Genomic DNA, 72,089 nt, shown 5'->3' with positions numbered 1-72,089 from the left:
GAAATCCTAGCTATTGTTGTTGCTACTGTTGTCATTTGCCTGTAAGTGATAGAAACAACATTTGAACTTTTCTTTCTCTTGGTATAGATCCAAAGCTCTTCTCGCTTTTGTCTCTTGAGACAAAATTAATTGGAAAGGTTAAGTTCCTTGTCCAAGTTCACAAAGTTTGCAATATCGGAAATAGAATTCACATTCCTACTACATTAGGATGGATTACTGTTGATTTGCACAAGGAACCCTAAAACATCAGGTTACACTTTTAATAAAAAATAATAAAATAAAAACTTGGGAAATAAATATGGGGGTGGGAGCAAAAGGATTTGAGGGTGTTATGGAGAGGAAGAGAGAAATTAACCAATTTGCTTTTGACTTTGTCACACAGTATCTATCCTTGTAGCAACTTGTCATGAATGATGTCATGAGCTTTTATTCCATAGTTACACAATCTTATTTTGTGAAAATTCTTTTTATTGTGGGGGAGGTAGAAATGGGGCTTTTCCCCTCAATTTGGTCATTACCTCACTAGTACATTCAATTAGAAAAATGCAGATAGCTAACTGAGTGTAGGTTTTAGAACAATGATAATCATTTATTTTTCTAGATCAAAAGTGATTAGACTGCCAAAAACCAGAAGTTATGAGAGTTATTCACTCTCATTCAACAATTCAACAAATTCAACAATTGAACATAATTCTGTATTCACTCCCAGTAGCTCAAACTCTCAAGATAAGTAATCTCTTTTCAATTGGAGATTGTATATTCAAGAGCTTTTAGAATTAAAATAGATCTTAAAATAATCTATTTTGTTTTCTTTTTTCCATCTATAATTCTTTATTTCCTTCTACCTAAAATTCCCTGATTGATAAACACTCACTTATTTTCTTTCTTACTCATTTACTTCCCAAATTATCAATAAAGAAAATAAAATTATAATAAATATTCATTATGAAACAAAACAAATTCTGATATTGATTGTGTGCAAAAATATCTGTTTCCTTCGATTCTGTTACTTCTCTGGTAATAGTTGTTACATATCAGGCTTCATTGGTTTTTTTGTTTTGTTTTGTTTTGTTTTTTGTTTTTGTTTTTTTCTTAAAGATGGAATAGGATAGTCATAGAATTAGAAGAAACCTCAGTGTACTGTAGTTTATGTTTGAATGGGCACCCCTCCCCCAATAATGGTATTCCTAAATAGCCATCACATAGCTTTTTGATGAGATTCAGAGATCAAAATAAAACAAAACACTTCTTTTGCTCCCGAATAATTCCATTCTATTTTTAAATTGCATCCCATCAAAACATCTTCACAGTTAAAGGTTCTGATAAAGGCCTCATTTCCAAAATATATAGAGAACTGACTCAAATTTATAAGAAATCAAGCCATTCTCCAATTGATAAATGGTCAAAGGATATGAACAGACAATTTTCAGATGATGAAATTGAAACTATTACCACTCATATGAAAGAGTGTTCCAAATCATTATTGATCAGAGAAATGCAAATTAAGACACCTCTGAGATACCACTACACACTGTCAGATTGGCTAAGATGACAGGAAAAAATAATGATGAATGTTGGAGGGGATGTGGGAAAACTGGGACACTGATGCATTGTTGGTGGAACTGTGAACGAATCCAACCATTCTGGAGAGCAATCTGGAATTATGCCCAAAAAGTTATCAAATTGTGCATACCCTTTGATCCAGCAGTGTTTCTATTGGGCTTATATCCCAAAGAAATACTAAAGAAGGGAAAGGGACCTATATGTGCCAAAATGTTTGTGGCAGCCCTGTTTATAGTGGCTAGAAACTGGAAAATGAATGGATGCCCATCAATTGGAGAATGGCTGGGTAAATTGTGGTATATGAATGTTATGGAATATTATTGTTCTGTAAGAAATGACCAACAGGATGAATACAGAGAGTCTTGGAGAGACTTACATGAACTGATGCTAAGTGAAATGAGCAGAACCAGGAAATCATTATACACTTCGACAACGATATTGTATGAGGATGTATTCTGATGGAAGTGGATTTCTTTGACAAAGACTCAGGTTCAATTGATAAATGATGGACAGAAGCAGCTACACCCAAAGAAAGAACACTGGGAAACGAATGCGAACGATTTGCATTTTTGTTTTTCTTTCCGAGTTGTTTTTACCTTCTGAATCCAATTCTCCCTGTGCAACAAGAGAACTGCTTGGTTCTGCAAACATATATTGTATCTAGGATATACTGCAACATATCTAACATATATAGGACTGCTTGCCATCTAGGGGAGGGGGTGGAGGGAGGGAGGGGAAAAATCGGAACAGAATCAAGTACAAGGGATAATGTTGTAAAAAAAATTACCCTGGCATGGATTCTGTCAATATAAAGTTATTATAAAATAAAATAAAATATTAAAAATAAATAAATAAATAGATAAATTGCATCCATCAAATATTTGGAAACTACAATGGTGTTCTCTCTAAATCTTTTGTTCTACAGACTAAATATTCATATTTCCGTCAATTAATACTCATAAGACACATTTTCAGATTCTTTCAGTATCCTGGTTTCCCTTTTCTGTGTACCTTCAAAAATTCAAGAATTGTGCATACACTCCAAAACAAAGAAACAAGCATAATCTAAGCTATGTGTGACTGAGAATTGCCTCTGTTACTGTTGTTCAGTCATTTTTCAGTTACATCCAATTCTTTATGACTCCGATGAGTTTACTGATAGTTGGGATGAGGTGTGAGAATTGGTGTGAGAGATCCCCTTCTGGTCAGAGGCTCAGGTCCTATGGGAAAGCATTTGCAAACGCAAAATCTATGCGGCAAAAAGAGATGTATAGGCACTGAGAAACCAGCTTGCTGGGAAGACAGACTTCTTAATAGGCAAAGTCCTGTCTAGGACATTTTGCAAAGATTCAGGGTTCAGAATTGTCTTTTATTAGCTGGCTGAGACTTCAATTCAATTCAAAATTAAATGAGATTACTTAACTGGGAGTTTGTGAGTCAATGGTGACAATGCCCCGGGCCTAAATCTCCAATTGAAAAGAGATTACTTATCTTGAGAGTTTGAGCTACTGGGAGTGATTCTGGATAAATCTTCCGCCCAAGAGAGGGTTTGAACACTATCCATGGCCATGATCTCCAACTGAATGAGACTACTTAACTGCCCTGAAGGTTGGGCCTCTTTCACAGTAGAGTTTGGACAGTTTCAGGGTTCAACCCCATTAACTCCATTTGGGTTTTTTTTGGCAAAGATATAGATTGGTTCCTTCTCTAGCTCATTTACAGATAAAAGAACTGAGGAAAACAGGGTTAAATAACTTGCCCAAAGTCACACAACTCTTGACTTAAACTACATTTGAAGATGAGTTTTCCTGACTCCAAGATCTGCACTTTATTTACTGCCCCTACAATGAATTCCCTCTATTATGTGACTGACAAGTGATTATCCACTTTTTCCTTAAAGTGTGAAGGAATCTAGTGCCTACTTGTGATGACCGCATATTTAAAATCAGCTGGAGTCAGGAATTTAGGTTAAGGGAAAAATCTTCAATCTTTATTGAAGTTAAGAGATGAAAAAGGAATGTGATAGCAATATGGGCAAGAAAGATTGCGACAGCAATATGGGCAGCTGCTACAAGAAGCCAGCTAGCAGAGGGGATTGGAGATGAAAGGCCATCACAATGGCAATGCAAGCAGCTATGTCAAGACATCAGCCAGCAGTTTCTCCTTCCACTTCCCTTTCCACTCTCCTGCCTCCACCCACCAAAAATGTCATTTCCTATACAACATATCAGGACTTGCACAAAGAGTGGGCGGGGGCCATTCTTTCTCCAAGCATATATATTAATAGAGTATGGTCCAATTACTATTTAGCCTCACATGCTTGGGACCTCAGTGCATCAACTCAAGCCTCAGCCCATTACACCTACTAACTCAAGCCTCAGCCTATTACACCTACTAAAGTGACCTATTGCAATTTAAAATAACAATTATTCTAATGATTAAAACATTTTCCTACATAAAGTCTAAATTACTTCCTTTAATTTGAATATTCTCTCTTTCCTCTCTCTCTCTCTTCCTCTCTCTGTTTCTTTCTCTCTCTCTCTCTCTCTCTCTCTCTCTCTCTGACTCACTGACTCTCCGTCCCTTTTTTCTCTCTCACCCTTTCTCTTTTCCGCCATCCTTTTCTTGTTCTCTTTCTGTTTCATTTTCTTTTTATAATGAACTCAATAATAATCAACACAAACATTTCAATAAACAAAGAAGAATAAAGAGAAAATTATATAAGATATAATCATGTCCACAGTTACTTTAGAAGCATTTATATACATATTTTGATATAATGTAATAAATGAAAAGATGCTTTATATATCCTATATTTGTATTAAATAAAAATTTTATTGATACTCATTCTTTGAATGTCTATTACAATTAACATCTCTCCATCCACTATACTCCATCCATCAACAAATATCTACATATATAATATATATACAAAAATATGAATTATGTCTATATATATATGCAAATGTATGTATGTATGCATATATAGGTAGTTTTTTTTTAATGCTATATTTCGAGTAATATGAGTTTTGTTTTATTTTAGTTTTATTGGGGGCATTGTCTGCTACATGACCCTGTAGATTCATATCAAGCTTGTGAAATCCTTGCATCAAAACATCATATATCCTAGAAATCTGAAGTTTTCCTTTGTCTTCGCAAAATATACTTACTTTCCAGCTTAGTATTTACCATAATTTCAGTGAGATACTCATTTCCCATATCACTTTTTTTCACATAATGGTCTTTCTTTCAATTGGGAGAAGAGAAGAAAACAAAACCTATGCTAAATTTTTCTTCTTTATTTTTTTGACTATGACCTTATAAAAGTTAGAGATATTTCACATCTTCCATCTGATGGTACAATAACAATGATCATCAGATATGATGTCTCCCAGTATTCTTCTCAGCTATTCGAACTGGTCAAAGTACTTCCATTTCTACACTGTTCAGAAGCAATTTTTCAACAGAGAGCTATTTTTTTCCCCTTTGTGTGTCCAACTGATGGTGTTGTGATGACCATGTATTTAAAATCAGCTGGAGTCAGGAATTCAGGTTAAGGGGAAAATCTTCAATCTTTATTGAAGAGGTGAAAAAGGATTGCGATAGCAATATGGGCAGCTGCAACAGGAAGCCAGCTAACAGAGGTTGATCTGAGCTGAAAGGCCGTCGCAATGGCAATGTGAGCAGTCTCTCCTTCCCCTTCCTTTTCCACTCCCCTGCCTCCACCCACCAAAATCGTCATTTCCTATACAACACATCAGGACTTGCACAAAGAGTGGGTGGGGGCCATTCTTTCTCCAAGCTTATATATTAATAGAATATGGTCCAATTACTATTTAGCTTCATGTGCTTGGGACCTCAGTGCATCAACTTGAGCCTCAGCCCATTACATCTCCTGCTTTCTTTTGTTTTAGAACACAGGTGGTCATGCCATCCCTGACTCCTCAGGGAGGTCAGAGCCCCCAAGGGGAGGTGATCACACCCTCCCTGACTTCTCAGGAAAGGAGGTGAAAGCACCGAAAATGAGGTGATCACGACCCCCCTGACTTCTCAGGAAGGGAGGTGAAAGTATTAAAAAGGAGATAATCACGCTCACCCTGACATCTCAGGAAGGGAGATGAAAAGCACCAGAGGGAAGTGGGGGCTGCTAGCGGGATTCTGGGCTGAAGGGTCTTATTATGCACAAACCCATCAGCATGGGAAGTATTACACAAGCACATGGCAATAACGCAGAGGCTATTAGTGATGACTCTACCCATAGTCAGTGCAGGCTTGACGTGGTGTAACAAACATGAATTATAAACCCAAGTAACGATATAACAAACAATATAAAACAACATTGTGTTGTAAAAGATTGCCAGAAGTCCTAGAAGGAGAGTATGTAAACAGCAGCCACACATACGCCTTCTTCAGCAGCCAAGAGATAGTCCAAAACCAATCTATTGTCTATTGCTTCACATATCAGGGAATCCAATGATCCCCCCAAGTTTTTGAAGTCCTGCAAATGTCTTTTTATATATTAGGGAATCCAATGATTCCAGCAGATTTTAAAGTCCTGTAAGAGTCTTATCATTTCTCAGAAAATTTAATGATTCCTGAGGGCTTTCAAGTCTTATGTCTTAAAGGATCCAATGATTCCTGAGGGTTTTCAAGTCCTACAACATTTTCATCATGTCTCAGAGAATCCAATAATTCCTGAGGGCTTTGAAGTCCAACAGTTTTCTATGTCCATGAGTCAAACTCCATAACTGCCACGCTCTTTCAATGGTGAGCACAATCAGCAACAGAATCACCCAATATTTCTTGGGTCTTCTCCTTTGTTTTAAGGGTCTGCTCTGTCTCTCTGTGATGGACAAGGCGAATACAGCTTGTTGGCACCCATCTGATTCCTTCTCCACCTCTAGAGATACAAGCAAACCCTCTCCCCCAAGCAGTTTGCCTATCTGGTCCCTTCCATTCACCACTTTCTGGGTCTCTCCACATCATCTGGTGATTATCTAAAGATAGTGGAGCTGCTTGCACTGGCCACTGCCCTTCCGGTGGGTTATAAAATCTGTCTGCCAGAGCCAGTACATCTTTGTCAAAAATCAAAAAGTTAATAGTACACTTCAATAAAGACTGAAGATTTTCCCCTTAACCTGAATTCCTGACTCCGGCTGATTTTAAATACGTGGTCATCACATTTGGCACCCAAGCATGGGAACCAAGGACCCTACTTTCACTGAAGAAGTCTTCAGTGACCAAGAACTTAGGTGAGTATAAAACAAACAGGGTACTTATTTTCTTAAAGACTAAATCAGTAACCTTTTTTGGCTGAAATGGGACAGATCCTAGCTAAAGATTCTCCATACCCCACCCCAACCCCACACCCCCAGCCCCACCCAGTAGTGGTGCTATAGAAAGCCTGCTTAAGCTGATAGAAGATCAAGGGCTACTTATAACTTGGGAACAGGCAGCTAGACTTCTGGGTACATTAAAACACACCTCCTCTTGGTTCTTAGAGGAAGAGCAAATCTCTCTAGATAACTGGGCATTGATTGGTCAACAGCTCCCCTCATATTACAATGAAAACGGTCCTCATTCAATTTCCATCGAGGCATTCTATTTATACAATATAATACAGTTGGCCTTAAAATACCATATAAGTCTAGTAGAAAAGGAAAAAAACTCTAGGAATAGCCAAATGGGGAAGCCTGAGATAAAGGAGGAAGACAAAGAACAGATTAATGGCCATATCCCCACAGGGCATGGAGACTTAAGTGAGGCTCAAGGGTGGGGTGAATCTGAGGCAGCTTCAGCCCCACCTAAGGAGCAGGTAATTGACTCTCCTTCATCAACTCCACCCTCCGGGATGGAGGGAGGAGGGGTAGTGGGGGGGCGCAGTGAGAGCACCAGCACCTCCCCACCAACATCCAGCACCTCCCCCCCTTCCCCCCACAGCATCCAGCTGCTCCTGTGAGTAGATTGCAAAAGGGACTTATTAAGGCCAAAGAGGAAGGGAAAAAAGTATCAGAATTTCAACATCACATTTTTCCAGTAATTCAACAGTTTAATTCTTCAGGTCAAGAAAGTAGAAGAGACTCTCCTTTTGATATAGAAATCCTCAAAGACCTGAAAAAAAAAAAACTTGCACTCTTTATGGGGCTACATCAGCTTATGTTAAGATGTTATTACAGAATTTGGCTTTTGAAATCTTGACCCCTAATGACTGGAAATCTATAACAAGGATATGCCTAGAACCTGGACAAAACTACTTGTGGCTTTCTGAACATAGTGAGCTCTGTAGGATACAAGCCCAACAAAATAGTCAAAGTGGAGTTCATGCTGCTATCACCTGTGACCTACTAACAGGTGTAGGGCCTTATGGAGATGTCTCAGTACAAATTAATTACTCTATAGCAGCATATGAGCAAATTGCTGCTAATGCTATCAAAGCATGGGCTTCTCTACACAATAAAGACGACAAGGGTGGGGCCTTCACAAAAATAACACAAGGGCCAAATGAACCCTTTGCTGACTTTGTGGGATGTTTGCAGACAGCTATCACAAGAACAAATGGAGAAAATGCAATAACAGAAATTTTGATAAGGCAACTTGCTAAGGAAAATGCTAATGAGGTTTGCAGAAGAATTATATTAGTACTGAGCAAGGATGCTCCTTTAGAGGAGCTTATAAGATGCTGTGCCACAGTGGGCACAGGTGCCTTTTATAGCCAGGCTATGATGCAGACTTCCCAAAATCCAAACATGGGAAGACAGAGTCCCTCCTGGCAAAGGACTTCCAGAGAGATTCGTAGATGCTTTCAGTGTGGAAAAGTAGGGCATCTGAAAGCTCAATGTTGGTATAGAGATAGAATGGGAAAACAAGGTGGGAGAACAAGACCCAATACCCATGTCCAAAATGCAACAGAGGCTTCCATTGGGCCTCAGAATGTAGACTGATTCTGGGAAATGGGATGAGGGGTCCAGCCCCAGGGCCCAAGGCAAAAAAACACTTGGGGCATGATGGCAGCCAATGGTGCACCCAGAGAGTGCCTAGAAGTCCAGTACCCAGACATGACCAATCAGCCAGAAAGCCATATGATGGGAGAAGGGGATTACACAGTCAACCAGCCAGGAAGCAACCTGATGGCAGAAAGGAATTATAATTGGGGAGAATAGAGCTGTATGCAGCTAGGACAACTGAGATACCCCATGGAGAGGTGAAATCTGTTCCTCTCCAGCCTATGGATCCCTTACCTCCAGGCACAGTAGGCTTGACCATTTCACCTCCTTTTTATACATACAAAACAGTGTCTATCCACACACTGATGTGGGAAACTGGGGAATGTGTAGATAATATCCCAGTCACTAATACAGGTAGACAATGTGTGACTTATCACCCAGGAGAAGTAGTAGCATCAGATTTACTCATACAGAATCCTAATAAGCAACCTGGTGATAGTCACCCAGATCCTGACTCCAGACCACAAAATCCAGGAATATACTGGACAGCAGTTGTAACAGCTGACCAACCTATGCTCACAATCTATATAGATGGCCTACCATTGGAAGGATTGGTAGACATAGGTGCAGATCGTACAGTTATTAGAGGTGCCAATTGGCCCAGTCACTGGCCAAAGATTAAAGCAGACACCTACATGTCTGGAGTAGGAGGATCAAAAGCAGCTGAAGTCAGTGCTGTCCCTATGAGATGGACTTTTGAAGGCAAAACAGGAGTTTTTACTCCTTTTATAGTTGAAAAAATCCCCATCAATCTGTGGGGAAGAGATGTTTTACAACAATTAGGGTTAAAAATGAGTACTTCAGTTTTTTAAGCAGGGCTGCTGTTGAAGGCCTGCCAACACTTTCACCTGTTCCTATCCAGTGAAAAATTGACACACCAGTGTGGATAGAACAGTGGCCCTTAGGTAGCGATAAAATTCAGGCCTTATTAGATATAGTACAGGAGCAGCTTGAACAAGGGCATTTACAACTTCTCTAAGTCCTTGGAATTCCCCAATGTTAGTTGTAGAAAAGAAATCAGGAAAATGGAGGATGCTCACTGATTTAAGAAAAGTGAATGAACAGATGGAAACTATGGGAACTCTTCAGCCTAGACTTACATCTCCTTCTCAATTGCCTAGAGAGTGGCCTCTTTGGGTCATTGATATTAAGAATTGTTTCTATTTTATCCCTCTGGATAAGGAGGATATGAAAAGATTTGCCTTTTCAGTGTCCAGCGTTAACTTATGAACCTTATAAGAGATATAAATGGACAGTTTTGCCACAGGGAATGAAAAACAGCCCCACGTTGGGTGCCAAATGTGATGACCATGTATTTAAAATCAGCCAGAGTCAGGAATTCAGGTTAAGAGAATAATCTTCAATCTTTATTGAAGTGAAGAAGTGAATAAGGATTGCGATAGCAATATGGGCAAGGAAGATTGAGATAGCAACATGGGCAGCTGCGACAGGAAGCCAGCTAACAGAGGGGGATCTGAGCTGAAAGGCCGTCACAATGGCAATGCAAGCAGTCTCTCCTTCCCCTTCCTTTTCCACTCCCCTGCCTCCACCCACCAAAATCATTATTTCCTATACAACACATCAGGACTTGCGCAAGGAGTGGGCAGGGGCCATTCTTTCTCCAAGCTTATATATTAATAGAGTATGGTCCAATTACTATTTAGCCTCACGTGCTTGGGACCTCAGTATATCAACTTGAGCCTCAGCCCATTACATGGTGTTTTATTTTGTTTTTATTTTTTTTACTACTCCAAAAAATTCTCTTAACTTATTTGCATATATTTTTTTCTTTTTTATTTTATTGTATCAGGTACTGAAATTCAATCTTACATCTTCATTTTTAGACAAACTTTAAGATAGGATCATATGTGTGTGTGTGTGTGTGTGTGTGTGTGTATTACTGATGGATTTGTTTTCACTTACACTCATTTCTGAAATCATATTTTTCCTTTAACCCCACCTCCTCAAATGATTATCTATTATTTACCATTTATTACTAACTTTAATACTTACAAGCATTTACAATGTCTTTTTCAAAGATCCCAAAATGAACTGTTAAACTAATTGTCTATCACAAATAAAATTCCTACATTGTTCAGGTTCAAAAATTCATTTTTCATTCTATATTTAAGTACATCTCCTTTCCAGTAGAAATTAGGTACAAGATTTCCTTTTTTTATTTTGAACTATAAATTTATCATTGTATTGATTAAAGTTTTAAAATTTTTCAAACTTATTTTCTCCATGTAGTTCTTGTCTTAGTGCATGCTCTAATTTATTCACTCTACTCAATGAAGTATTGCATTAATTAATAGCAGCTGATATAAATTCCTTTGAAATTGTCCATTATGGCATTTCTTATAGCAGAATAAAGGGAAAGAGGAAAGGAAACAAGCATTCATGAAGTGCCAGCACTATGATTAGCACTTCATTAATATCATTCATATAATCTTCAAATAAACTTTGTGATATAAGTACTATCATTATCACCATTTAACAGATGAAGAAAATGGAGGTTAAGTGAACTTTCTTGGATTCTCTGAGGGGAGATTTGGAATCAAGTTTTCCTGTCTTCAGACCCAGAACACTAGCCACTTAGCTGCTTCAATAAAACCATATTATATTACTATATCACAATTTCTCTATCTATTCATAGTTATGCCGGTAAACTTTTGGTTTCTATTTTCAGGCTATTATGAAAGAAGAGCTGCTAAAAATATTTTTGTACATATAAACCCTTTCCCTCTTTCTTTGATCTTTTTAGTATATAGACTTTATAGCAGTATATCTAGGTCAAAGGATAAGTAGTTTGGTAACTTGGGGGCATAGTTTTAAATTGTTTTCTAGAATGACTAGATCATTTCACTGTTCCCCCTAACAGGTGCCTAGTAAGATTTGTCATTTTTTTTCTTTTGTTTTGTTTTCCTTTTTTGATGAATTGAGGTAATCTGGGATAAGTGACTTGCACAAAGTCACACAGCTAGAATGTGTTGTGTCTGGGGACAGCTTTGAATTCAGGTCTTCATGAATTCAGGGTTGGTGCTCTATCTACTGTACCATCTAGCTACCCACTGGTCAATTTTCTTATGTGATATTTAGAGTTCATGAAATTTCTTCTGGCTCAAACTTTGAGGCTGGTCTGACTCACAGGAGTCTAGCAATCTTAGAAATAAAGGTCCCCAAGTACATTTCTAGAGTCAACTAAAAATTTGTATTTTATACTGCAGCCTGAATGAATAATATTGGTCTGCCCCTTTCCTACTACCAATAAGACCACTGCCTATATGAATAAAATTCAGGGAGAAGTAATAGCAGGAACAATAGCCTAGTAAGACTGATTTCACTTTTTTTTTTATGAGAATTACTTTTCTGTGACTATACCATCTCTTCTGTATCTTTCATTGCTGATTTTGCTATATTGAATGTCTTTCATATATATATATATATATGTACATATACATACATACATACTTTGGGATGATAAATGGGAAATTAAAAATCTAAACTATCATTGTACTAATAGTTAACAATACTATCATTGGTATCATTACTAATTAAATAATAATAAGTTGTAAAGTATGAGCTAGCCTCCTTGGAGGAGGAAGGAATTTGTGACCAGGAGGACCCTGGGAGTCAGCCAGAGTCAGGATAAATTAAAGCCCTTCGTCTTTATGGGGAGAAGTGAAAAAGGCAAACAAGCAAAATCCTGGATTCTAGAGTCCAGAGTCACCAGCCTCTCTCCTCTTCCTGCCCCCAAGTCCCTCTGGCCTCTCTCCCTCTGCCCTCCAATCCTTACTTATGATTATTTTAATACCAAACATTCAACCAGCACTAATGGTGAAAAGAGCCATTTATCCAAATATATGCTAATAGAGTCATTATCTCACATCAAGTAGGTAATTAGCCTTAAGTGTTCTGTTGTCTGATTCAAGCAAACCTTTTTGGAGGTTCAGCCTTCTACAATAAATATTAGTAAAAATAAGTATTAATAAATAATAATAACATTTTAAATAAATTATCAGGGAGGTGAACAGATGCAAAGTGAAATGAATTGAGTCCAGTTTCTGCTTTACATAAAGGAAAATATTGGAAGGAGTTTGATACTCTATCCTCCAACACTCCAAACAGAAAGAGGGGATATGGAGGGAGATAGAATCAATCAGTCCTTCAGTTCATATAATTTTAGTGACTTTAGAAATGATGAGCTTATTCTGGAAGGGACATTTTATTTCCTGGAATGTGTATTTATATCTCTATGTGCCTATGTATCTATCTATATGTCTGTATGTTTATTTATTTCTGTATATGTGTGTGTATATATATATTATATATAGCATGTATATGTTTATTTGTAGTTGGTTCGTATCTCTTAATTAGCTTGTGAGGTCCTTAGGAATAAGGTTGTTGTCATCCATTCCTATTAAAAACACTTAAGAGTATAGGAATAAATGGACTTTAATTAAAATGATAGCACCATTAGCAAACATCATATGGAATGGGGATAAACTGGAACCATTTTCAGTAAGATTGGGGTGAAACAAGGTTGCCCATTATCACCATTACTATTCAGTATTATATTAGAAATGCTAACTTTGGCAATAAGAGAAGAAGACATTCAAGAAATTAGAATAGGTAATGAGGAAACCAAATTATCATTTTTTGCAGATGATATGATGGTATACTTAGAGAACCCTAGAGAATCAACTATAAACTATTAGAAATAACCCACAACTTTATTAAAGTTACAGGATACAAAATAAATCTACATAAATCAGCTGCATTTCTATACATCACTAACAAAATCCAACAGCAAGAGATACAAAGAAAAATTCAATTTAAAATAACTGTCGATAATATAAAATATTTGGGAATCTATCTGCCAAGGGAAACTCAGAAACTATATAAACAAAACTGCAAAACACTTTCCACAAAAATAAAGTCAAATCTAAACAATTGGAAAAATATCAAGAGCTCTTGTATAGGTCAAGCAAATATAGTAAGGATAACAATACTTATTTATTTAGTGCTATATCAATCAAACTCCCAAGAAACTATTTTACTGACCTAGAAAAAAATAACAAAATTCATTTGGAAGGAAAAAAAGTCAAGAATTTAAAGGGAATTAAAGGGAAAAAAGCAAATTAAGGTGGCCTCGCTGTACCAGATCTAAAACTATATTATATTGTAATCAAAACCATTTGGTACTGATTAAGAAACAGAGTAGTTGATCAGTGGAATAGATTAAGCTCACAGGACAAAACAATCGATGACTATAACAATCTAATGTTTGACAAATCCAAAGACCCCAGTTTTTGGAATAAGAATTCACTATTTGGCAAAAACATCTGGGAAAATTGGAAATTAGTATGGTAGAAACTAGGCATTGACCACGCCTAACCATACACCAAGATAAGGTCGAAATGGGTTAATGATCTATATATATAAAGGATGATATTATAAACAAATTAGAAGAACATAGGATAGTTTACCTCTCAGATCTTTGGAGGAGGAAGGAATTTGTGACCACAAAAGAACTAGAGATCATTATTGATCACAAAATAAATAACTTTGATCATATTAAGTTAAAAAGTTTTTGTATAGACAAAATTAATGCAAAGTTAGAAGGGAAGCAATAAACTGGGAAAACATTTTTGCATTCAAAGGTTCTGATAAAGGCCTCATTTCTAAAATATATAAAAAATTAACCAAATTTATAAGAATTCAAGCTATTCTCCAATTGATAAATGGTCAAAGGTTATGAACAGAAAATTTTCAGATGAAGAAATTGAAACTATTTCTAGTCATTTGAAAAAGTGCTCTAAATCACTATTGATCAGAGAAATGTAAATTAAGACATCTCTGGGATATCACTACACAACTCTCAGACTGGCTAAGATGACAGAAAGAGATGATGATGAATGCTGTAGGAGATATGGGAAAGCAGAGACACTGATACATTGTTGGTGGAACTGTGAACAGATCCAAATATTCTGTAGAGCAATATAGAACAATGCTCAAAAAGTTATCAAACTGTGTATACTCTTTGTTCCAGCAGTGTTTCCACTGGCCTTGTATCTCAAAAAAGTCTTAAAGAAGGAAAAAGTACCAATATGTGCAAAAATGTTTGTGGCAGCCTTTTTTTGTAGTGGCTAGAAACTGGAAATTGAATGAATGACCATCAATTATAGAATGGCTGAATAAGTTATGGTAGATGAATGTTAATGGAATATGATTGTGCTATAAGAAACAACCAACAGAATGATTTCAGAGAGGTTTGGAGAGGATTATATGAACTGATTCTAAGTGACATAAGTAGAACTAGGATTCCTAGTCCTCATCATACAAGGCAACAAAAAGACCATACAATGATCAATTCTGATGGACAAGGCTCTCTTCAACAATGAGATGATTCAAACCAGTTTCAATTGTTCAGTGATGAAGAAAACCATATATACCTGAGAGAGGCCTGTGGAAACTGAGTGTGGACCATAATATAGTATTTTCATCCTTTCTGTTGATGTTTGCTTGCATTTTGTTTTCCTTCTCATTGTTTTTTTTTTCCTTTCTTGTTCAGCAAGATAACTTATAAATATGTATTCATATATTGTATTTAACATATATTTTAACATAATTATCATGTATTGGATAACCTGCTATCTAGGGGAGAGGGTGGCAGAAGGAAGGAAAATTTTGGAACAGAAAGTTTTGCAAAGATCGTTGTTGAAAAATTACCTATGCGTGTTTTGTAAATAAAAAGATTTAATAAAAAAAATAAAATGTGCTAATTTAATGTTAGCAATAAATAAAATATAAACTAAAAAAAGAAAAAAGAGAGAGATAAAGCTGGTCTCATGCATTTTTTTTTCTATCCCCAGGACTCAGCACAGGGCAGGACAAACAATAGAAGTTTAGTATTTTTTTCATGACTGACTAAAATGTGAAGAGCAAAAGACAAATAAATACAGTACAAAAAAATAAGTATATTGATGATCAATAATTAAAAGACAAGCCACTAGAAATTAGAAGACTTGAAAAAATCTTGTAGAGGATAGAATTTTAATTATATTATCCTTTTCCCATATTTTAAATTATTATTCCCAATTAATCCACTCAATCTATTCCCAAGAATAAACAACTTGTATAATAAGTATATTTAATTAAACAAAAACACAAATGCAAATACATCGACTACAATTGAAACTCAATGTCTCATACTGAACCTCTAGATGATTACCTCTCTGTAATTAGGTCTGAGCTATGTTTTATCACTGGTGTTTTGAAGTCACAATAGGTTCTTGCTTTTATTAAGGCTTTGAATTCTTTCAAAGTCATTTTCTTTCATATTTTTATCATTGTTATGGCACAATTTCTTCCAATTTATCTAATTTCATCTTATATATTTGAACATATAGATTCTCCAAAGAGTTTTCTGAATCTATCATATTTATCATATCTTTTGGACAATATTATGCAGTTCTATTCATATGTGAAAAATTATTCATTCATTTCTGAATTCTGACCATCTATTACTTTCTAATTCATTGTTATAACAAAATGATTTTCTGTGAATTTTCTTACATACCTGGATCAAAGCCTTTTAAAAAAAAATCTCTTCTGAATTATCCATGCATATAACTTGTAAATAAAAAGCTGTAATAATAATAAAAAAAAATCTCTCCAGGTAAATATTAATTGTATTATCACTGAGCAAAGCATGTGGACAATTTAATAATTTTGGAAGATATAATTATTGCCCATAATGATTAAAACAATTCACAAATCAAAAATTGCTATATTGGTGCACCTGTCTTACAAGAACTACCAACCAAAAATTGCTACTTATCTATTTTGCTATACAAAAGTATGGACTGAAATTTTAGAATTGCTTTTGCTTAGTAATTTTCTTTTTTAATTTAATATAGAAAGCATTTTTCAAATACTTCTTGATAGTCTATATTTCTTAGTTTAATAACTACATGGCCATACTTTTAGTTTTTTATATCAAACTTCTATATCTTGGATATAAGTTCTTTTTTGTTGTTATTGTTTATATATATATATTATATATATATATATGTATATATATATATATATATATATATATATATATATATACATAGATAATTTTTGACATTCTCCCCTACAAAATCTTGTGTTCTAATTTTCCCTCCCTTCCCTCTGTACCCCAGTGAGCAAGTGATCCAATATATGTTAAACATGTACAATTCCTCTATATATATTTCTACAAACATCATGCTGCACAAGAAAAATCTGATCCAAAAGGAAAAAAAAGTGAGAATGAAAGCAAAATACAAGCAAACAACAACAAAAAGAGTGAAAATACTATGTTGTGGTCCACATTCACTTTCCATCTGGAAGAACAAAAGGTCAAGAATTTCAAGGCAACTATTCCTATATTTGTTCTGTTAAAATGTTTTCCCAGTTTATCATTTCCCTTCTAATTTTGTCTGCATTGGTTTTGTTTACACAAAAACTTTTTAACTTAATATAATCAAAATTATCCATTTTGCCTTCAATAATATACTCAAGATCTTTGTTGGCCACTAATTTCTTCCTTCTCCACAAATCTGAGAGGTAAATTATACTTTGTTCTTCTAATTTGCTTATAATATCACTTTTAATGTCTACATCATAAATGCATTTCAACCTTATCTTGGTAGATAGTGTTAGGTGTGAGTCATTGCCTAATTTCTGCCATACTATTTTTCAGTTTTCTCAGAAGTTTTTGTCAAATAGTGAGTTCTTATTCCAAAAGTTGGGGTCTTTGGTTTTGTCAAATACTAAATTACTATAGTCATTGACTATTTTGTCCTATAAACTTAACCCATTCCATTTGATTGATTACTCTATTTCTTAACCAGTACCAAATGGTTTTGTTGACTGTTGTTTTATAATACAGTTTTAGGTCTACAAAAGCTAGCTCAACTTCATTTGCATTGTTTCATTAATTCCCTTGAAAGTCTTGACTTTTTGTTCTTCCAGATGGATTTTGTTATTATTTTTTCTAGCTTTCTGAAGTAATTTCTTGGGAGTTTGATTGATATGGCACTGAATAAGTAGGTTAATTTAGGTAGCATTGCCATTTTTGTTATATTAGTTCACCTTATCCAGGAACACTTGATATTTTCCCAAGAGATTAGATCTGACTTTATTTATGTGGAAAGTATTTTTTAGTTTTGCTCATATAGTTCCTGACTTTCCCTTGGCAGATAGATTCCCAAATATTTTATACTATCAATAATTATTTTAAATGGAATTTCTCTTAGTATCTCTTGCTGTTGGGTTCTGTTAGTAACGTATAAAAATGCTGATGATTTATGTGGATTTATTTTGCATCCTGCAACTTTGCTAAAGTTGTAGATTATTTCTAATAGTTTTTTTTTTATTTGATTCTCTGTAATGACAATTTGGTAATAGTGATAGTGGGCACCCTTGTTTTGCTCCTGATATTATTGCGAATGGCCCTAGTTTATCCTCATTGCATCTGATGCTTGCTGATGGCTTTAAATAGATGCTATTGATCATGTTGAGGAAAATCGCATTTATTCCTATACTCTGTAGTGTTTTTAATAGGAATAGGAATAGGTGTTGAATTTTGTAAAATGCTTTTTCTGCATTTATTGAGATAATCATATAGTTTGGTTATTGATATAGTAAATTATGCTAATGGCTTTCCTAAAATTAAATCAACCCTGCATTCCTGGTATGAATCCTACTTGGTCATGGTATACTATCCAGGGAGTAAGTTGCTGTAATCTCTTTGCTAATATTGTATTTAAGATTTTTGAATCAATATTCATTAAGGAAATTAGTCTATAATTTTCTTTAGTTGTTTTGACCCTACCTATTTTAGATATCAGCACCATATCTGTGTCATGAAAAGAACTTCATAGAAGTCCTTCTTTTTCTATTTTTTTCAAATAGTTTATATGGTATTGGAGCTAATTGTTCTTTAAGTGTTTGGTAGAATTCACATGTAAATCCATCTGGCCCTGGAGACTTTTTCTTAGGGAATTGATTAATAGCTTGTTCTATTTTTTTTTTTTTCTAAAATGAGACTAAGTAATTTATTTCCTCCTGTGTAAATCTGGGCAATCTATATTTTTGTAAATATTCATCCATTTCATTTAAATTATCACATTTATTGGAATATAGTTAGGCAAAATTGTTCCTAATTATAGCTTCAATTTCCTCTTCATTGGTGGAAATTTCATCCTTTCCATTTTTGATGCTAACAATTTGATTCTCTTTCCTTTTTATGATCAAATTAACTAAAGGTTTATCTATTTCATTGTTTTTTTTTTTTTTCATAAAACTAGTCAGGTTTGTTTATTATTTCAATAGTTTTTTGCTGTGATATGAGAGCCACCTGCCAGTGGCTCAGACCTGTAGAATGGATGTCTTCATGTGAGAGGATGATGATGATACAAGGAAATTGAGAGGCAGTTGCTGTTCTCTTATCTCACCACTGAGAGGCAGTTGTGTTGTCTGACTTCTCTCCTCTTCTCTATTGCCTTTAATTTATTTCATTCCCCATCCACAAGGAATATCTTCATTAGTAAAGGCTGCTTCCCATCTCCTCCAAGTGTTATGATTCACAGCTGTAGAGGCACTTGGAGAATTGACCTGCCCCTTCACTTAGGCATGTTCCTTAACAGTTTTTTTTTTCTTTCAATTTTATTAATTTCCCCTTTTATTTTCAGGATTTCGAATTTGATATTTAATTGGGGGGAGGTTATTTTCTTTTTTTTTCTACCTTTTCTAGATATAAACCCAGTTCACTGATCTTCTCTGTGTTTTATACAAGTAAGCATATAGAAATATAAAATATCCGCTAAGAACTGATTTGGCTGCTTGGCATAAATTTTGGTATCTTGTGTCATTATTTTCATTCTATTGGATGAAATTATTGATTGTGTCTATGATTTGTTGTTTCACCCATTCATTCTTTAGGACCAGATTATTTAATTTCCAACTAATTTTGGTTTATTTTTATCCTGGCTCTTTATTGCATGAGATTCTTACTGCATCATGATCTAAAACAGATGCATTTACTATTTCTGCCTTCCTGAATTTGATTTTGAGGTTTTTATGCCCTAATGTATGGTCAATTTTTGTATGGGTTCTATGAACCTCCAAGAAAAATGTATATTCCTTTCTTTTTTCCATTCCATTTTCTTCAAAGATCTATCATACCTAACTTTTCTATTATTTTATTCACCTCTTTGACTTCTTTCTTATTTATTTATAGTTTGATTTATCTAGTTCTGCGAGATTAATGCTGAGATTCCCCACGTATAGTTTTGCTATCTGTTTCTTATTGCAGCTCTTTTAACTTCTCCCCAAGGAATTTAGATGCTATACCACTTGGGGCATTTATGTTTAGTATTGACATTATTTTATTTTCTATGGTACCTGTTATCAAAATATAGTTTCCTTTCTTATATCTTTTAATTAGAATTAATTTTACTTTTGCTTGATCTGAGATCAGGATCGCTACCCCTGCTTTCTTTTTTTTTTATTTAATTTGAAGTATAATAGATTCTGTTCCAGCCCTTTACCTTTACTCTGTATTTATCACCTTGCTTCAAGTGTGTTTCCTGTAAACAACATATTGTAGAATTCTGGCTTTTAATCCAGTCTGTTATCTGCTTTCATTTTATGAGAAAGATCATCCCACTCATTCACAGTTAAACATAACTAATTCTGTATTTTCTACCATCTTATTTACTCCAAGTTATGCTCTTCTCTTTCTTTTCCCCTTTTCCCTCTGCCTCAGTGTTTTGCTTCTGACTAACACCCTAACCCTCAAACAGCCTTCCCCTTTTATAGATCTTCCCCTCTTCTTGAATCTTTCACCTTCTGCTTCTGTTTTCCCTTCTATTAGCTTCCCCCTTTTCCTTTAATCTTTTCCCTCCCATTTCCCTATAGCATGAGACAAGTTTCTCTGTGAAACCAAATATGTCTGATATTCTCTCTTTGAGCAAAATCTTATGAGAGTAATAATCAGACAGTGTTCATCTTTCTCCCCTTTTTTCCCTCAATTATAATAGGTCTTCTTTTCTTCTTCATAAGATGCAATTTCTGTCATTTTACTTCCATTTCCCTCTTTTCCATTATAATCCCCTTTTCACCTCTAGTTTCTTTTTTATATTATAAAAAAATCAAATTATATATTCAGTCTCTAAGTATACTCATAACAGAGATATAGTTCTCAGACATTCTTTCCCTTTTACCTTTTTACGTTTCTCTTGCATTCCATATTTGGATATCATTTTTTTTTTTTTTTTGGTCAGCTCTGGATTTTTCACCAGAAATAAATGAAATTCACCTGTCTTACTGAATGTCCATTTTCTTCTCTGAAAGATAATGCTCAATTTATCTGGACAGTTGATTCTTGACTGCCATCTAAGTTCCTTTGCCTTTTGGAACATCAGATTCCAGGCCCTTTGATCCTATAAGGTGGAAGCTGCTAGGTCATGGGTAATCCTAATTGTGACTCCTTGATATTTGAATTGTTTCTTTCTGGCAGTTTACAATATTTTTTCTTTGGTTTAATAATTCTGAAATTTGGCCATGATATTCCTTGGAGTTTTCATTGTAGGGTCTCTTTCAGGAAGTGATCAGTGAATTCTTTTGATAGCTATTTTACCTTCTGATTCCAGGACATCATGACAGTTTTTCTTGATGATTTCCTGAAAAATAATGTCTAGGCTCTTTTCTTTTTTCATCACAGTTTTCAGGAAGTCTAATACTCCTTAGGTTGTCTCTCATAGATCTATTTTCCAGATCAGCTGTTTTTCCAATTAGGAATTTTTCATTTTTTTTTCATTTTTTTTTAAATTTTGTTTGACTGTTTTTTGATGTCTCATTGAGTCATTCATTTCCATTTGTTCAGTTCTAATTTTTAGTGAATTATTTTCATCAGTTACCTTTTAAAGCACCTTTTGTATTTGGCCAATTGAATTTTTTAATGATATGTTTTGTAATGGATTTTTTCTTCATTTCACAAATTTTGCTTTTCAAGGAGTTGTTTTCTTTTTTTTTCATTTTGTCAAATCTATGTTGTAAGAAGTTATTTGCTTTTTCATTTCACTGAGTCTATTATTTAACAGTTTTCTTCAGATAATTTCTGTTTCCTTTTCCAAACTTTTTGCATAGTTTTCATTTCCTTTCTCCATTCTTCTTCTAATTTATTTTTAAGATTTTTTTCTGAATTCTTCTAAGAGAGTTTTATGAGTTGGGGACAAATTCATATCACCCTTTGGGGCTTCATTTGGAGATGATCTGCTTTTAGTGCTCTCAGGATTTGAAATCTCTTCTTCTATTTCTCCATAAAAATTATTTATGGTCAGAGTTCTTTTTGTTTTGTTTTGTTTTGTTTTTTAAGCTGAGGTCTGCTTTTATGGCCAAAGGAGAGATTGTCCAAGCTTCCTCTCCAAATAATGATGGCTGTGCTGACTAACTTCTGGTGCTAAGTGGGTGAGGCCAAGTCCCATTTTATTCTGGGATTTAGGGGTTCACTATTTCCCTTTTGCATTCGTGTTGGATGTTTTGCAACTAATTTGCTGATCTACTGGCTTGCAAGCAGGTTAGAGTAACCAACCCTGCTGTAAATTCCTCTGGTTATATTCCCTGGCTTGTGGGAAGCCACATTGCCCTGGATCCCTTCACTGACATGCCCTCAACCCCTCCCTTCATTCCCAATTGAAACAGACCTTTCGGAAGTTCTAATGATATATCTTCTGTATGAAATTTTTTCACTCCAAAATCAATTGAGAATCTTGATTTAGTGTTGATTGGAGGGATATCAGGGAATGTTCAGATAAAGACATGCTTCCTCTCTGCCTTCTTGGCTCTACTCTTGGATATAAATTCTTTATCAGAAATTTAGTGTGATAATTTCCTAGTGATTTCCTTCTTGAAAAATTGCACATTTTAAATATTTTAAATTTTAAAATATATTTTTAAATAAATTTTATTGCTTTCAGGAATAATGCATAATTTTAAAATTTTTTCTATAACCCATTGCTAATATTGTATCCATTACTTTATAATAATATTTCTTGGTCTATAGTTGTTTTTTTTTCCCCCCCCCACTGCTTTATGTATCCCTTTATTAACTATCAGGATAGCTAGATGACACAGTAAGGAGCACTGAGTCTGTAGTCAGGAAGATCTAAGTTCAAATTCAGTCTCAGATACTTACTAACTGTTGACTCTGAACAAGTCACTTAGCCTTTGTTTGCCTCAAAGGCACATAGGTTGTTCAGTGAATAGAGCACAGAGTCAGGTAGATTATAATTCAAATGTAGACAGTTACTAGCTTTATGACCCTGGAAAAGTCTTAATCTCTGTTTTGCTTTTTTTTTTTTTTTGCCTTTTATTGAAAAAAGAAATGAAAAATTATTTCAGTATCATTGACAAAAAATCTCCATGAATTGTATTAGTATGCTATGTTTCAGAAGGTCATGAAGAGTCAGAACTGACTGAAAAACAATCTTGGGTATTAGGAGTACATTTCCTTTTAAGAAGAAAGTTGGTGAGGTAGAGCCAAGATGGCAGAGTAAGGAGAGGGACTTGCTTGAGGTCTCCCCGAAACTCCTCCAAATGTCTTTAAATAACAAATCTAAACAAATTTTAGTATCAGAACCCATAAAAAAAAAGTAGAATGGAGAAGAGAGTTTGCAATATTATGTACCAGAGAACAATAGAGCTAGAATTACAATTAAGAATCACCTACCCAGCAAAACTGAATATAACCTTCAGGGAAAATGTGGATATTCAATAATACAGAAGATTTTCAAGCATTCATGATAAAAAGACTAGAGCTAAATTCAAGACTTGGGAGAAGCATAAGGGTAATCAAGTAAGGGAAATCATAAACAACTTAATATAGGTTAATCTGTTTACAATACTACATGGGAGGATGATACTTATAAGAATATTCTCATTATTGAGGCAGTTAGAAGTAATATATAGGGGCAGCGAGGTGGTGGAGTGAACGAAGTACCACCCCTGAAGTCAGGAGGACCTGAATTCAAATCTGGCCTCAGACATTTAACAGTTCCTAGCTGTGTGACCCTATGAAAATAAAAAAGAACCATTGCCCAACTGATATATCAAAAGACACAATTTATTCCCACAAGATAATAAAGTCATACATATCCTTTGACCTAATAATACCACAACTACAAAAGAGGTTTAAAAGGGGGAAGAATATATGTATAAAAATATTTATAATAGCTCTTTTCTCAAGGCCAAGAGTTGGATATTGAAGGGATATCATCAATTGAAGAATGACTAAATAAATTGTGTATGTGACTATGATGGACCATTATTGTTCTATAAGAAATAATGGGTCTAAGAAAAACCTGGAAAGTCTTTCATGAGCTCATACAAAATGAAATATTCTGTATAAAAAGTGATCATGTTGTGGGATGACCAACTATGAATGACTTTGGTATTCTCAGCAATACAATGATCCAAGAATACTTTTGGATCCAAGAAAAAGACATGAGGAAAAAAACTATCCATATTCATGAGAAAGAACTGATTGTTTCTGAATACAGATTGAAGCATATATATTTTAAACTTTATTTTACTGAGGGTTAGTTTTTTTTTTTTTTTTTGGGGGGGGTGGAGATGTATGTTTTCTTTCTCAGCATGACTTTTGTAGAAGTGTTTTGAATAAATTTACACGTGCTTTCTCAATGAAGAAGGATGAGGAGAAGGATGAAGGAAAAGACTAACTTTAATGTAAAAAAAAATTGCTTTGCATGTAACTGGAAAAAATAAAATATCTTTTTAAAAAGAAAGTTGGTAGAATGTCTCTATTTTCTATGTTTACAAATAATTTAACTAATTTTAGAGTTACTTTTTTGAATATTTGATAAAAAGCATTTGGATGGTGGGATGCTTAAGCCTGATTGTTTTTTTTTTTCTTTTGAGGATTAATTTATAAGTTATTAAGTTGTTGTGGGTTTTTTTTTTCCCTTCAAAGTAAGCTATTTATCATCTCTCTGTATTGTTCCACTAGACTGTGTAATTCCTATTTTAGTGAAATTGATCTTTCATATGATATCAATTTTGTTTGCATATGATTTTTCAAAATAGTTAACATTTTCCATTTGTTCCTCATCTATCTATTGTGATTCTTCTTTTTTCAGTTTTAATTTTCATAATATGCTTTTTCTATTATCAAATTAAAGTTTATTTCTCATTATTAAAAATATTTGGTTTTACTAATTTGATAATTTTCTTTTCAATTCTGTTGATCTTTTTTTGATTTTTAGAATTTCTATTTTTGTGCTTAATTGCTTTTTAATTTTTTTTCTTCTTCCTATTTAGCTTTTTATTATTACTATTTAAGGTTTAAATCATTGTTCTCCAATTTCTCTTTTGTCTTTTAACAAGTTTTTAGGGATATAAATTGTCTCCTAAGTACTGCTTTGACTTTATTTATATTTTGATACAATGTCTTAATGTTATTTTCTTTGATTAAATTATCTATGTTTTTTAATTGTTTTTAATCCTTTCACATTTTTTCAAGATATTCTTTTTAAAAAAATATTATGTGTATATATATATACATATATATATGTATATGTGTGTGTGTGTGTGTGTATGTGTGTGTTATTTTCCCCAAATACATGTTAAAACAAAATTTTATAACATTGGCTATTTATAACATTTATACTATATAATATTTATTATCATTAACAACATAGCATACAATATAACATATATAATATAAAATAATATAATGTATTTATAACATCTGGCTTTCATTAGAATTCAGAAACTGACTTTTGTTTCCTCAAAAGAGTATACTTCCTTCCTGGCCTGTATTGGAGTATAGAGTTCCCTGCCTACTTTCTCAGAGTATACATTTTGTTTTGGGGGATTTTCTGTTTTGTTTTGGTTTTTTTGCTGACCTGCTCCAGGACCTGATCTCAGTGCTAGATTGCTATGAAAACAGCTGGTCTGCCCCAGTGTTGGAACCCTACTATTTGGTTGCTGTTGAAACAGGGTGTCTCTATAGGGGCACCCCAGGGGTAGGCTCTCACTGTTGGTCCATCCTCATTAGAGGTCTACAAAGGAATTAATGCCTAGCTAGTGGCTTGTGCTGGGGATGGGAACATTGGAGTGGGACTTTGTTACACTGTACAAGTTTGTTCATTTTAGAGAGCTGCTGGTTTGCAAGAAGGTGAAGCCTTACTGGTGGATTGACTTGGGCTCAAGGTCCTGCTGCAGTCCTCTTGATGTGAGGCTGACTGCTCTTACTCAAAGAACTGATTCTCTGTTTGTCCTAAGAAGACTGACTTTCTGTGCTGCAAGCTGTTTCTCTGCCCCTAAATCAATTCTGTGATAGTTTCCAACTTGTTTGGAGGAAAATGTGGAAGAATCAAAGAATTCCTTCCTCACTCTGCCATCTTAGCATTGCAAATTTCACAAGATAGTCTTCTAAACCTACACCATTTCTTTAATTATCTTTTACTGATTATAGTTGTGTTTATTTTAATTCTACAAAGACATTTAACATACTGCTTTTCTAAATTCCTTATGTAGTTAATGCTCTAGTACAAGATAAGTTTGTGTAATGATGTAATATAACCTGAGTAATTCATATATTCTTTACATTCACTGTAATTATTTTGTATGATTTTAGCTTATCTAACTTTTCTAAAATTTTATTCAAATCTTTAACTTTTTGCTTATCAATTTCTTGACAAATGTAGTTTTTATGAATTAATTAATTTACTTGTTGACTTGGCTGAAAAAACACAAGTAATAGGCAAATATGAGACCAAATCTAAATATTTACAGCTGTCAAAATCTGAGCATTACAGATTTCATAATCTTAAAATTGGATTCATTTAATATTTGAAACAAGCATGATTTAAATCAGAAAAAACGATCAAAGAGTGTCAGTTATAAAAAATCCATTACACATGCACACCACAGACACACACACACACAGACACACACACACACACACACCATTTTTGATTAAGAAACAGATTTAGAAAGTGAATTACCAAAGATCAGAAATGCAATAAATAATGGAGCTAGACCTAAATTTCCTTCCAGATCTTCTTAATCCAAATCCAATCCAGTTTTGTGCATCACAAGGAAATAATGCCTCCTAATCACGGGTGGAACAATTGCTTAAATAATTATGCTGCTTCCATTATCTTTCCACACCAAATAAAATGTATCCCCATTTAGTTCTTCCAATGCCCCATACTCCCTACCTAAGAAATGATTTATGTAAATCTATTAACTTCTGATGAGCTAAATCTTGCTTTTTGATTGGGGGTAGGGAGTGAATTTTTATATTCTAACCTACCTAATGTGTAACAGGTGCTTAATAAATTTACATGAGTTTAAACTGCCTTACTTAGGGGTGAATATGCTTAGTATTTTTAGTAGAAGTGTAATAATGTCAGGGTTGCTTTAGTTGGGTCTTCTAGGAAATAAGAGGATGATTTTTTAAAAAGACATTTATATATAAAATATAAGCTTTTAATGATTTCATTCTAATCATTATATCCCCAGAAATTATAGGACATAGTGTGGAGCACATTTTCTTAAGGACAATTTAATAGTGTATAGCTGCATTTTTTTTTTTTGAATAGCACTTAAACTATGTACATATGCATACATATTTTATATTGAATGAATAATTCATAGATATACAAATACCATACTTTATTGAGGTAAAAGAGCACAGCAAGGTTAAAAAATAATGGTCAGGCTGAATGCTGATTTCACAATGCAAGTAAAAGCCATTCTTAACCAATATAAAGGTCACCTCCATGCTGATATTCACCTATTGATAAATATTTAGGGTATTTTTTATAATTTTGCTCTTTTGTAAGATGGACCAAAACCGATTTATTTTAGAGCAACCTTTGGAGGTGTTAATATCCACTCACTTTATTTTGTGATTAACAAGGGAAATATTCTTCAATGTTAGACAAAAAAAAATGCTTTAAATCTTTTATATCTATACTTAAGTATCATTCTAAATTTTTAGAAAATAGTTTTTCTTCCAGAAAGGTTCATTTTTTTTTCCATCCTTCACATTTTGATAGCAATATTACTTAATGTATAATTACTTTATAATGTCCAAGTCATGTTTTCAAATTTGATATAATTTTAAAATTTTGAGTCCTTTTGCTATTTTCAAAATAGTTTGCAGATTCCCTAAATATAGACACTATCTATATAGGTTATTTTGTCTGACAACTATTCAATGCTATTACTCACTTCCATAGTGTCTTTAGAGAGGTAAACAATCCAATATACCAAGTTGAATCCTGCAAATGCCACAGGAAAAAGAATTCTGGAATACTGGTCTATTTTGCTTGTGCCACCAGTGGCTGGTGGTAGCAATGGTGCTGATGATGGCGTGTCAGGCATCAACTGTGGGTTAGAAGCTCTGCTAAGAACCTTTTTCACCTCAGGTGATGGAAGTTTTGACAAGGTCAGAGAGCTCACTCGCTTCTTTAGAGTATAATTGCAATCAGGATGCTGTGGAGAGAAAGGACTTAGTGGTTAATGACGTGCTTATCAATACAGATATCAATCAATTTATTCAGTAGACATTTATAGAGTGTCTTCTGTTTATTTTCAAGGCAATGTGAATGGGGTTATGCTAAAGGATCTACAGTGTAGTAATCAAATCAGTGTAATTCATCAAAAAAAAAAAAGTTCCTTTTATACTTCCTAGAAAATCACTGACTTCATTCTACTAAATTTCTAACCAGTCAACTTAGTATGATTCAAATCTGAGGCTTGTTGTCCTGATTAGGATAAGATAATGTCTTCTGGAGCATATAATATAATAGTGTGTGTGTATGTGTGTATATATATATATATATATATATATATATATATATATATATATATATGATAGAGAAAATATAAAGGAAATTGGAAAGGAGGAAAAAGGAGGAAAGGAGAGTTATGCAGCTTGCTTCACAAGCAATTGGGTAGTACTGAGTCAAGACAGCTGATGGGGAGGCAGAACAACTCAGATAGTGAATTTAAGTAGAAGAAGTAAGCATTTGGTGGAGACTCCTTAAGAAATAGCAGTCCCAACCAGGATATTTATCAAGAAATCAATAAGCAAAAAGTTAAAGATTTGGATAAAATTTTAGAAAAGTTAGATAAGCTAGAATCACAGAAACTAATGACAGAGAAAAGTAGAGAAAATATGAATTACTCATTTTTACAGAAGATGAAATTAAATACCAAAAAAGTCTAGTGACTTCCTTGGGTCAAAAAGGAGTGGCAGAACTTTAATTAGAATCTATATTGATTCATTCTAAATTAAGTGCTCTATTTTGTAGCAGATTTCCTCAAATTCAAATCATTAGTAAAATCTGAAAGAAAATGACTGGGATCATAGAGATTATTGGAAAGATGAGTATTCTTCAAACAGGAATAAAGTTTAGACAGATGAAAATATATAACAGATTAAACTTAAAAGAATTAGGGAATATTCTACCATTTTCAAATCATGTCAACTACATCATAATAGCAAAAAGTACTCTTCACTCTTGATAGGGAAACTAAAAAGAAGAGAGGTAAACAACCATTAAGGAAAACATATTAAGTTTATTTTTATAAGAATTTTTTTTCAGTCACTTCCTAAATATCATAAGTTCTCACCCTCATCCCTTGTGCTAAATAACTCTGTTAACTGAATATTTTGTTCAATATGTTACTCTGGGATCCTGCCAGGTTGGCACTAGGTGTTTGAATTTATATGTGTGTCATAGAGAGAGAATCATAGTTCATTTGGAGGGAAGGGATCATGAGACAGGATTGAGGCCAAAAGGAAGAGTTTATAAACAGAAAATTATCCACAGATATTTCTGAGTAAAAGAATAAAGTTTGGCCATTCTCACTCCCCTGGTGCTAATCACCATAAAGTGATGAGCACTATCTTCTTCCTAAAATTGTATTTAAGTTCAAATTGATATTTGATTTTCTTGCCCATATAATCATTAGATTTGGCCTTTCTTCTTTTTCTCCTACCAGGAGCTGAAATTGCTAAAAACAAATTGATTTCTTTACTGATCAATATATTTGTTCCTAAAGATATTTCTTCACACTAAGGACACTTTGCCTTCCATGAGTGTAAAGAAGGCTACTGCTAGGAGAATGAGGATAATGTAGAGTAGAAGGTTTAGGGTGAACAATTGTTAAGAAGAAGGTTTGAAACTCTGGGAATAAAGGCTTAAGCTTTACACACTTACCAACTCTGCCATCTTAACAGCCCTGTTCTTGAGAGTAGTAGAAATTGAATTAGGATATTGAGATGTATTCATATGTTGATATTACTATATAAAAATACATGTCCCAATGAATCACTGAGAGACTTAATTTCATTCTCTTTTCCCTCTTCCTTCTTTTTATGCCTGTCAGTTAGCCTGTCTTTCACTCTCTCCTTCTTTTACTCTTTCTTTCTGTCTTTGACTCCATTTCTATGTGTCTCTCTGTCTCTGTCTTTCTCTTTGTCTCTGATTCTATCTGTGTCTCTCTTTCTCACTCTCTTGCTCTCTCATTCTCTCTCCCCTTCTTTGGGTCTCACTCTTAAAATCAAGAAAGGTAACAAGTATGACTATCATCTACACTGATATTAAGTGCTTCCAAAAATTCATTGTTGTAGCTAAATTTCGTAAAGCAATGCTCCCACCAGAATTTACCTTTATGTCTATTTTCCTTGAAAAAGGTGACTCAACAATAACAAAAAGGTGTGTCAACTTGACAAACCCAGAGACCCCAGCTTTGGGGATAAGAACTTACTCTTTGACAAAAATTGCTGGGAAAATTGGAAACTAATATGGCAGAAACTAGACATAGACCCACACTTAACACCATACACCAAGACAAGATCAAAATGGGTTCATGACCTAGGCATAAAGAATGAGATTATAAATAAATTAGAGGAATACAGGATAATTTACCTCTCAGACCTGTAGAAGAGGAAGGAATTTATGACCAAAGAAGAACTAGAGATCATTACTGATCACAAAATAGAAAATTTTGATTACATCAAATTGTAAAGTTTTTGTACAAACAAAACTAATGCAGACAAGATTAGAAGGGAAGCAATAAACTGGGAAAATATTTTTACACTCAAAGGTTCTGATAAATGACTCATTTCCAAAATATATAGAGAATTGACTCTAATTTATAAGAAATTCAGCCATTCTGCAATTGATAAATGGTTAAAGGATATGAACAGACAATTCTTAGATGAAGAAATTAAAACCATATGAAAAGATGCTCCTTCATTATTAATCAGAGAAATGCAAATTACGACAACTCTGAGGTACCACTACACACCTGTCAGACTGGCTAGAATGACAGGGAAAGATAATGCGGAATGTTGGAGGGGATGTGGGAAGACAGGGACACTAATACATTGTTGGTGGAATTGTGAATACATCCAAACATTCTGGAGAGCAATTTGGAACTATACTCAAAAAGTTATCAAACTGTGCATACCCTTTGATCCAGCAGTGTTACTACTGGGCTTATACCCCAAAGAGATACTAAAGAAGGGAAAGGGACCTGTATGTGCCAAAATGTTTGTGGCAGCCCTGTTTGTAGTGGCTAGAAGCTGGAAAATGAATGGATGCCCATCAATTAGAGAATGGTTGAGTAAATTGTGGTATATGAATGTTATGGAATATTATTGTTTTGTAAGAAATGACCAACAGGATGAATATAGAGAGGATTGGCAAGACTTACATGAACTGATGCTCAGCAAAATGAGCAGAACCAGGAGATCATTATATATTTCAACAACAATACTATATGATGATCAATTCTGATGGACCTGGCCATCTTTAGCAGTGAGATGAACCAAATCAGTTCCAATGGAGCAGTAATGAACTGAACCAGCTACACCCTGTGAGAGAACTCTGGGAGATGACTAAGAACCATTACATTGAATTCCCAATCCCTATATTTTTGCCTCCCTGAATTTTAGATTTCCTTCACAGGCTAATTGTACAATATTTCAGGGTCCAATTCTTTTTGTGCAGCAAAATAACAGTTTGATCATGTATACTTATTTTGTATTTAATTTTTACTTTAATATATTTAACATCTACTGGTCATCCTGACATCTAGGGGAGAGAGTGGGGAAAAGGAGGGGAAAAATTGGAACAAAAGGTTTGGCAATTGTCAATGCTGTAAAATTACCCATGCATATAACTTGTAAATAAAAAGCTATTAAAAAAAAGAAAAAAGAAAAAAATGTGACTCAAGATTGTTTGAATCAAAAATTCCCAAGAGAGCAAAATTTTGATTGTTCATTTCCTGCACAATATAGACTGATTTCTTAATATTGGCATTTAGGGCTTTAATAATTTAGCATTATCTTATAAGTTTTATTTGGCAGTCTCTCCTGAATATATATACCCCTATATTTCTATCAAACAATAAGCATAATTCATCAACATATCTTTTTTTGAGAAGTGAGACTACCCTTTTGGCCATTTAAATGTTCTTGTATTTTTGACAAGAAAGATATGTTGTATAACTCCATCTTAGATTTATATTTAACATCTACTGGTCATCCTGACATCTAGGGGAGGGGAGAGAAGGAGGGGAAAAATTGGAACAAAAGATTTGGCAATTGTCAATGCTGTAAAATTATCCATGCATATAACTTGTAAATAAAAAGCTATTAAAAAAAAAAAGAAAAAAATGTGACTCAAGATTGTTTGAATCAAAAATTCCCAAGAGAGCAAAATTTTGCTTGTCCATTTCCTGCAGAATATAGACTGAATTCTTAACATTGGCATTTAGGGTTTTAATAATTTAGCATTATCTTATAAGTTTTATTTGGCAGTCTCTCCTGAATATATATACCCCTATATTTCTATCAAACAATAAGCATAATTCATCAACATATCTTTTTTTGAGAAGTGAGACTATCCTTTTGGCCATTTAAATGTTCTTCTATTTTCGAAAAGAAAGATATGTTGTATAACTCCACCTTAGATTTTTATTTCTCTCTTTTAGCATTGATAAAGAATATCATTTATTCCCCAAACCTAAATAAATAGTTCAAAAAAATTTCCCTAAATTTTACCAGAACAATTTTAGAAAACTTCTTTGCTACTCCTGCCATTTCACAGATGAAGGAACCACGCCTTTGAGAAGTTAAATACTTGCTTTGGACAAACTCTGCTCTCTCAGTGTCCAGTCCAGATTCCTTCCCAAGACACTCCATTCCTTACTTGTTTTGTGATAAAGTTGAATGCTAACAATCAGATTCTGCACCATTTGGACATCTTCCCATCCATCCTGTGAAAATCTCTGTAATATGCTTGTCCTTTAGTGCCCATTTCTCAGCATGTCACTTGAGGATGGTATACCTTATAGCAAGTGTCCCTCACAATACGTTATACATTCTCCTTGTTTACATATTGGCAGCAACATTAATCCTTTGCTGCTCTGTGGGGTATATTTCTCATAGAGATACACCCAATGTGATTCTGTCCTGGAACCCAGCAGCTACCAGATAAGATGGATAGCTCCTCAGTGTTGGATAGTCTACAATAGCAGAAGGGCCTTGACATTTGGTGACATTTAGAAAATAACTATCAAGACTTGTTACAATTTTTTTCTCCATGGACTTTCTTCTTTTGAAGTCTTTCATTCAATTTACTAAAGAGACTTGATCATAAACATAGACTTTGGTGTGAAAGATAAGATTTGATTTTCAGGGAAATAACATGCTCTTTTTCAGTGAGTCTGTTCCAAATTTTCTAGTGCATTTTCTCAGTGCACTAGTGCTCTAGTGCATTTCCTATAGTGGTGGCTTCTTTTAGCTATTCTGTTCTTATCTGCTTCAGTTGATGAATCAAATCATCTCTTTCATAATATGCATAATTGACTTATACCACCAAGTCTAGACTGAAGTGCTCATCACATATGCTAAATTATTTCTTGCATATATCTTGTATAATCACCAAGATGCAGACATTTTATCTCAACTAGTACAATGAAAGAATGACAATGTCTTAAACTCAATTCCTATTTCATTCTGCCTTTCTATTTCCAGCACATTGTGCAGTGCTAGGCATGTAGCCTAGCTTAACTTATGATTGATTATTGATGATTTTGATGATGATGATGATGATGGTGATATTGATGATATAATATTGATGATATGAACTTAACAAATGATTAATTTATTTAAGACACATATTTTATAGTTGGAGGAGCCTTCAAGAAATAAAAACTAGGAAAGAACTAAAATTATTGGGTAAAAGTTGCAGAAAAAGTAAATTTAGGCTTAATATGTCTATATGGTATTGTCGTTTTGATAAGTAAACATTTTGGTTGTTGAGAAAAAAAGAAAGAATATTTCTTGAGCGAAAACTGATAAAAATCAACATGACAAAAACTATGATTTTTCAGATAAAATATTGAGAAACACAATATTTTTTCTCAGCAACTGATAGTGAACTGATACTAAGATGAATATACTAAAAAGAATCAAGGACTTTAGTTATGATGGCTACAGGATGTGATGGTTTAACACATAATTTGCATATAACTGTTTTTAGAGTTTTAAAGGTTATAAGTGAAAACTATAAAACAAAAATCTTTTGGTGCTAGAGGAAGATTATAGAACTACTAACATCATACCTAACATAAAAGTATAAAGATAGGTGATTACTGATTAAAACATATTGATATGTAGCTTAGAAAATGAAAGAAACTGTAAGGAAAACCCACAAAAGATCAGGAAGTAAGAAACAGAAAACTAATAAGGACTAAATAATCTGAGGAATGCTTTTTGATAGTCTCTATACCTCCTGGAAGATCATTGGAAGGCATCTAGATCCTGCTTTTTTTTTGACAGGAATAGTATTTGGACTTAACTGCTGTTAATATGATCTATAGTCTAAAAGAAGAAAAATCCTCAGGGGAGACCTATTTGCCTTTATTGTCTTCTTTTATTTGAGAGAATAAAAGAGAAGAGAAAAGATGGGTTTTAAATCTATGTTGCTATGAGAAGAGGCTTGGATTTCCTGAGAGACAATTGAATAAAGCAGAATCCCTTACTAGTTTGTAAATGAGGAGCTTGAGAGTTGTCTACTTTAAAGGAATTCCTTGTCACTGAAAAAGCATAATAACTCTTTTTCAGTATACTATTAAGGTGAATATGTGCTAAAGAGTATGTTACTGCTTCAGTTGCTGAAAAGATATTCATTTATACTTTGTGAATACTTTTAAATGGGAATAAAAGGTTTTTTGTTTGTTTGTTTATTTTAAAACATAGGGAATTTAGTTCACCATTTTTTGAAAATCCAAAGATTTTGATACTTGGAGGCCTTGTGCCTGTATATCCTGAGTGTTCTCTAAAAGAAGGCTATCCAGAAAGCACTAGAAATTGTGTATACTACATAAATAAATAAATGAATATATCCTCCAAAATTGCTTTGTCTTGATAAAAAGAAATGCCTGGTGATTGTTATGGTAGTCCTATATTCAGCTATTCTTATTTAAAAAATGAACTACTGTTTGAAAAAAAAAAAAAAGATCAAAAAGAATATTAGAAGATACTGCCTTCAATAAGAGCATCTACAACCCATCCTTTTAGTAAAACTACTAGTTTCAAAAATTGGAAATTGACCTATGCAAAGATATTTATTTTAATCATCACTATTTTTAGCCCAGTTTAACTAATGAGAACATTAACTACAATAAAAAAAAAAGAGCTCAGAAACCAATTTAGTTAGCACTACACGTCCTTGTCAAATAGAATAACAAGAGTACAGATCTTATAAACTAATGTACAAAAGATTCTTGAGGATAATTATAATTTTTTTAGCATATTATCTCATAATATAGTAAAAAGTAGTTAATGGTAAAACAAACAGAATATTTCACATAAAGTTCAGAGATCATATTAAGAGCATTGGAAATGAAACAATCCATAATTATAACATGTAATATGAAACAAAGAAACAAAACTCTTCAGTGTTCTTTTGATGGTATATTCTAATTAGCAATATTATTAAATATTACACATTTAATCACATTTAATTCCTTCCGTATCTTATTTTACTTACTATGGGATTAAGTAATAGTGACATTTGAGTATATGTCACTATTTTAATATATTTATAATATATATTAATATAATATATATAATATAATATATTTTTAAATATATCAACTCTAGTAGAATGTAAGTAAGTTCCTTGAGGAAAGAGGTTGTAATTATCTTTCGTGTTTGTCTAATACTGAGTGTTTTAGAGAAAGAAACCAATTATTGTTGCTTGAAATTGTAAATATAACCAAATATATACAGAATAAACTTCTGTTAGAAGTAACACAATTTTAAAGACATGAGAGGCAGATTTTCTACATATTTTAAAGAGGATAAAATTCCAAAATAATTATACATAATAGCACAAATGTTAGTAACCATAAAAGGTAACTAAGATATAAACATCTATTTATCCAAGTGCTTACATTCTCATTTCTAGAAAATATTTATGAGAATGGGCCATATATACAAAAAGAATTTAATTGTTAATAGGCAAATATTCACAAACAAGTTTCTAGAAAAGTGCATATTTTCAAAATCACAAAACTTATGGAGAGAGAGAAAAGAAAAAGATTTTACTCTCTTATATTGTGCCTATTGAGTCTTGATTTAAAAATACATTTGATTCAGTAGACAGATGAGACTCTAATAATTCTTCTTAAATAAGTTATTTTTTATACTTATGTCAAAATCATGGAAATTTTATGACATGAAATCCATTTTATTGGATGATCTTAATCAAATAAGACAGTAAATAAGATTATATGTGATGGTCAAAGATTTTCTCCAAATGAAAAAATATCCTATGCATAGTTCAGAAAAAATTAATCGATTCATGCTGTATTATTAAGTACATTATAGAATTCCAAAACAATGGACTACATCAGGCCCTGGGATAAAGTTGTTTTTTATCAATGAAATCAGTAACAACTTCATTGTGAGCATAATATTCCATTTGTCCTTTAAAGAATGGATAGAATTCAGTAGATTAAGGAAGAAGGAACATTACAACCATATGGGACAAAAAAAGAAAAAGACAGAAGAAATATAAAAAGAAGCTAGGAAAATGGGAAGTAGGAAGATCTTCCCTAGAACAGTCAATATGAGCAGTCAGGGATCCCTGAGTGGAATACAATGAACGGATTATAGATTCTCCAGTTCTACCAGTTCATGGATGGCATTATGGTAATTATATCAAGTCCTAGAATAATATAAGGGCTAACAATGAAATCCAAATTCCCTCAGATAAGATCAATCTAGCTGTTTGTGGGGGAGAGTGAAGTCATTTTGGGATTTTATAAAGCCTTTTATCAGCTATCTCTCAGTGAGTTAGAGGATTGCATTAGTAACCTTAGCCTTAATATCGTGCATACATAATAGTACTGGTGTGACTTCATTAGAAAAAGTTTAATGGAAAAAAATCAGGTGATTAAAGTGGCCAAGCAACAGGACCTCATATTCTGATACACTTGTCAGAGAAAGTCTCATACATGACATTAAACTAAAATTTGAAATATTTAATTTGAAATTCAAAAGATTAAATAAATATGAAAGAAATTTAAACATACATTTTCAAGTAATTTTGCATATTTATAGCATTTGTTACACAAACTTTGAATATATAGAATATAACTGTGAATAACAAGTGGATACATATATATACACACAAAGAATATGTAACTTAGATTTTTCTTATAGAAGACTATTTGTAAGATATTGTATATTTTTTTTCTATCCACATTTTCACTGCAGGTATCCTCATGCACCTTGCCATTTTTGCTTCCTAGCTTCCTGAGCTTCCTTCATTTCCCAGATTAAATCCCACCTCCTATCAGAAAATTTTACAAATCACCTTTAATTCTAGTCTCAGAGTTCTGCTGAGTATATCTAATTTATCCTATACATATCTTATTCGTATAGAGTTTTTAAAATGTTATCTCTTCCAACTCCTTAGCATTTAAGGACTGCCTTTAGCCTTTTGATTTTGTTAGTACTTCCAGTGTTTAGTACAGGACCTGGTATAAGGTAGGCAATTAATGAGTGCTTGCTAAGGACTAACTGATCTTTGAGGGGGTGATAAAAATCCTCATCCTCTTTATCCACATAGAGAGTACCACCTAGAAAAGAATAATATCACAAAAACCCAGAGAAGATAAAGTTTCAAAGAGGAGTAAGTAGTCAAAAGTTGCACAGTCAAATGTTGCACAGAGATTAAAAAGGAAAACAAGACTGAGAAAAGATAGTGAGATTTAGCCATTGAAAACTTTAGAAGCAATTTCAGTTGATAAATGAAATTTGGAAACTAGATTGCAAAGTACTGGGAAGCAAGAGAAGTGGTGGCAATAAATGTAAACAATTAGGTATGTTTTGTTTGTTTGTTTCTATAACTTTTGGAGAAAAGAAGGGGGGATGTAAGATGATGGTTTGAAGAAATAATAAAGTACAGTAAAGTCCTTAGTTTGTCATGAAGAAGATTTATATCTTTTTGAAGGTAACAGAGAAAGAATTAGTAAACTGCTTAGCACAATGGTTGACACATAGGAAGTACTTAATAAATTTCCATTTCCTTCATTTTCTCCCTTTCTTCTTTCCTTCCTTCCTTCTTTCCTCCCTTCCTTCCTTCCTTCCTCCTTTTCTTCCTTCCTTTCTTTCTTATATCCTTCTTTTCTTCCTTTTTCCATTTGCTGGCTAACTGACTTTTGAATGATAAAGAATTAGTAACAGCAATATGAAAAGCAAAAAATAAAAAAAAAATAGAGCAAAATTAAAAAATAAAAATAAAATAATAGATTCCCAAAATTGAAAGCAAAGCCAATTTGCAAACCATTCTTCTATGTTTTGAATTAAGACTTACCTAATAAAGTACAAGGGGAGAGGCCCCACTCAGTGTTAAAATGGACTTTTGTCAGAGAGCAGATGAGGACTCAGCTTGAGACTAACACTATTTGGAGAAGAATGAACACCTATGGTTTTGAGTTTGCAGAGGGCACACCTGCCACTGAATGCCATCCTGGCATCTATATTTTTAGACAATGCTTGGTTTTGACTAATACTGTTTTTTTTTTCTTTTTTTCTTTTTTTTCTTTTTCTTTTTTTGCATCTTGCATCAAACTGGTCTTTAGAACTAACTAATCCCTTAGGGAACGAGAGGGGCATTTGATGGATGTTTAAAGGGTGCTTTTTTAAAAGTTGTTCTATTTCTAGAGAAAAAAATGTATTCAGAAATATGCTGCAAACCCTTAGGCTCAAGGGGTTAAGAGAAAAATACATTAAAGATCCAACCCTCTTTAACTGTGCTATTTTTAAATTTGATTTGGCAAGATATTTTGTATTACATCTTCAGGAACAAAAGATCTGGGGACAGGACAATCTTAGTTCATTTTTTTTTCTCTACTATTTGTGTGATCTTAACCAAATCACATGTCTTCTCTAGGACTTAATATGTTTTTATCTTTAAAGTGAGAGGAGTAGAATACATATATATACATATAAACATATGTATATATATGTATATATATATATATATATATGCATTCATGTGTACATACACACAAATCTGTAAGACAATTATAGATACCTTTTGCAAATAAAAAAGTCAAGACCCAGAGTTAAAGAAATTTCTGCTCAAGTTTGCAAAGATTATATGAGTCAGAACAAAGACTTAGCAAGTTCTCTTTCTATTACTGTACCAAGAAGAGTAATCTTTTTCAAATTAGTAGAAAACTTAAATTGAATGTTAATTTTTAGGAAATATTGTTCTGTTAATTTCAAGTATTGCAGTCATTATACACTCAGTTGATGTTCAATAAATGTTAATGATTATGATATAGGCTATAAACAGACATGGACAAGTAAAATAAAAAAAGATAATAAGAAAGTTCCAATTCACCATAAGCTCACATTATGTGATTTTTATATGCTGAATGTAAAAGTCCTGATTCAGTTACTTGGAAAATTTAGGTGAATAAGGATCATGTTCAATTTCTCCCAACTGATACAATAATTTTGAGGCTTCACTATCTATTATATAGGTAACATTTTTTTCATGGAAGTAGTTGTTTTAGTAATTCATTAATAAAATGGAATATATTGATAAGACCACATAATTTTAAATCACATGACTTGGTGGCTCAAGTCTCACTTCTGCTTCTTAATTGTTTTTGAACTTGGACACATGCATTATCCATGCCCAGAGCATATATCTGTACAATGGAAATAATAACATTTGGACATACAACCTCATAGGTTTGTTGCAGATGATCAAGTGATAAAATACATACAGGAATGCATTACTATTTATTTCAAAGCAAAGTCTTTGTAGTGTAAGGAACTGTCAGTGTGAAGAGTTCATATACTATCAAACATTTTATGTATTGCATATTTTTGCTGATTTTTTTTTCTTTCTTTTTTTTTTTTTTTTTTTTTTGGTTACAAGGATGGCTTCATCCTGAATCCCCTAGACCAGGATGAAGACAATAATGTTAAAAGATATTAAGAAGCACTTCCAACAATGAAAGTGCTTAGTAATTATTGTACTCAATAAATGCAAGTTATAATAACATAGATGTGGTACAAGAGTGCAGAAACACTGAACCTCAAAATAGATTGGGGTTCCAGGACTCACTCCAAGTGAGCTACCAAATTTGGGGATGCAGAGGCTGAAACCCAAATATATATTGGGGTTTTAGACCAATGTCATAAGTGTCTCAAAATCATTTGTAACCTTAACCATCTCCAAATTAAGAGACAAAGATTTTATTATGCTATTAGCAGTGGGCTAAGTTACAAAGTGGAGCTTAATGATTAGCAAGAGGAAAGATAAAGGCTAAGTACCCTATCAGAATTTGCCATTTACCAAGGAGAAGATACCAAAATAATGAGGAAGATGCCATAAGGCAGGCACAGTTCCTAGAGAACTTGGTGCAATAAGATGGGCAGTTTCTAATAAAATAACCATTATGGTGCTTAGTAAGTGGCTAAATTCCTAAAAGGAATTGGAATAAGTGGGGTACCCATGGATTATAGGAGAAAAATAATGTGGCCTGCTTATTGGACACTATAACTATGAGGTCATGATAATTTTGTCAATTCAAGGAATTTAAAAAGGGTTATTCTAAAAATTCCCCTTCTGGATAATAAAAGGCTAACTTAAGGAAAAAAAAAAAACCTCACTTGAGGATAGGATAATCCTGTCAGTCCTCCTCCCTGTTTGTTTCAGGGAGTAGCTTGCCTTCCTGATTGCTTATAGCACTTTAGGTTGTCTTTCTTGTTAGTGTCCCTGGCTGTAGCTCATGTATTTCTTATTCATCCCCATTTGAATTATTTAGGCCAGTGTGATTATCTCAAGAAATGTCATGATATATCCACTCATTTAAGAACAGGCAGTATAATCAATGTGTGTGGCTGTTTAAGCAAAAGTTAATCTACTGTTACTTTTTGTTCTTAAACTGAGACATCTTAAAAAAAAAAAAGTAAGTGATCCAATGATAAAGCAATTCCATATATTGAAGGTGATTTTAAAGTGTACAATTTATGCTTACTTAGTGACCATAAATAAGAGGAGTCTGAAACAACTCCTCTTCCTTTCCTTTCTAATTTATTTTATGAAATTTCTAGATTAATCTTAAATCACAGTCCTAATCATGGTATTTTCTTACTCAAAGACTTTCATTAGTTGTCCCGAATTATTTCTCACTGCATTCCAAAAATGAAATTATAGCCATGAACTAGTCCAAATTTACCTTTTCAGTTTACTTCTTCCTTCACCTCATTTAGCAAACAAACTGGACTGATTATCATTTCTGCAGCAAGCCCCATACCTTATTGCCTTTGGTAGCTTTACTCACAATAATCCCTCTTTTTTTCCATTTGCCCACCAATTCCACTTATTCAGTCCATACCTATCTTTCAAAGTTCAACTCAAATTATGTCTATCAAAGTCACCCCTGCACTTGTACCCTTGATATGAATCCATGTTTTCCTTCAGAAATTTGTTTTTATTAAGTCATCTCTACTCCCTTTTTAATTTGTAATTTCTCTTTATCTACTAGTTCCTTCGCCACTGCCTGCAATTGGTTAGAAATTCCCATTTAAAAAAAAATAAAGACATCTTTCACTTGACATGCCCATTTCCTCAGAATATCCTGTATTTTCCAATTAAACCTTTGGGTTGAAAGGGTTTGGAGAGAATTTACTTTCATTACCTTTATATCATCATCTCCCATTTATTTCTCAATCCACATTAATCTGTCTTCAAGCTCTACCACTTGACTGAAATAATATTCCCTAAAAACATTAATAATCTCTTAATTGCCACAATGCATTATCCTTGGTGTTAGTACTTCTTGAATTTTCCACAAAATTTGACATCATTTACATCTACTCCCTTCTGTATATTAGATCAATCATCTCTAGTTCTACAAATTGGAGCAATCATTCTTAAGCCCTTTTGATTCTGTTTCATCAATACTCTATAGTCTATAAATGTGTCCATCTAATGTCTTCTTCCTGGATTCTTTTCACCTCTCTGTGACATTTGTAGCTAACTCTCATTAGAACACTTATTTTTATGACTTTCAAATCTAGCATTAATTTCTCACCTGAGCTCCAGGATTACCAATTAGCTGCTGGACATCTCAAACTAGTTGTCTCATAAATATTCTAGGTCCAACAAGTTAACAGTAGAAATCATTATCTTACCTTCCTATAACTATCATCTTCCCAATTCCCCTATATGTGAAAAATAAAACCTAGCAATCTAAATTGACAAATTTGGTACCATTCTCAACTTTTGACTATTATTCATCTACCACAATTAACTATAGTCTTACTAATTCTTCTCCTAGGAATGTCACATCTGTCTCTTTTTTACTCACATTGCCATCACTAATTCAGGGCCTCACCTTTATCCATCTGGACCATTGAGCAAGCTTTCTCTGCCTTTAGTATCTTCTCTCCCCAGGTCATCCTTCAGTCAGTTATGAAATGGATCTTTCTAAAGTACAGCTCTGACCATATCACTCTCTTATTTAATATGCTCCAATGGATTGCTATTACCTTCAGGATCAAATAAATTTTTTTTTTGGTTTTTGAAGTCTTCATAATTTTCCTTTTTCCAACTTTTCCTCTTTTACAATTTGCTCTCCTCCATGTATTCTATGACCCAGTGACACAAACCTCCTTGTTCTTCCTCATACAAAATACTTCATCTTTTGACTTCCTGCATTTTCACTGGGAATCCTTTATCCTTGCAAAGCTCTGCTTCTGAATATCCACCTCCAAAAAAAAAAAAAAAAACCTTTTTTGCTTTCCTTTGAGTCTCAGATAAAACTCCGCCTTTTCTGGTCCTTTCCTCAATAACTATCTCTAATTTGGCTTTTATATATCTTGTTTACACATAGTTATTTGCCTCTTATTTGCTCATTAAATGATGAAGTCCCTGAATTTAAGAATTAGTTCATTTTTTTTTCTTTTTAGTGTCTCTCATACTTACCATAGCTCCTGATCCATAGCAGTTAAATCAAGCCAATTAGTATTTATTAAGCATCAGTTTTTGGTTGGGCTCTAAGAAGAGTACTGCAAAGATTACAAAAGGCAAAAAATTAATAATCCTTTCTGTCAAGGATATCAGCCTAATACTAATGAGTACCATATCAAAGTTGTGGCACTGTCAGAGGAAAGAAATGGGCATATAGGAGAATTATAGAGGTAGAAATAATAGGACATAATTAATTTTTATAAAGGATGTAGAGGATGAGAGAAAATGATGAATCACAGATTATACACCTGAGGAAACTGAAAAATAGTTGTATCCTTGACGTGAATGAAAAATTTGGAAGGGAACACAATTTGGTATGGGAGTTTATAAATCAGTTTTGATAGGGGTTGAGTTGAAGAAATCTACAAGCACTTATCTAACAGGAAATTGGAGATACAAAATTGGATATAAAGAGACAGATTTAAGATAGACATTCATATATGAAAGTTATTTGCATAATAATTACAATGAAAACTAAGGAGATAATAAAAACATTCAGTAAAATGATAGTGAGGAAGAAGACAAGAAGGGCAGAGCTTTGGAACATCCTTATCATTAGTAATCATGATATGGGTGAAGATTCAATGAAAGAAGTTGGAAGAAAACAAGGAGAAATCAGTGTCAAGAAAAATCTAGAGAAAAAGAGTGGATCAAGGAGAAAAGGGCTACTGATAGTGTCAAAGACTTCAAGCAAATCAAGAAAGATGAAAATTGGGGGAAAGTTTTTAGGTATGGTAATTAATGTTGATGGATGATTAGCAGATTCTGATTAACTTGATTTGACACAATAGATATTTATAAAGTATAATATATACATATATATATGAAGTATTATAGAATATAATATAAAAATATATAAATTTGGGCAAGAATGGCTCTCAAGTTTCTTTAAGACAAAATACAGACTTCTCTGGCTACATTATCTTTTCATACTGATTTCCCATTGTTCCCACTTTTATGCTGTACACTGCAGCCAAACTGGTATACATTCTATTTTCACATCCTGTCTTCTACTTCTACCCCCTTTAGTTTCCATTTTGTTTTTGGTCTATTTTTCCTTTTATTAAATCATAATCTAAAAAAATGTATTTAATATTTCTGCCTTTCTTCATTTGATTTTGAGGTTTTATGTCTGGTCAATTTTTGTGTAGGTATCATGTATCACTGATAAAAAGGTGTATACTTTTCTATCCCCATTAAATTTTATGCAGAGGCCGAACATTTCTAGAATTTTATTCACATTCTTAACTTCTTTCTTCCTTCTCTTGTGCTTAGATTTATCTAGTTTTAAAGAGAAAGATTGAAATTCCCCACCAATACAGTTTTGTTATTTCTTTCTTCCTGCAACTCACTTAACTTCTAAGAATTTAGATTCTGTAGTTCTTTGTTCATATAACTCACTTAACTTCTAAGAATTTGGATTCTATATTTCTTTGTGCATATATAATTTTTAGCAGTGCTATGATTTTGTTATCTATGGTACTCTTTAGCAAGATTTAATTTCTTTATATCTATCTTAATTAGGCCTATTTTTACTTTTGATTTGTCTGAAATTAGGATCATTATCCCTGCTTTTTTTTTTTTAACTTCAATTGAAGCATGATATAGTCAGCTCTAGACTTTTACCTTTATTGTATGTGCATCTTTCCGATTCATATGTTTTTCTTGTAAAAAACATATTGTAGGAGTTTGGCTTAGTTGTACTCTATTATATCCTTCCACTTTATTGGATAATTTATCCCATTCACAGTTATGATTATTAACTCTGCATTTCCCTCTATCCTCTTTTTTCCCCTTTTATATGTTTTTCTTTCTTTTTTTCACCCTTCCCCTCCTCACCAGTATTTTGCATTCCATCCCTATTTCCCTCAATTTGCCCTCTTTCTATCAACCCTTTTCTTACCCTTTTCCTTCTACTTCTGCTCTCCCATCTATCAGTCTTTCCACTTCCTTTTTTCTTTCCCCTTTCTCCTCCTCCTTCCCTAGGATAAGACTGATTTCTATACCCAATGAGATGTGTGTGCTGTTCTCTCCTCGAGTTAAATCCAATGAGATTTAGATTCAAACAATGCTCATCTCCCTCATTTCTTTCCCTGTAAAAGGAACCCTATTACAATATGTGTTTTGTGCCTTTTTTTTATGTGATATAACTTAATATACTTTCATAATTTTGTTTCTCTTTTCCCCTTCTCCCAGTAATTACCTTCATATATTTTAAGTACTTTTTTGAAACTTCATTAATAATAGTAATCCCCAATAAAGTATAATTACATTGTGATGAGTTTGGGGTTAATCTGTGGCAATGATAAAATTATTGAAATTAGAGACATATGAAAAGATTAACTACTAGAAATTATAAATGTCAATACCTCAACTATTGGAAGTGATTCAGTGCAGATGGTATTGACCACCAATGTAGGCATATGATGAGGGCTCATAGAAAGAGATGAATACATGAATATTTTAACTTTGTCTAGATGCTATATAATACTGTAACATAACTGTAATCAGTACCATGTGATAATAAAGTTGGAAACAAATCTTAGTAATTTGGGGCAAGGGGTTCACTATTTTTAGTCAATAAAAGCTTTAGGACCAATTTAGGCAATAATATAGTGGCCATATCATGGGCCCAAGACAATTATAAGAAAAACTTGTTCCTAAACAGATTAAAATAAATGGGAGATAAAAATGATGTGTTACTCAATCTAAAGAGAGAAAAGTTAAAGAGCAAAAGATTAAAACATTGTACAGTGAACTAGGACTAAGGAAGACCTGAGTTCAAATCTTCCTACTTGTGAAGCTTTAGGCAGGTCACTTAAACTCCATAAAAAGTGGTGGAGAATAAGATCCATTATGATTGGCTCAAATGTTCTACAGTAAAACATGAGTCTCAAATAAAGCATTTTTACAATTTCCTCTCAGATGTGAGACTCACCCTCCCCTTTTCTTAAAGGATAATACAATATAATTGCTATCAACAGAGGTTTCAAAAGTAATTTACATATATATATAAATTATGTTCTTTTGAATTTTATAAAAAGTACCTTCACAATATTTCTTTTTTTTTTCTTTTCTTTTTTGCTGAGGCAATTGGAGTTAAGTGATTTGCCCAAGGTCACATAGCTAAGAAGTATTGAATGTCTGAGACAAGATTTGAATTCAGGTCCTCCCTGACTTCAGGACTGGTGCTCTATTCACTGTGCTACCATATTAACTAAAGAACAAAAAGGATGTGTGAAAATGTCCCAGGGTATGTTTATACATTATTTCAACCTATATAGCTCCACCACTCCTCCAAAAAATAAACAAAATCTATCAAAAAGTTCTTTTCTTTATTGCTAATATTTTTGAAGGATATAACAATATGCTTTGGGATTTAAGAAGTATAGAAAAAATTTTTTCCAAAAAAAATTGAGAATCTACAAAAAGATTGGGCGGAATAATTTTCAAGCCAAATGCAACTTAAAAATTCAGCAAGAAAGTTCTCTTGCACCTGGGTGAGAGTGGAGTACATGAACCCAGTCCCAGCAAATTAGAAGCAAGCCTTAAGAACTTGAATTTGGAAATCAATCAAATTAATATTATACTTCAAAATAATTTGATCTCCTCCATGCAAGACAAAGTGAATTTTAGAAAAAAGCGGGTAGCAGCAGTGGATACAGTTCTAGACCTGAAGTCAAATCTGGCCTCAGATGCTTACTGGCTGTTATGATCCTGGGCAAATCGTTAACCTGGTGTGCTTCTCTTTCTTTCTTTCTTTCTTTCTTTCTTTCTTTCTTTCTTTCTTTCTTTCTTTCTTTCTTTTTTTTTTTTTTTTTTTTGTTTTTCATATTTTATTTTATTTTGTAATAACTGTATATTGACAGAATCCATGCCAGGGTAATTTTTTTTACAACATTATACCTTGCACTCACTTCTGTTCCAATTTTTCTCCTCCCTCCCTCCACCCCCTCCCCTAAATGGCAAGTAGTCCTATATATGTTAGATATGTTGCAGTATATTTTAGATACAATATATGTTTGCAGAACTGAACAGTTCTCTTGTTGTACAGGGAGAATTGGATTCAGAAGGTAAAAATAACCTCGGGAAGAAAAACAAAAATGCAAAGAATTTACATTCATTTCCCAGTGTTCTTTCTTTAGGTGTAGCTGCTTCTGTCCATCATTTATCAATTGAAACTGAGTTAGGTCTCTTTGTCAAAGAAATGCACTTCCATCAGAATATATCCTCATACCATATTGTTGTCGAAGTGTATAATGATCTCCTGGCTGTGCTCATTTCACTTAGCATCAGTTCATGTAAATCTCTCCAAGCTTCTCTGTATTCATCCTGCTGGTCATTTCTTACAGAACAATAATATTCCATAACATTCATATACCACAATTTACCCAACCATTCTCCAATTGATGGGCTCCATTCGATTTCCAGTTTGTAGCCACTACAAACAGGGCTGCCACAAACATTTTGGCACATACAGGTCCCTTTCCCTTCTTTAGTATTTCTTTGGGATATAAGCCCAGAAGTAACACTGCTGGATAAAAGGGTATGCACAGTTTGATAACTTTTTGGGCCATAATTCCAGATTGCTCTCCAGAATGGTTGGATTTGTTCACAACTCCACCAACAATGCATCAGTGTTCCAGTTTTCCCACATCCCCTCCAACATTCATCATTATTTTTTCCTGTCATCTTAGCCAATCTGACAGGTGGGTAGTGGTATCTCAGAGTTGTCTTAATTTGCATTTCTCTGATCAATAATGATTTGGAACACTCTTTCATATGAATGGTAATAGTTTCAATTTCATCCTCTGAAAATTGTCTGTTCATATCCTTTGACCATTTATCAATTGGAAAATGGCTTGATTTCTTATAAATTTGAGTCAGTTCTCTATATATTTTGGAAATGAGGCCTTTATCAGAACCTTTAACTGTGAAGATGTTTTCCCAGTTTATTGCTTCCCTTCTAATCTTGTTTGCATTAGTTTTGTTTGTACAAAGGCTTTTTAATATGATATAATCAAAATTTTCTATTTTGTGATCAGTAATGGTCTCTAGTTCATCTTTGGTCACAAATTTCTTTCTCCTCCACAAGTCTGAGAGATAAACTATCCTATGTTCCTCTAATTTATTTATAATGTCGTTCTTTATGCCTAGATCATGGACCCATTTTGATCTTATCTTGGTATATGGTGTTAAGTGTGGGTCCATGCCTAATTTTTGCCATACTAATTTCCAGTTATCCCAGCAGTTTTTATCAAATAATGAATTCTTATCCCAAAAGTTAGGATCTTTGGGTTTGTCAAACACTAGATTGCTATAGTTGACTATTCTGTCTTATGAACCTAACCTTTTCCACTGATCAACTAATCGATTTCTTAGCCAATACCAAATGGTTTTGGTGACTGCTGCTTTATAATATAATTTTAGATCAGGTACAGCTAGGCCATCTTCATTTGATTTTTTTTTTCATTAATTCCTTTGAGATTCTCAACTTTTTATTGTTCCATATGAATTTTGTTGTTATTTTTTCCTAGATCATTAAAATATTTTCTTGGAAGTCTGATTGGCATAACCCTAAACAAATAGATTAGTTTAGAGAGTATTATCACCTTTATTATATTCTCTCGACCTATCCAAGAGCACTTAATATTTTTCCAACTATTTAACTCTGACTTTATTTGTGTGGAAACTTTTTTGTAATTTTGCTCATAGTGCTTCGCTTTCTAGAAAAAAAAATAGCTAATCGTAGAATCTCTGCCAAAACAAACAAACAAACAAACAAAAAAAACAGGGACGTGAAAATAATTGGAAACAACTAAAATGACTGAACAACAAAAAAACAAATGTAGCAAGAGACACTGTTACCTGAAATAGAGTAAAAATGGATACAATATATTAAGAAGCAATTAAAACCTAGTTAATCGACCAGCAGGATGAATACAGAGAGAACTAGCGAGACTTACATGAACTGATGCTGAGTGAAATGAGCAGAACCAGGAGATCATTATATACCTCAACAATAATACTGTTTGAGGATGTATTCTGATGGAAGTGGACCTCTTTGATAAAGAGAGCCTTAATTGATCAAAGATGGGCAGAAGCAGCTACACCCAGAGAAAGAACACTGGAAATGAATATAAACTGCTTGCATTTATGTTTTTCCTCCCAGGTTATTTATACCTTCTGAATTCAATTCTCCCTGTGCAACAAGAAAACTGTTTGGTTCTGCACACATATATTGTATCTAGGATATACTGCAACCCATTCAACATGTAAAGGACTCTTGCCATCTGGGGGAAGGGGTGGAGGGTGGGAGGGGAAAAATCGGAACAGAAATGAATGCAAGGGATAATGCTGTAAAAAATTACCCTGGCATGCGTTCTATCAATAAAAAATTATTAAAAAAAAAAAAAAAAAAACCTAGTTAATGTGAGACTACATATTCACTGCTGAAATAATAAAATGGATAATAAGAGTGTTGGAAAGATTCCTGATACCTGTAGTAGTGAGAGAAAAGATTAGACTGATTTGCTAAAAGGAGGGAAAATAAATAGATATTCTCTCTCTCTCTCTCTCTGTATTTCTCTGTCTCTCTCTCTCTCTCTCTCTCTCTGTCTCTCTCTCTCTTTCGAACACACACACACACACACACACACACACACACACACATACACACACACCAAAAACTTGCCAAATAGTTTTGGAATAACCAGTATGACTTCGCTGAGGAATACTAAGGACTGAAAATAGACACATATCATTTAATAAGTCAAACATAATCTATGGTGTTTTGCTTCTGTGTGGGATCTATATTAAATAACTTCAAGTATAAAATCAAAACATATTCAAAGGGCTACACCCATCTGAATTTAAGCAACAGTGAACCAAAAAATTGTCTTAAGTAAATAAAAAAGTAATAGCAACATGTTTTTAGAAACAGAGGGGCCTGGCAATTTATAATCATGTTGTTGTCACTGGAAATTATAAAAGATTAATTCTTGAATATTTCAGCAATAGTAATTGATAGAAATGTTATAATCGAACTAACATCACTACAAGCTACAAAAATATTGATATAGAGCCAAGATGGTGGAGAAAAGGCAATGAATCAGCTCACCTGAGCTCTCCCTAAAATGCCCCTGAACATCCACATGTGTAAATATGTTTTTGGCAGCATTTTTTTTTGGAGTGGCAAGAAAGTGGAAACTGACTGGATGCCCATCATTTGGAGAAGTTGGGTGTGAGTGTATAAGTTATGGTATATGAATGTTATGGAATATTAATGTTCTATAAGAAATGATCAGCAGAATGATTTCAGACAAGCCTGGAGAGACTTGTATTAACTGATGCTAAGTGAAATGAGTAGTACTAGGAGATCATTGTACACAGCAAGAAGAAGATTATATAATGATGATTTCTAATGGATGTGGATCTTTTCAACAGTGAGATGACCCAGGCCAGTTTCAATGATGCTGTGATGAAGAGAGCCATCTACACCCATAGAGAGCACTGTGGCAATTGAGTATGGATCATAATAAAGAATTTTTACTCTTTTTTGTTGTTATTGTCATTTGCTGGCATTTTATTTTCTTTCTCATTTTTTTTCCTTTTTGATTTGATTTTTTCTTGTACAGTAAGGTAATTGTATAAATATGTATGCATATATTGGATTTAACATATATATTTTACCATGTTTAACATATATTGGATTACTTGCCACCTAAGGAAGGGAGTTGGGGAAAAGTGGAGAAAAGTGGAATGCATGATTTTGCAAGGGCTAATGTTGAAAAATTATTCATGCAAATGTTTTGAAAATTAAAAAGCTTTAATAAAAATAGGTAATTAAAAGAAGAGGGGTTCCTGGTGCCACCCAAGAAGATCTGAAGAAAGCCCTAGGCTCAAGACTAATCAGTGTGAGATGCAAATAGCTTCCAGCCACTTTAGAAAAACACCAAGTGGGGACCCCTGGGGCTAGCTGGGTTTGGCTGAGCCTCAGCAGGAACCACAGAAACATTCAGGACTAAACTGGGGTTGGGGATCAGAGTTCAGGAAGACTGAGAGAGTTTGGCTGATTAGGAACACCAAGTGCTGCCGAGACACTGCTCTGGGCACACCCATGAATGCAAAAGCAATGGAGTAGGGATGCTGCTGGCAATGGGCACTTGTAGGAGGGTGGAGCTCTTGGTTTGGGGTTCCAGGTCAGAGATGGGAGCTGAAGTGCAGCTAGAGGCACCATTTATCCCACCCCAGGATTAGAAGGCTAATATTTATACAATGAGGTTCAGAGGAAGAATAAACAAAGAAAGGCATTAGAGGGGGAAGGGGGACTTCTGAAAACCTACCACAGTGGATATGGGATAAATAGGCAGTGCTACATACATACTATGAAGGGTACATCAGCCCCCAAAATCTATAAAGAAATAAGGGGAGAGGAATGAACAGAGGGGAAGAAAAGGGTGAGAAAAGAAGTCAAGGGAGGGATCTCTAGGTGGTGGTGGTGGGGGGGGGGTAAGTAAGATTAAATTAACAAGTCAAATTAAGGAGCAAAATTAAAGCTAAAGAATTAGCAGGTATAGGAAAGAAGAGATATAAACAAATATTTCAACAAAGATCAGAAGTAGAATTTATTAGGGGAAAAATAAGGTTAGTAATCACTGATCTTAGACAAAATCAAATGAGATTAAATCAAGAGAGAAACTTACATTATATGGCATCCATACTAATGTTTTAGATACATGTTTATACATGGGTGTGTATATGTATATATATATGTGGGGTTATTTGTAGATTTGTTTACATGTTGCTCTACATATGTATAGATATATCTACATGTGTGTGGGTCTATGGGTAGATATGCATATATATGTGTGTTTATATGTATCTGTGTGTATGCATATATCTGCATATGAATATATATATATATATGTGTGTGTGTGTGTGTGTGTGTGTGTGTGCTCAATTATAACCTGTTTAAGGGAGGTGGCAGGGATGGAAGAGGAAAAAAAAGAATAAAGTTTTTTATAAAAAGTACACCACAGAGAACAAAAGGACAACCTACAAAGAAGCAATGAAAAAAAATGGACACTCATGAATAGAATCCCTACAACTATTATACATCCTTTTTTGAACTGGTAAATTATTTTTATATATATTGTATCCTCCCTGTGTTCTACTGGGCACATGAATATGTGCTGTTTTGTTTTGTTTTGTTTTTCTGTTTTTCTGCTTTTTAATAGAATAAAAAATTAATCTAACATAACATAATAATAATTAATTAAATAATAGTGAAATAATAATAAGATTTTTTTTTAAAGTAGAACTAGGCAAATGAAAAAGGAAGTACAAATAGTACTGAAAAAAATTTTCTTAAAATTAGAATGGAGAAATGGAAGCTAATGACTTTATTAGAATTTTTTTTTTAAATAGTGAAAAAATAGAAGATAATGTGAACTATATTCTTAGGGAAAAAAAATTATCTGCACCATATATCCAGGAAAGATCATTTAAAAATCATTGGCCTACCTGAAAGCCATGATTAAAAAAGAGGCTAAATACCATTTTCAAAAAAATTATCAAGAAAAACTATCCTAATATTATAGAATCAGAAAATAAAATATAAATGGAAAGAATCTACCAATCAGCTCTTCAAAGAGATCCCAAAATAAAAAACTCCCAGGAATAATAAGGTCAAATTCCAGAGCTCTCAAGTCAAGGATAAAATATTGCAAGTAGCTTTAAAATTAAAAATATTGTGAGTTAAGTATAATGCAACCACAATCAGGATAACATAATATTTAGCATCTTTTACCTTAAAGGACAGGACATCTTGGAATATGATATTCCAGAGGGAAAAACAGATAGGATTACAATCAAGAATCCCCTACCCAAAAGAAAAGGTTTGGTTTTTTTGTTTGTTTGTTTGTGAATGATTTTATTTTATTTTATTTTTGGTGAAGGGAAGTACAGTCAATGAAATAGAGGATGTTAGAGTATTCTTGAAGTAAAAACCATAGCTGAATAAAAAGTTTGTTTTTAAACTCAGGAGAATCCTAAAAAAGCTTAATAGGAAAGGGAAAACATAAAAGACTTAATAATGTTAAACTGTTTATCTTCCTACATGGGAAGATGATACATTGTCATTCTTAGGGAAGTAAGAGGCAGTATACATATGTATGTATGTATGTATGTATGAATTGAATATGAAAGGATGACATATACAAAATAAAATTAAGGAGTGAGAGAGGAATGCATTGGGAGCAAAGGAAAAAAATGACAAGTAATGGGAATGTGGGAAAATTAGGGCATAAATGCCTATAAAGTTGTTAATCTGATTCAACTATCCTACAGAGCAATTTAGAACTATGTCTAGAGGGCTTCAAATCCATGCATATTTTTTGATCTATCAATAACACTACTAGGCCTATATACTAAAACGCCTTTTTAAAAAAGAATCTAACATATACACTTGTAAAAATATATATACACCTCCACACACACACACACACACACACACACACACACACACACACACGATAAAAAGCTACTTCATATAATGTGTTGAATAGCAAGACAAGATTTGCATTCTTACAATGCATTGGGTGATTTAGAAATCATTGAGTTTGCATAAAGCACCCATTCTGAAAATAGTTGATTATTGGGGAGAAAAAATTCATCAAGCATGAAAAGTTTGTTTTGACTTTTCAAATGATCTCTGCCTAGTTTATAGAGAACAATTCTCTAATAGGTAATCATCAAATTGAATTTCCAAAAGCAATTATAGTCAAAAAAACTTTTGTAAATAATTTTGTTCCTATACTATATATACATGAAAAGGGGGAAGAAGGGGGAGGAAGAGATCTGTGTGTGTGTGTGTGTGTGTGTGTGTGTGTGTGTGTGTGTGTGTTAGGGGAGTTTTCCGGAGTTATGTGTACATTGTATAAAATATGGGTCTTTTTGCTACTATGATTGATAACATCACTAGTCAAAAGCCAGCTATGTAGTATAATCAGTAGATTTTTGGGAGGCAAATAAAAGAGTTGTTTCTAAAGCAGCTCAGCTTCTTACTTGCATAAGTAGATAAAATGACACAGGTAAGTCTTTTTTTTCAATATCTCTAAAATATAAATTAATTGATGTCTGAAATATCTTTAACATTTAAAGATTCCTCCTATTATATATTTATAACACTATAAATAATATTATAATACTATGGATTTCCTTTGCAAAGAGCTGCAAGAGGGTTTTTAAAAAAGAATTTACATTGACATTATCATCAGAGTTCCCCATATTTATGGTAATCTCCTCCATTTAGAATGGGAAAGGAGGATATGATTTAAATCACTTTACCTATAGTAACATGAGTAGAAGATATCGAAATCAGTGGATGCTCTGCATTTAATTATAAACAATCATTTTTTGTTTTTCTTTTCCACCTTAAAATGCAGAGGAACCCTTCTTTAGACACAGTGAAAGAAAAAAAAATAAGTCTGAAGAATTCTCTTGGGAATTTCTAAATATACTAATTGTTTAGATTTTGTCTACATGAAATTACCCATTTGAGTAAACAAAGAAAATATTTGATTGCTATAACTTTCTGTGGGTAGAGACAAGATGATGGAGTAGAAAAGCATTCAAATAAGCTCTCCCCAAATTCTCTTTGCAACACTTTTTAAAAATAATACCTCAATATCAATTATGGAATGGCAAGACCACAAAAGGTCAGAATAACACATTCTTCCAGCTGAAGACAATATTAGAAGTTGAAAAGACGTTTGTGAGATGTAGGAAGAGGCTTACTTAAAGTCTACCTGGCAGAAACACCAGTTGTGGGACCAGGTGGTAGAGAAAGAAGTAATAGAAATTTCAGGAGCTTCCAAGTCAGAGACAGTAAGGGGACCTAGCAACTGGTAAAAAAAATAAAATAAAATAAAATAAAATAAAAGATGAGGGAGAAGGGCTGGTAGTTCCAGAATCCTACTCATATCTGAAATGGGTTAAAGAAGGAACAATATATAGATATCTGGAAGGGTATAAAAGTTTTCTAAATTTATTAAGAAATAAGGAAGATTACAATAAGCGGTATACAGAAGAGAGTGTAAAATGGAATAAGGTGCAAAGATGAATAGGAATAGGATAAAGAGGGAGGGGAAGAGTGGGAAAAAAGGATGAAATGATAAAGGAGGGATCCTTGGGGAAAGGAGGTTAAGTAACAACAATGCAAGAAAGAGGGTTGAAGTACAGTAGAGGAGTCCATAGTGACAGGAAACAAACATACAAACATAATAAAAATGACTTGGAATAGAATCTATTAGAAAAAAAGAAGGACTAGTAATCATTGATCTCTGACAAAATTGAAGATTAAATAGATTCAATCAAAAGAGAAAAAATGGGAAAACTATACTATATGTCATCCATATTAATATTGCTTTAGACTATTTAAAACACCTGAATAGTATAAGGTTGAAATATTTCTGTGGTGTAGGAAATGATGACTTGGTGGATTTAAAAAATATAGAAAGGCTGAAATCTAAGATGGATATTACCCACCTTCAGAAGGATAACATTACCCACCTTCAGAGAAAAAGAGGAAAAACAAGCACAGTACAACTTTATATAAATGTATACTAATATATATTTGTACATGTGTATGATTATAGATATCTATATATGTATGTAAATATACATGTGTGTGCATGCGTGTGTGTGTGTGTGTGTGTGTATCAGGGATCAAATGTAACCTTCTTGGGAGAATTGGAGGGAGAGAAGGAGGGGAAAAAATAAAATTAAAAGGACATAGCAGAGAGCAAAGGAAAACTTACAAGGAAGCAATGAAAATATGGACAATTCTGGGTACAATGTGTAGTATTTTCACATTTTGAATTCTCTCATGTGTACTGTGCACATGACAATGTTTTTTTTTTCTTTTTGAGCTTTTTCCCTTTTTCCATATATAGTTAAGCCAATTCATGAGCAAAATTGTAGGATATAAAATGAATCCACATAAGTTATCAGCATTGCTGTATACTACCAACAAAACCCAAGAGCAAGGTATAGAAAGAAAAAAATTCCATTAAAAATAACTGCAGACAAGATACCACTACACACCTGTCAGATTGGCTAAGATGACAGGAAAAAATAATGATGAATGTTGGAGGGGATGCAGGAAAACTGGGATACTGATGCATTGTTGGTGGAGTTGTGAACAAATCCAACCATTCTGGAGAGCAATCTGGAATTATGCCTAAAAAGTTATCAAACTGTGCATACCCTTTGATCCAGCAGTGCTATACTGGGCTTATACCCCAAAGAAATACTAAACAAGGGAAAGGGACCTGTATGTGCCAAAATGTTTGTGGCAGCCCTGTTTGTAGTGGCTAGAAACTGGAAAAGGAAAGGATGCCAATGAATTGGAGAATGCTTGGGTAAATTGTGGTATATGAATGTTATGGAATATTATTGTTCTGTAAGAAATGACCAGCAGAATGAATACAGAGAGGCTTGGAGAGACTTACATGAACTGATGCTAAGTGAAATGAGCAGAACCAAGAGATCATTACATACTTCAACAACAATACTAGATGAGGATGTATTCTGAAGGAAGTGGATTTCTTCTACAAAGAGATCTAATTCAGTTTCAATTGATCAATGATGGACAGAAGCAGCTACACCCAAAGAAAGAACACTGGGAAATGAATGTAAACTCTTTGCATTTTTGTTTTCCTTCCCGGGTTATTTTTACCTTCTGAATCCAATTCTTCCTGTGCAACAAAAGAAATGTTCAGTTCTGCACCCATATATTGTATCTAGGATATACTGTGACATATTTAACATGTATATAACTGCTTGCCATCTGGGGGAGAGGGTGGAGGGAGGGAGGGGAAAAGTTGGAACAGAAATGAGTGTAAAGGATAATGTAAAAAATTACCAAGCATGGGTTCTGTCAATAAAAAGTAAGTTATTAAAACAAAATAATAACTGCAGACAATATAACCAAAGGATAATATGAACAAAATTACAAAATATCTTTCACACAAATACAGATTTAAACAATTGGAAAAACATTAATTGCTCATGGGTAGGCTGAGCCAATATAGGTTTTCTTTTTTTTTTTTTTTTTTTTTTTGGTTTGTTTTTTACCAAGGCAATTGGGGTTAAGTGACTTGCCCAGGGTCACATAGCTAGGAAATGTTGAGTGCCTGAGATCAGACTTGAACTCAGGTCCTCTTTGACTTCAGGACTGATGCTTTATCCACGACACCACCTAACTGTCCCAGGCTGAGCCAATATAACCAAAAAAATGACAATTCTAGCTAAATTAATTTACATATTGAGTGTTATGCCAATCAAATTACCAAAGAATTATTTTATAGAGTCAGAATTAATCTTAACAAAATTCATTTAGGAAAAGATGAAAAATAATAAGTGATTTGATGGGGAGGGGGGAAATGTAAAGAAAGGGGACTTAGCAGTTTTGTATTTCAAATTATGTTACAAAATTGTAATCAGCAAAAAAATCAAGTACTGGCTAAGACATAGAGTGGGCAATCAGCAATTGTTAACTACATAATATACAATAGCGAATGATCGTAGTAAACTATTTCTTGATGAACCCAGGTTTGGGTTTGGGGATAAGAACTCACCAACAAAAAAAATGTTGGAAAAATTGGAAAGCAGTTTGGCAGAAACTAGATATAGAGCAATACTTCACACCATATAACAAAATAAGGTCAAAATGACTAAATGATTTAGACGTAGAAGGTGATAACAAATTATGTAAACATGGAAAAATATGCCTGTCAGATCTATAAACAAGAGAAGAGCTTATGATAAAACAATGTATATTGGAGATTATGAAAATTAAAGATAATTTTGATTACATGAAATTCAAAAAGTGTATTATAAAAACAAGACTAACGCAGCCAAAATTAGAGGAAAAAATGGAGGAAAGTTGTGCAGCAAGTTTCTCTGATAAACATCTTGTTCTCAAATTACATAGAGAACTGAGCCAAATTTGTAAAAATAAAAGCTATTTTTCAGTTGATAAGTGGTCAAAAGATATGAACAGGAGGCTGCAAAAAGGAAAAAAAAATCAAAGCTACCAATGATCACATAAAAAAATTCTGCAAATCACTACTGGTTAGAAAAATTTCAATTAAGACAACTGTGATAAACTGCCTCACAGCTGTTTCGGCTGTCATGAAAGAAAAAAGGAAACACTGAAGAGGATGGAAAAAATGTTGCAATATATTATTGGTGGGGTGAACTAGTCCAACCACTCTGGATACAAGAGACTATAAAATCATGATACCCTTTGATAAATCAATGTCTGTTTTAGGTCTGTATAACACACACACACACACACACACACACACACACACACAAAAAACAGAAAATAGAAAAAGACTTATTTGTAGAAAAAAATTTTATAGTAGTATTTTTTTTGTGATGGCAAAGAATTGAAAATTAAAGGGATGCTTATCAATTGAAGAATGTCTGAACAAATTGTAGTATATGATTGTGATGAAGTAGTGTTTTTTTTTTGTTGTTGTTGTTTTTTCCTATAAGAAATGATAAGCAGGATGTTTCAAAAAGATCTGGGAAGACCTTTATAAATGCATGCAAAGTGAAGTTGGCAGAAGCAGAGTACATTATATACAGTAATAACTAAAAGATAACCAACTTTGAAAGACTTAACTACTCTACTCAAGGCAATGAAACAAGTCATTTTCAAAGGACTCATGATGAGAATTCTAAAGAATCATTCAAAAATTTACTTGAAACAATCAACAGTTTTAGCAAAGTTTATAAAATAAACCCACACAAATCATCACCATTTCTATATATTATCAACAAAGGTCAGCAACAAGAGATAGAAAAAGAAATTTCATTTAAATAACTATAGACAAAATAAAATATTTGGAAGTCTAACTGCCAAGATAAATCCAGGAATTATATGAACACAATTGCAGAATGCATTTCACACAAATAAAATTAGATCTAAACAAATGGAAAATATCAATTGCTCATAGATTGACTGAAAAAAATATGATAAAAATGTCACTTCTCCCTAAATTAATCTACTTATTCAGTGCCATACAATGAAAATGCCACACAAAAAGTATTTTATAGAGCTAGAAAAAATAATATAATTCATTTGAAAAAACAAAAGGTCAAAAATATTAAAGGAATTAATGGAGAAAAATGAAAAGGATGGTGGGCTAGTAGTACCAGATTTAAAACTTTATTGTGCTATTACTGGATCTATATTGCAAAGAAATCATAAAGAGAGAAAATAACCCACATGTGCAAAAAAATTTGTAGCCGTTTTATTTGACAAGAATTGGAAAATGAGTGGATGCCCATCAAATGGGGAATGGTTGAATAAATTATGGCATATGAAAAAATGGAATATTTTTACTCTAAAAATATGATGACTAGGCTGATATTAGAAAAGCTTTGAAAGAGTTACATGAGCTGGAGTTGAATGAAGCAAGCAGAACTAGGAAAACATTGTACATAGCAACAAGATTCTGTGATAATCAACTATGATAGATTTAGCTTTTCTTAGCAATTCAGTGAACCAATGAACAGATTGCAGATTGAAGCACACTATTTTTATCTTTTTTTCCTTCTTTTTAAAAAAATATTTTTCACTTTTTTTTTTGATTTTTCTAAACCAAAATAACTCATATGGAAATATATAAAAATGAATGAATACGTATAATCTATATAAAATAAAATAAAATAAATGCTAAAAATGTTTTGTTTTATTTGCATTTTCTTTTACAGCATGACTAACGTGGAAATATTTTTATATAAACTCACATGTATAATCAAAGCAAAGTACTTCTTCCTCAAGGAGAGGGAAGGGATGGGATGGGAGGGAAAGGAGAGACTTTGAAATTCAAAGACATGAATTTTTTTTAGAAAAGGTTTGATTACTTATCCAGATATTTCAAATAGCTAAATGTTTAAAAAAAGAGAGATAGTTTTATAAGTATGAACAAAAAGTCTGGACTTTGGCTACAATTTTGCTATAATTATATGTAACCTCATTTTCATATTTTTCTCAGTTTAACTTTCTGATAAATATCTCCCATTATATGTCAATTCCTGTTGCCTTTCTTCAGGCTTTGAAGATTCAGTATGTTGAACAACACATTTCTTTTTATTCTCTATAGTTGGCATGTGTGGCTCTGTTCAAAGTGAACATCAAAAGCCTAAGGACATACTTACAGATTACTAAAATCTGCTATTAAAATCATGAAAGTAAAATAATTTTAAGAAAAGGAAAATGAAGACTAGCTATGAGTCTTTTTCTTCCCTGAACATTTTCTTCTCTGAAACTGTCAAGTTTGATTACAATAGAATGAAAACTTCAGAGTTAGGTATTTTGAACTCATCTAATACTGCTTCAAGTTTGAATTAACTTGTATTTGAATTAATACTGGAGTAGATTACTCTTGCTGAAGGATTCATAACATTAGAAAAATGAATCATTACCAAAACAATCTCATCCTTCACTGGTACCGTTGTGACTGGTGGAAGGGCGATTCTGGACACCTTCTGCATTCCTCTCTGGTTCTGAAGGTTGGTGAAATAATTGACAGCTGCAAACTCAATAAGTGCAGAGAAGACAAAGGCAAAACACACAGCTATGAACCAATCCATGGCAGTTGCATAAGATACCTTTGGCAAAGAGTGCCTAGCACTGATACTTAAAGTGGTCATGGTTAAAACAGTCGTAATTCCTAAAAAAGGAAAAAGAAATGTATGACTTTAGAACTGAGGATCCTATAAAAATATCAACTGAGACAGTGTTAATGCATACAGGAAGTGCTGAATTAATGAAACATATTATTAGTTACAATGGTGCTTTTAAATGTTATAAAGTTTGACTACAAATAACAAGAAATTGACAGTTATTGATTAAATTGGCCTTAATGGGAGAAATTTAAGGACATTTGAGTTTTTCCTGAAGTTATTTATTCCTGAAATTTCTTGTCATTTCTAATCATGTCATGTCTAATCGATCTTTTAGGAACATTTAGTACTGATGTACACAGAGGTGGAAATACCCTGTTTCATAGAATGATATGATTCCTTAGATCCCCCAAGTTTTTATTTTATTGGTTTAAAGTAGTCTTGAAAAATATCACTTGATTATTTATTCATGATGAATTAGTTTTTAGTCTCACCTAATTTAAACTAAATTAATCCCTTTTCCTAACAATGTAAGAGATCATTAATGTTAATAAAATAATATTAATAATGCATCTTAATTTTTTTCTATTTTTTTTCTAAAAAATTAGAACTCTAATCCTTACAACCACTGAAAGTAAGTGATATTTTTATTTCCATTTTACAGATAAGGAAACTGAGGCAGAGATTAAGTGTGCTGCTTAGACTTACAAAGGTAATTAGGGTCTAAAGCCAAATTTGAATGAAGACTTTCCTGATTTGTTTTGCAACTCTAAGTACTAGACCAACTATTTTCAATACATTTAATAATAATAATGAAAACAGTAACAACAACAATATTTATATAGTACTTTAAGATTTGAAAGGTGTTTTACATGCTTTTGATTCTGTTAACAATCATGTGAAACAGTATCCCCATTTTATAGATTGCACAATTGAAGCTAAGAAAAGATGATTGACTTGACCATGGTCACATAGCTACTAAGTATCTGTAGAAAATTTTGAGCACTGATCTTCCTGACTCCAAGTCTAGCTCTTTATCATCTACAATTAATAAGTAAAAAGCAAACAAATTAATTAATAAATGAAGAAAATTTCAATACTTAATAAGGTCACATTAGTCTTATATTATATATAATATATATTATATATTAAATTTCCCACTTAGGAAAATAACAATACTATTTGTGCATGACCTGTGACCTAGGGATAATTTACATTACTCCCTATTTTAAGCTGTTACTTATCACTACAATTTTTCAAAGATTATTTGGGGGAAATGTATATAAATTGAAGGTAGAGTCCATTTTATTTTCTAAGTCAGGTGCATCAAGTTGGTAAGCTGAGATTTTCATTTCCATTGACTTCAACACATAATCATCATGTACCCAACACTACCTTAGGTACTGACAGCATAAAAAAAAATCAATAAATTTCATTGGGCCCTTCCCTCAGGGAGTATGCAATTTACTTGTACAGAAATAATATTTATAATAGCATATGTGTGTTTCATTTCTGTTTTTAATTATTTTTAGGAAACAATGTCAAACTACTCCTGGACATAGTTGGATTTCTATCTCTTTTATTGGGGAAATCCCTTCTGTAAACTTTTATCAGAGTACCAAATTTCTTTAAATTAGGGTTAATGTGGAAATGCTTTGGGCTACATTTAAATCTTGTAAGGATTTTAATTTTATCACTAATTTTAATGTTACTTATAACTGATGATCCTATAAATAGATTTCCATAGTCTTAAATCACAGACTCACTCTGTTTTGGTATTCTGATATATAAAATGGGGGAGAGTACTTTTTAATCCTTCAAGTTCTAATCTGTGAGTTGGTTAAAGAGTAACAGGATATTCCTTCATTTTTGCTCTGGAACGTTAAAACTAGAAGTGACCTTGGGACATGTGTCTTCCCAGTTTCTTAATTTTATAGATGATAATACCAAGTACCTGGGAGAATTAACACTTGCCCAAAGTCTAACAGACTGGGAGTGGAAGCCCCACAATTCAAACTTAGCTCTTCTAAATCCCAGGCCAGTAATTTACTACCAAAATTTGGTAATATTTTAGAATATTATTTGGATAAATATATTTGCTTCTCTCACTAAAGATTCTTAATTGTGTAAATTTTTTAGTTGTTCTTTTTACCAATTTGATTCTAGAAGGGTATTAAAATAAAATAATTCTGGCTCCTGTACTGTCAGTTAGCTAACACTAAAGTGTTGTTTCAAGTGTCTATCATAAAATTTAATTCCCTAGGACACTTATTTTAGCAAATGGGAAGCTTAATTCAAACTATTCTGCCACTACATAATCCCAAACAAGTCTTAATTTTCCTAGATCTCTGTACTCTCCTTTGTAAATTGAGTTAAATGAAGTTATTTCTAAAGTTATTTTCAGCTCTAAATATTGTGATTCTAAATTCTATTTTGCAATTTCTTTATGTCCCTAGCTGTAACAAGAAGAAGATAGTACTAATAACAGTTTTAAAAATATGTTCACATTCATTGATTCCTTTGATCATCATAACAACTGATAAAAGAGGAGATTGAAGCATTATTATATGCATTTAAAAATACCATATCTGAGGTCCAGCATAGAGAAATTAATTCCCCAAAGTAAAATACCTAATTAACAATGAATCAATTACTCACAATTTTTGTGATTGAAACTGAATGCAATAAGAAAACATTTCTATAATCTTGTGCAAATAGCATAATGACAGCTAACATACATTAATAGAAATAATAATATATCAGCCCCAATCATCCCCTCAAAACCATTTTCAAAAGACTGAAATTTCAATTTAACATTATTTATTGTAAGAAAAATATTTATAAGCCTAATGGGAAGGGCATATTATTCCTTAGGGAAGTAAAGATAAGTGCTATTTAAGCCTTATAATGATATATTGTATGGATCAAAAAAAAGGTACCTTAAGTTTAAGCAACACACACACATACACACACACACATATATAATACACACACACACACACACACACACACACATATACATACACACATTTATGTGTGGAATACGCTTCTCATTTGTATGACTATATCTGTATGTTGACAAATTAATAATGATATGAAAAACAAATAGATTAGAACTTCTTCTTCAGACATACAATTTAGATATATAACCATGGCAAATTATCTTTACCTCTGAGAGCCTCAGTTTCTTCCTCTGCAAAATGAGGGGGTAATTATACACATATAACTCATCCTCATAGGGTTTTGAGAAAAGCACTATCCAAACCTTAAAACATTTTGCAAACATCACTAATTCTTATTGGATAACTACGATTTGGAGTGATTGTTATTTTATCCAATACTCTATTAAAAATTTTATATTATTATATCTGGTACTTTCTTTTAGAGGTAGCATGGTATAGTTGAAAGAACATTGGATTTAGAGTTGGAATTAGGTTTAAATTCCATTTCTGTAACTTTACTAGTTGTTTAGTGTAAAACATATAATCACTTCCCTAAGCATCAGTTTTCTTATCCATAAAAGACAGGGTAGTAGATTAAATAGTGCTGAACTTGGAGTTAGGAAGACTGGGATTCACATCCTCTTTTGATTCTTATTAGCTGTGAATAAATTGCCTAACCCTTCTGAAACTCAGTTTTCCCACCTGTAAAACCAATATAAAAATAGCTTCATTGGCTGCTTCAGAAACTTATTGTAAAGCTTAAATTAGATAATTTATGTGAAGAACTTTGCAAAAACTTGTTGTATTATAGCATTGAATATAGCTTTTCCCACCTGCTCTATTTGCCATTGTCTTCTCTTCCATAACATGCTGTATATTTATAGTGAAAATATATTATATAAATACATACATGTGCATATTATATCCTCCTTGCTAATGGAAGTTCTTTAAGCTCAAGGACTATTTAATTTTGCTTTTATATTCAGCATGCCTAGCACAATGGTTGGAATACAGTTAGTATTTAGTGTAAATAATCAATTGTTATTGTTCCGACTATTCTTACCTTCCCCTGTTGATTATATTCAATTCACCCTATCGTGTTTGTACTTAGCTATTTTCAAGCTCTCTTTCCTACTATACTCTGAGTTCCTTGAGAATAGGAACTGTCTTTTACTGTTCTTTGTATCCTCCCCTTTTAATACAATGCCTGAAACATAGTAGCTGTTGGATAAATGTTTACTAACTGAACTTGCAGCCTTATACTGAAAAGTAAAATGAGGTAAATATGTCTATGAAAGGAAATTATAAACTGAAATTAAGCTATTTTTTAAACTTATACATCATACTTTTGTTTATGTGTAATTTATGTTATTTTTAAATTTTTATTGCAGCTTTAAATCTTTTGTTTATAGTCACCTCATTTTGCTCTTTTAGCTGCAATCAATCAATATAACTTACATAATATCTTCCTACTGAGCTGTAGTTACAGAATAGCAAGGGGGGAGGATTAAGTATCTTGGAACTATTTTCCCAATATTTTGTTATGTTATTCCTTTGATTGAGAGTAGTTGTTTTTTTTTTTTTTAATTCCATATTTAGATCTATCTTCTTTTGTTTATTTTGTTTCTTCTGATTGCATTTGGAACATAAACTAGTAACTAGGAAGAACACCAATCACCATTCTTGCAGAAATAGCCCCTTGGTCAAGGAAAAAAAAAAAAAAACAAAAAACTTAAGTGACAATAACAATGAGTGGGTAGTCTCTCTGAATAAGATAGGAATCAGTTTGCATTGGGAGATGGTAGAAAAGCAATTTCAATGAATATTCACTTATTATATAGAAATAATATAAGGTGATGGATAAATAGTTTGAGGGCAGAGACAGTAAGTCATACCGAAAACAGTTCTAGCAGGCACAGACTCCTTATTAATCCAGAAAGACACCTGAGATAGAATGACTGTCATAATGCAGGGAGTATATATCTGTATCATGAAATATCCCATCTTCCTTTGCAAGTGGAAATAAACTGTCATGATTACATATTCACCTGCAAGGAGATACGTATATCAAGGTTATTGTTGTTGACACCATGCAAAAGAAACAAGCTTAAATTAAATCAAACAGGATTTTAAGTTAGCATGTCCTGGGAGAAAAAAGAAGAAAAGGAAAGGAATAGTTCAATACACACACACAAACACAAATGTATGCACAAAGAGACCTGATCATTCTATAGAAGAAAGAATCACATTCATTTATTCTTTGGATATTTTTGTCACGTACAGACAAAAGCAGCATCCTTCAAGGTAAGCCAGACTGCATACATCTATACACCTCATGAAAAAATCAATTTTTAGCAATTTTTTTTTGGGGGGGGGATTTTTCAGGAGGGCAAGTTCAGCTAAGGAATAATAAATAATTAAAATAATGTCAACAAGATAGACTACTAGAAAACTGTGGGATGGTTAACATGTGAAAGCAGCCACCACATGTGCCAGATTCTTACCTGTATTAGATTTTATTATCTCACTAGATACAGTCTGTCCAATCAAATCATACTGTAGAAGACTGGAGGATTCTTGAGGAACTTCTACAGAATAAAGAGGACCCTTTTTCCATGTATAGATGATCTCACTTTTGGGGTAAGCATCTAAATTTTAAGAACAGATATTAGACATAGCAATGAATCAGTATTTTATTCAGTAAATTATTTTTGTTTCATTTTATGTAAGAAGGAAATTCAATTGCACAAACTGGGCTGTCAATTTCATTTTATCTGAATAGCTAAAAAAAAGTTTCCTAGAACCTGCATCATTGTATACACACAGAAGATGCAATTAATTAATTATGCTTGCTCAATCATACCAAAAATTACCAGTAGCTGCAAGTTATTTGTATGTTTTATAGTCATATGCCTTTCTAGCTTCCCAGAATACAGATTTAGTTACTCAAATAATAATTTATATTGAATAAGTTATGTACATATGTAACGTTTTCAGACTTACAGCTCCCAAACTTCAGTGGACAAGCATGTCCATCCATAGGAAAATTAACCAGCCTCATGGGGCAGTCAGCATTGATGGTAAGTCTAAAACACATTGAAAAAGAGGATGCTATGATATTATTATCATAAAAGGTCCTGGGGACCAAGGAAACATAGCTGTTTAAAGCTCACCTCATTGTGTAGAGAATAGTACCATTCTGCATGATCCGAAAAAGCTTGTTTGGGGTTGTCATGTTATGAGCTATGGATTTTTTTCCATTCCTAAAAAAGGTGTCAGGTGTCCAGATTTTGCTGACCATCAAATTATTCAAACTTAGAATCTTAGATGGCCCCCTGAACTTCAGTCTCTCATCAGTCCATGTCTGACGAAAGAAAACATCCATTGTGTATTCCTATAAGAATGTAAAACAGTCAATAAGTACTTGCTAATTTGTTAAGCACCTTTAGTTCACTGCTTTAATATCAAATCCTATTTCCTTAAAGGGATAAGTAGAAGATAGTCACTCTTTATGAAATAGCCTTTTCAAAAGGCTTTGATGTTATTGCACCATTAAGCTTCTTGTTTCCTAGAATATTTGTTATATTATTGTCATTGTTCATATAAAGAGAAATAGTTACACATAACCTAACAAGAAAATGATTCTCTTAAACAATCTCTATGTGTGTCCCATTGTTTCTCTACCTCTCTTTCTCTCTTGCTTTCTCCTCCATCTCCAAAACACCAGATCCCCATACTCACCCATATGTCCAACCCCATGCCCATCCTCTTTCACATCTATATCTATACATATCCATTTTCATCTACATATTCATCCTGATCTTCAAATTTATCTTTATCTCTATATTCTAATGAAAAATATAACCTAAAATTTCTATTCTATTCTAGGTTCAGTGTTTTGGCTCATCTAGTCTCAATGTATTTTATATCATCTCTTGGCTTTTAATCCTCTATTAAGTGGATCCAGGAGTGTGGTCTCAGCATTCAGGGGTGCCTACATTGCTTGCCAAATGTTTTGCTATACTTAGATCAAAATAGAGCATTAATTCCAATATTCTAATGTCTAGTCAAGAAATGATGTCTCTTAAATTTATAGCTAAAATTATTTGTAACTAGTTTATAGCTCTTATTAATTTTCTTCAAAAATATTATGCTAGGTACTTTGAAAGTAAATAAGTGAAGTAACATTTTTACAAAGAGGGATATTTTCCTCCCGAAGATTTCAAGAAATATATATTCGTAATGTCTAATCCAGGGGACAAAATTTTGAACTGATTCCCCAGCTCCCTTTGTGTTTCTGGCTTTTATTACTAGCATTTGTTTGTTGAGTTGGACAATATGTGAAAAACCAAGTCTGAATCTATGCATTTAAGTTCTGGGTCCTAGGGGTAAGATTCAACAGTAATGATGCACTTTGGAAAAAAAAGAAAATCCCAGCAAAAGGTTCTAGGTTTCCCCTTTGACTACCTCTTCCTCAGCTAATTAGGTCTTCAATAATAGCACTATAGAAATTCACAGCAATTACCAACATCAGTAAAATCCAACAACTAGGTTTTGAATTTTCATATTATTAAAAACCATTAAGGCTTTGAATAATACAAGCTCCCCAATTTTCTTATCTCCAGTTGTTGGTACAAAAAAGCAGAAAGTAAATGAAGACAACAATAGCAGTTCCACTATAAAAGCTAATAGTGCTGGAGGTATTTGAGGATGATTATAGGTGGTATTTGATATTGTTTTAACGAATGTTAAAATATTACTAGAGGACATCCAAAGTCCAAAAATAAATACTTAATTCTGGAAGGCCAGCTTGGAGTTTTAGTGCCATTTACTGTAACTATGTCCCTCCATTACCTATTGGTCTATCTGTAAAGTGAATGGTTGACTGCATCATGTTATCCTGAATGGTGCCCTGTTCTATTTTGTAAAATTTATTTTCTGGGATTTCAAAATGTAGTCATGCCATAAATGTTAAACATTTCCTCAATCTTATTGTTAGTTACTTATATCTTTAGTATCCTTTTCTCAAAATGATAATCCCTACCTTTTCACTCATTTAAACCTTTTTAGTTTGTTTCTTTTCCTTCAATCGATCATAAATGCTGACCCTAGGAGAAAGGTCTTGCAGAAATGACTTATGAATACTTCAAACTTGGCTTTTTAATGAGATTTTCTAGGAAATTCAATTCAACAATTTACTTTAAAAACAGCTCTCCCTCCTCTCCCCCCCCCCCCAATATAAGGGGAAATATTTCAATCCAATTCAATTGAGCAAATATCCATTAATCACCTTTTAAGTGTCTGACATTGGGCTTAAAAAAATGAATCCTGCTTCATGAATCTAGAGCCATAAGTAAGTGGAAATCCTAGCTATATCCACAATATCTGGGATTCACTTTGATTTCCAAATAGACTTACCATTTCCACATCAGACACAGGACCAAAGCTTGTAACATAAATATCTGTTTTCACCTCAGTGACAGCACCTAAAATGAAGATAAAGGAGAATGTTATTTTTTTTTTCTTTATATCCTACTCATCAGAATAGATTTTAGAAAATTTCTTTAGTACTACACAAGAAATCCAGATATATTTTGCACTTGGTATTCCCACTATTGCCTCAGTCTTTTTTTTCCCTCAGAATCCTTAGTTCCATTCAGTTGTGAAAATTCATTTATACCAGCCCAAACTAAAAGATTCAAGGTGAACCTGAATCCTGGATTTACCCAATTACTTTGCCCTGTCTATGAAAGTTAAAAGTGAATAAATAACAACTTCAACAGAATTCAATTAAGGATCCCTTGGAAATAGTGTGGGTCTTGGAAGAACAAGAAAGGAAGAAGGAGGATATTGTTTGAGAACAAATAATGGTTAAGATTCCCCCTCTCTTACCTCCAAATCCTGGCCGAAGCCTGTTGTCATACCCATCTAACAGGTTGTCCAATATTCTGCTGATGTTCTTTGAATAGAGGTTTCCTTCATACACAGGATCACCCATGGCATTGTCCAAGCTGCAGATAAAAGGAACATGCTATGTGGCTCACTTTCTCCTCTCCTACCCTATTCCCCTAATGTAAGGAAAGAAAGGAATTGGGATAGTTAGGAAAATGACTTACCATACAATGATGTACAGCAACTTCAGAAACAAGGACATTCTGCAGTGCATTATACTATACAGGGACTTCCCCTTTTTAGTCCCCTGACTTCTACCCTCCTCCACAAATCTACTGGAGTAGTGCTCTACAATCCTTACATATCCTTTATTCTTATTCTCTTCAACCCAATAATTCAGTGGACGAAGAAGCTTCTGGGGAAGAATTTGAGGAGAATGTACAAGAAGGTGCCCTTCTTTTTCCTTCTCCCTCATATGGAGGAGTTTCTTTGCAGTCTTAGACTTTTTCACCACGACTCAGGCTTCTCTGACTGGCTCAGTTGGAAAATGAGAGTTTGAAGGGACTATGCATGGTGAGAGAACAGTGACAATAATAGAATGAGGCATTACGGGAGATTAAAAGGAAGAAATCCACTGCTAGTTTTGGCAAGGAATTAGCAGGGCACCGTTAGGGAATCTGGAAAAGCAGTGGCATCTTGCTGATTGAGATTATGTTCAAAATGGTTCACAAAGAGATTCCTATTCAGATCTTGCTATATTAATTTTTTTTTTAAATAAAAGGTCTTCCTCAGGCCTTCATTTGAATTTTTATCTGATATTTATTAATGACAGAATCTTTCTTTACATTTAAAAAATTTACTATAATTCCCTATGTAAAAACTTCTTCTCAGTTCTGTTAGTATATACAATACATGTTTTGGTTTTTAGAATTTCTTGTTTGTTTGCTTTTGCTTTCTAAAGCCAAGAATCCACCCCAAACCAAACCCATTTATACCTCTATTTTGTTTATTTTTCTCCACTTCCAAATTCTTTCCTACCCCCCCTCTAATCTATTGAATAGACAAGAAAGGTGATTCTCTTTATACATATGAAATACTATAAACCTTTCCACATATTCCTCCATTTTAGACACATACCTTTAAAATCTGAAAAAATCTGTCCCAATACAAAATTTAGGAGGATGGCCATTTTTTTATTAGCTAGACTTCTTTTTTTATTATTATTAAAGTTTTTATTTACAAAACATATGCATGGATAATTTTTCAACACTGACCCTTGCAAAGCCTTCTGTTCCAAATTATCCCTCCTCCTCCTCACCTCCTTCCCTAGATGGCAGGAAATTTCAATTTCTTCATCTGAAAATTGTGTGTTCATATCCTTTGACCATTTATCAATTGGAGAATGGCTTGAATTCTTATAAAATTGAGTCAATTCTCTATATATCTGAGAAATGAGGCCTTTATAAGAACCTTTGAATGTAAAAATGTTCTCCCCGTTTATTGCTTCCCTTCTAATTTTGTCTGCATTAGTTTTGTTTGTACAAAAAATTTTTAACTTAATATAATAAAAATTACATATTTTGTAATCAGTAATGATTTCTAGTTCTTTGATTACAAATTCCTTTCTCCTTCACAGGTCTGAGAAGTAAACTATCCTATGTTCTTCTAATTTGTTTACAATATCATTCTTCATGTGTAGATCATGAATCCATTTTGGCCTTGTCTTTTTGTGTTAGGTGTGATCAATTTACTTGTTTCTGCCATACTAGTTTTTGCCAAATAGTGAATTCTTATTGCAAAAGCTGGGGGTCTTGGGGTTTGTCAAATACTAGATTGCTATAGTCATTAACTATTTTGTTCTGTGAACCTAACCTATTCCATTGATCAACTAGTCTATTTCTTAGCCAGTAGCAAATGGTTTTGATGACCACTGCTTTATAATATAGTTTTAAATCTGGTATAGCTAGGCCACCTTTATTTGCTTTTTTTTCCCCATTAATTGTCTTGAAATTCTTGAACATTTGTTCTTCCACATAAATTTTGTTGTTATTATTTCTAGGTCAGTAAAATAGTTTCTTGGGACTTTGATTGGTATAGCACTAAATAAATATATAAGTTTTGGTAGAATTGTTATCTTTTTTGTATTCACTCAACTTATCCAAAGGGACTTGATATTCTTCCAATCATTTAGATTTGACTTTATTTGTGTGGAAAGTGTTTTGTAGTTTTGCTCACATAGTTCCTGACTTTCCCTTGGCAGATAGATTCCCAAATAATTTATTCTATCAACAGTTATTTTAATTGGAATTTCAATTTATATCTGT

At 33.1% G+C, this 72,089-nt stretch overlaps 1 protein-coding gene across 1 annotated transcript; it reads right to left on the bottom strand.

Moving 5' to 3' along the window:
• Window positions 1–27,739: 27,739 nt before the first annotated feature.
• On the bottom strand, window positions 27,740–70,039 carry GABRA6 (gamma-aminobutyric acid type A receptor subunit alpha6). The gene is made up of 9 exons (XM_051978844.1): window positions 69,990–70,039; window positions 69,766–69,884; window positions 69,292–69,359; window positions 67,047–67,267; window positions 66,877–66,959; window positions 66,378–66,521; window positions 65,769–65,921; window positions 60,731–60,978; window positions 27,740–28,127 (listed from the first exon to the last, which is right to left on the bottom strand). Exons 1-9 carry the CDS (start codon window positions 70,037–70,039, stop codon window positions 27,843–27,845), a joined length of 1,371 nt encoding a protein of 456 aa, XP_051834804.1. The 3' UTR covers window positions 27,740–27,842.
• Between the last annotated feature and the right edge of the window lie 2,050 nt (window positions 70,040–72,089).

This window comes from Antechinus flavipes, chromosome 2 (genome assembly GCF_016432865.1).
Source record: "Antechinus flavipes isolate AdamAnt ecotype Samford, QLD, Australia chromosome 2, AdamAnt_v2, whole genome shotgun sequence".
NCBI lineage: Eukaryota > Metazoa > Chordata > Mammalia > Dasyuromorphia > Dasyuridae > Antechinus > Antechinus flavipes.
The sequence above is the reverse complement of the archived record's forward strand: the minus strand, read 5'-3'. Positions and strand labels throughout refer to the sequence as shown.

Excerpts from the sequence above, each read along its gene's own strand:
- GABRA6 (XM_051978844.1), bottom strand. The coding sequence starts at position 70,039 with ATGCACTGCAGAATGTCCTTGTTTCTGAAGTTGCTGTACATCATTGTA. Across the intron at positions 69,885-69,989 it reads TTGCTGTACATCATTGTATG|CTTGGACAATGCCATGGGTG; the intron begins GTAAGTCATTTT and ends TTTTATCTGCAG. Across the intron at positions 60,979-65,768 it reads GCCTGCTAGAACTGTTTTCG|GAATTACGACTGTTTTAACC; the intron begins GTATGACTTACT and ends TTCCTTTTTTAG.